The sequence below is a fragment of the Protopterus annectens genome, chromosome 5.part0 (genome assembly GCF_019279795.1).
Source record: "Protopterus annectens isolate FY-2018-M chromosome 5.part0, PAN1.0, whole genome shotgun sequence".
Taxonomy (NCBI): domain Eukaryota; kingdom Metazoa; phylum Chordata; order Ceratodontiformes; family Protopteridae; genus Protopterus; species Protopterus annectens.
The window spans coordinates 1,414,118,668-1,414,190,756 of NC_056735.1; positions in this window are offsets into that span (position 1 = coordinate 1,414,118,668).

Below are 72,089 nucleotides of genomic sequence, written 5' to 3' on the forward strand. Positions count from 1 at the left end.
GTCATTTTACCGTAAAACTAATAATTACATTAATGAATATGCTCATTTTAACTAAACGTGATGAGTATATACCTTGCTGGTCGGCCCATACTTAATGTTGTATCATAATATATCTCTGTCCAATAGTCTAGCTTGCTTAAAATCAAACTCCTGCTTAGTAAGAACACTTGCTGTCATTGAATATATAGACTGCATCCAGATCAGCCATATTAGCAGGTGCTGATCAAGACAAAAAACTGGAAGCTTCTTTAGCTGCCCAGCTACAGTATACAGCTATATATCTTCTACATAGATAGCCACCCTTGCTTTTTACCAAACATACATGCATCTGTGGTTTAACTAAAATCATTACATTTCCACCTCTGTCCTTTTCATCTTGCTTGTTTTAGCATATTTTAGTCCTTGTTCATTTACTTGAATTTATATGGTTTAAGCCATATTTCTGACAATAGAACATATGAAGAGTACAATTTATTGTTTAACACTTTGCCAACACTTAAGTTGTCTTGCATATCTAGTTGAAGTCTTGAACTGTCAACACAGCAGTACATTGCTTGTTTCATTGTCAAATATACTATTTTGCAATGTGTGTTAGATTAGGCAGCTTTGGAGTAAAGGAAAAAGTTATTATTTTTTTTACTTCTTTCCATTTTCTCCTAGCTTCTGAGATCTTGAAGGTGGTGTACATTATTTTACTTCCTCCGAGACCTTACTAGCCCTGCCCTTCCAATTCTCTATACCATCACTGGCTCCCTGTGTTGAAAGCCCTACAACTCATTCATTCATCCTTCACAACTCATTCATTCATTCATTCATCCATCACAACTCATTCATTCATCCATCCATCTTCCACAACTCATTCATTCATTCATCTATCCTCCACAACTCATTCATTCATTCATTCATTCATTCATTCTTGTAGGTGAGAGTCAAATATGTAGGGAGTGAGAACCATCAATCTTGTGCTAGAGGCTGGGGGGATTGTAATTGAACCCATGTGTCCTGTATACGTGGCCAAGGCATCCAAGGGGTTTGTTTCCAGTGAGCTGTCATGAGGTGTGTACATGATTTACACATACATAATCAAATGGCCCTGATCCCCTTATAGGTACCACCTCCGATTGACTTCTAGTTTTCACTGGGGATTCTACTGTGGAGTCTATGCCAGGGCATATGCCCATGTTACCTCCTCCTGAAGGGAGAGGAGATGACTTAGTTGCATTATTCCTGTTCTCCACCATGCTAGCTTTGACACTAGTCAATTTCAGATTGCCTGTGTCATAGTCAGGGCTTTATCTCATCGATTGCCAGTATATGGGCAGCGCACCCCACTTTGAGGAATGTGGGGAACACAGTCCCTTGTGAAATGTTATTTTGTAGGTTTTTGCAAAATTTTCTGTTGTGACATTTTTGTCCTTGCATTATATTACAAGTAGATGTTTCAGTTGCAGTGTTTTGAAACTTGCTTAAGTGGGCCTTAGTGTTAGTGTTTAACTATAAAGAAACTATGTTTCCTTGTCCACATTCTCAATCACCAGACTTCTGACATGAATATACACTAACTGGATCCTATTAGTAATGTCCATATAATGATTGGTATGTCATGTTTTACTTGCCTCAGTCTGAGACACGAGAGACATAATACATAGTTGATGCCCGGACAGAATTTAGTGTTGTAGCCCCTAAAAATGGAATAGATTTTCATCTTCAACAGAGCACTGCCAGTGACAAAAGCAGACTGAGATCAGTATTCAGCATCATGTGAAAAAGGGCATCCATAGGACATCTCTCCAAACAGACAAAAATGTGGAGAAATGCCATTCAGAGGATATCTCTGATATACATACAAAGTACTAACCCCTTAAGGACCTATGTAACCTAATAAATGGTTGTACAGTCTGTTTATGTAGTACTAGAAATAGTAGTTTCTACTTCATGAGATTTCTCTGGTAATTAATATCCGGTGATTCCATCAAATCATTCCTTCCTGTTCTGACTTTCTGCAGGATATCATGTCAAATATGCATTCACTCCTTTATGTTCTTACAACAGCTGTTATACAAAGCAGTGGATCAGCTAGAGATGTTTTGATGAGGATGCTATCTCACTTAGGTAAAGGATTATCCTACTATCATCAAAGAAGTTGGGCAGATATTACAGAACTCTCCAATGGTTTTCTAGGAAGTAATAGCATTGTCTGACATTGAGTTCCTATTCATTTTTAATTCTGGTTTAGTGTCTTAATTTTCTGTGCATTAGGTCAGGTCCCCCTGCAGTATAGTGTCAACACCAAAGCCTCCACATATTTTCTTTCTTAAGACATTTTACATTCCATAGTTTGCTTAAGGGAGCTGAAACCATGAACTTTGAAATCCCCACTTCAAGGTGAATATATAAATCACTGCTTCATAACTGTGGAGCAGAAGTTCCCAAAATATGTTACTTTTTTATATATAGTTTAAGATACTCTGTGCATACGTACATTTGCCGCAAACTATATTTCCATATATGCATGTACACTTGCTTAATTATGATAATAGTTGTATACAATGCCTATTGGGATATATGAACATATACCTGCTTAACTTAATAGTGTTTATGTAGTCAGCATGTATTTCTCACCAAAAGGTCAAGATTTACGATCTAGAAAAGGAGCTGTAACATTGATACATTGAGTACATAACTGATTTTAATCCATTATAGGATACTACCTTCCAAAGACCATTGACATCATAATTTAAAAGCCATAATATGCAGAGAACAAAACTGCATTTAAAAATAAGCACTACTATTTGCAAAGAAAATAAAAGTATTTTTTTAACTTGGATGTAACATGGTATGATCAGCTTTTTTAATATTTACTTCAGATAAAACATATTTAATAACTTATTTGTTGTCATATTTATACATTTCTGTAACTGTGTATTACAGAAACACTGTGTTAGAGTATAAACTGTATAACAAGTTATTTAAAGAAAAAAAAATCCATTGAAAAACTGAATGGTATTCTAACCAAAGATGTATTGGTTTTCTGTGCATAAGATACATTTATTTATATTTCCTAATATGCTAATACAAAAATGTTAGATATGCCTTATCAGTATGTAATGCAGAGTAATAACACTACATACTTATGCATGTATGTATAATAAATGTGTATGTAGCACAGCAACATGTTCTTATGCTGTAATAAATCAGATAGTGGAGTGAAGGGTGTTCATCCTGAGAGTGACATTATCACAGCAGTGTGTGCACCCTGCGTGTTTTAAAATACGAGGCATGCACAGAAAGCTTTATGCAACCTTCTTTAGTGCATTGATTTTCATCATTATTTAATGTATTAATAGACAAAAGAAACTTAATTTAGGAGCACCAGCACATCATATATAGTTTTGATGAGATCTGATTTTGTTTTGCAGTAATGTCCCTGGAATTATACACAACACAAAGACAAACACACATGCATGCATGCAAATATGTATGTATGTGCGTATATGTTTGTGTGTGTGTACAGACATATGCATAATTAAAGTTATGTTATAAATGTGTGTGTGATTTTCATTCTGTGCATTATTGTTGCATACCTCAGGTATGTACAGTTTCACAGCACAGACTGAAATATTCATTACTTTATGTATATAAAGTGTTTGGTGTAAATTGTTTGTTCTCGTGCCTTTTGTAAAAGCTATTTAAGTTAGTAGAAACATGAAAAAAGAAATGCACTCTCTTTTTTGGTTGATACTGTGGACCATAAACTGCACATATTAAAGGATGGCAATCTCTTAACCATGTAATATGCTCTTTATTTCACTTGAAGTGTTGCATCATGTACTGTCATTTTTTTGTATGTTTGTTATATTACTTTTCCAGAAATATAATATTTGAATCTGATTGTCATTGTTACCCTACGTCATTTATGACTTGAATAAAAAATGAAGCTTAGTGAAAGTTGCTTACCACTTCTGGAAAATGCACATCCAGTCAGCATAACTGTTGACCAACACATTGTTTTTTATATAGAGCTAATTTTATGCCCACTGTTCACCAGTATTATCCATGCTTGTCAGACATCCTTACCCAGTTATCCCTATCAACCATTTTCTTTAAAGAATTAATTCTCGCACCACTGTGGATAACCAACTGCTTCCTTTCAGAATAGGATGACTCATTCAGTTGTAATGGTAAGCGCACATATCAGTGGCAACTGTATTTTGTTGCACGTATTCTAACTTGGGAACTGACTTCAGACTGCTACCATAGAGTATACATCAAATTTCTTCCAAGGCCCAGTTAAGTGTATGTATAATATGCTTGCTTAGTTAAGTAGTGGCTATATATGGACTGTTTGAAATCAGAATGGTGAGAAGTGGAGTCTACCACAGATTTCTGAGGAGTGACCAGCACCAGTCTTGGTGACACAAAATGCTGCTGATCCCAGGAGATCATGAGAACAACTCACCAACATGCCTCTTCTGTGAAACACATATCTTTACAGTCACCAAACTGACTTTGAGGATGATAGACTCTGTACAGGCCCTACTGCCTTTTGTTCAAAGCAATCTGCACATGCTCAAGTGCAGTCTGTACAGTATCGATCATCTCTGAACTCAGTTTCATGACTCTACAACTGTGTATTTCTCTAGTAAGGTATGCAGGCAAGTTTTCCTACTGCGCTCCTTGGATAATTTTTTCCCATGTCACCCACTAGATGTCCAGCTGACAGAACATTTCTACTGTGGGGGTTACTCTGCACCATCATGTGGTGGGCTGTTCCCCTACACACTATTACTTATGTGCAGCAGCCCTCCAGGCTGCAGCAAGTCAGATCAGGGTCTGCTATGAGAGACCGAAGCATAATCTGCTGACAGCAAACTGGACAGTTCATTCGTATTACTTTACTGACTATAGTTGACTGAGCTTTCTCTTAGTGTGTGTAGACTTGCTTTTTGTGATTATTCCTCATAATGGACAGACAAGTGTCAATGCTCTGTGAGTGGGTAAAAAAATCCCATCTCTGGACTTCCGTGACCTGTGTATGGTATTCTTGGATGCCCACCATTGCTCTGTAGATTGTAAGATTTGTAAGGGGTTCAGCCCAAGTGCCTTAGTGGACCAAAAACAATAAATACTGAAAGGTATACTTCCACAGGATCTGAATGTGGCTAAGACAAAGAAAGCCTCTGATAAACACTCAAATCTGATAGACTTGGATCCAAATAAGAGGCATTTAGTTTCGGTGACTTCTTCCTCTGCTCCAAAACTGCTGAGGCTCAAAGTCTCAGTGGCCTGTACTGATATGTACAGTCCCCCACTGGATCCAGAAACATTGAAGCTGATTATTCTTATGGACTCCCAAAAAATAACTTTCCCTCTTCCGCACTTTCAACCAAGTCTTTCAGGTCTTACACGAGAACTTCTGAAGCAGACTTGGACCTCTTGATGCAGAAGTTTCTCAAGACTCAGAAGTTGGTGTCATTCTCTCCCCTTTGATTTTGAAAGTGGCTGATCTATTTTGCCTCAGTTGTGATTCCTCTACCAGTCCACATTCTGGCTTTGGTGTTTTTTTGAATCCGTTCTTCCACCCAGACTCTGTGCCTTGATACACACTACTTAACCTTGGCACTGTGGTATTTAGATCTGACTCTTTTGACTCCAGCCCTGTCTGAGCTGAGGGGTTGAGCTGGTTGCCTCTACTCCAGCACTATTTGCAATGGTATTGGTTCTTTTGCTGCTGTCAGGGTCATTGTCCTTCAATTCTTCTGATCTGATCACCTCATTGAAGCCATCCAGTCTCCCACTTTTGGGGGGACCCCTCTTGTTGGAACCATGTCTCCGAAGGGGAGGTGTTCAATCCAATGCTTGAGGACTGTCTTCAGAGCCAGCGGAGATGGGTTCAGCCTTCAATGTGTTGGAGAGGGGATGATTGCATGTCCTAGGAGAGCAGTTTCACAGGTTCCAATGGGTATGGTTCCAACAACAACCCTTCACATCCCCCTTCCTTCTCTTGTAAGACCTGTAAGACTGCTTAATTTTAGAACTTAATTTAGAAAGAATTTCATATTTTTCAGGTAGCATAGAGATACCTAGATCTTCGAGCTTCATTCAAGATCTGGGGAACTGATGTATTCATGAAAAGAAAATTCTTAACGGCTTGAGACTGGAACACTAATGCTGCTGGGTCAGATCTGACAAGCAGCTCAAGGACCCATATGTCATATCGGATGGACATGAATAAAAGTATCTAACATTATGGTAAGTTCATAACTGTCATTTTGTGCTATAACAGAGAAACTGGAAGGAATAATTGTATTAATTTTATTAAAGTACAAGTAAGAAACCAAACAGTTTCACAGCAGAATTAGTTAAATGAGAGGACACAGCATGTGTGTGCTCCAACTCTGGCAATGAGAAAGTAGCCAAGACCTGTACTGGTAAAGATGCAATCATACCAGATGCATTAGGAGAAACAGTGGCTCATGACAAATTTCTTTCAGAGAGAAAAAGTATTAAAGGAAAACTCCACCCTAGAACTAAAAAAATATGTTTTTTTTTCAGTCATTCTTTGTTTCCAGACCTATTTTAACACCTCAGAATCACTCTGTGCTTTATTTGTATTTTTAGCATGTTTCCCACAACATGGGTACGGATGGGGCTTGATATAGCAATGTGATATTCTTCAGCTTCAACCATTTCTCTTTCCCATAAAGCATTTCAAGTCTTCTTTCTATGACTCATGCCAGACATAAGGAAGTCACTGTGAATTCCCATGCCATTGACATATAATGGGAAATGTGTGACTCACTGTCAGTTTGTATTCCTTCTGCAAGAGGGCTGCTTCTTTTCTTTGGCTAATCACCCTCATTTATGTTTTGCTCAGAGCTTCTTTTACACTATTCCCCATTTTCCATTTTTTTCTACTTTACTTCTTTTACACTATACTTTGAAGTTATCTAGCTGCAGTCACAGAAGTAGCTAAATTAGAGGCCTTTGTTCTAGGTTTTCTTTTGTAGTCCAACATGAATTGACAGTCCCCTCCCCCAACACTACTGCAAAGATGTTAAAACTGTCACTGCAACAGTCAGTTCAGAATTGAAAGGAAGGGACGTCCAGTCTAAATTTCTTCCCCTCTCCCTGCAGTAAGAGTTATGTATTTATTTAATCACTTTGCCAGCAATAGAAAGAAATAAGAAGTTATGTACCTACCATAACGTTCCATGTTAGTTGTCTTCTTCTCGCCTTCTTTCTTGCTGGATGGGTTCGGAGCCGATCCTCGGCTCCGACTCGGCCAATACTAAAGCTCGAGAGCTAATTCCACCGGCTCGAGGCTCCCCTATATCCCACAATGCTAGGCGGTAACTACTCAGATCTCGTTTGATAGCTATACCAAGCAACCATAGTCTCCATAGAATGGAGAAGGGAAACCCACCTCAATAACAACCTGCGTGAAAGGTATCGCAGACCTAAGAAAGGAGAAAAGGAGGTGGAAGAACGTGTGGGAATGACGACTTCCAGAGGAGGAACACAAACTGAATTCCTATCGGTCTGTCCAGGCTTGGGGAAGGAGGGTGGGACGCAAGAAAGAAGGCGAGAAGAAGACAACTAACATGGAACGTTATGGTAGGTACATAACTTCTTAATGTTAAGTTGTCTATCTCGCCTTCATTCTTGCTGGATGGGACCACATCCCTAGCACCTTATCCCGGGTGGCCTATCTGAACAGACTCTTGAGAACAGTGGAACCAAAGTTGGCATGGCTTCTGGAGACCATGTCCAATTTGTAATGTGAAATGAAGGTTTGAGGAGAAGCCCAGGTGGCTGCTGCACAAATGGAATCTATTGGCAGCCTATCCTGAAAAGCTACGGATGTAGCTAATGCCCTAGTTGAATGAGCTCTAGGTCTTGAGGGTAGTTTTTGATGTCTGATCTCATAGATGAAGGTAATTGTAGAGGTGAGCCATCTAGAGAGGGATACTTTAGTAACAGGAAGGCCCAATTTCCCTTCTGCATATGACAGAAACAATTGATCAGATTTCCTGAATTGTTTAGTCCTGTCTAAGTAATATCTAAGTTGGTGATGAACATCCAGAAAATGTAGCTTTTGTTCCGACCTGTTTGAATAGTTAGGGAAAAAGACGGGGAGATCAATAATTTGGTTTAGGTTTGCTTGAGAGGAAACTTTAGGTAAAAAGGATGGATTAGTACGGAGGGATACCCTATCTTTGTGAAACACTAAGTAAGGAGGACGACTGCACAGAGCATGGAGTTCAGATACCCTTCTCGCTGAAGTTATAGCTACCAGAAAAAGTGTCTTTCAAGAAAGCAACTTCAGAGAACATGAAGCCGCCGGTTCGAAGGGGGGAAGGATTAAGGATGCCAGAACCAAGTTTAAATCCCATTGAGGCGGGGGATCTTTGATTGGAGGTTTGAGAAGAAATACGCCCCTTAAAAAAGCTTTACAGAGTTTGTGAGCCATGATGCTAGACTCCGAGACACCAACATGAAAATTAGATATGGCAGCCAGTTGAACTCTAATGGTAGATGCAGATGATCCTAAATGAAAGAGTTCTGCTAGAAAGTCTAGAATAGATTGGATAGGTGCAGTAAAGGGATCTATGTTTTTTGATGTTGCCCAAAAAGAGAAGCGTTTCCATTTGCTACTGTAAATCTTCCGGGTAGAAGTTTTATGAGAGGCAATCAAGATATCTCGGACCGAACGAGATATTGAGGGAAGCCTGGCTAAGGTCAGAATCGGAGAAACCACGCTGTGAGGTTTAGAGAAAGCAGAGATTGGTGCAGCTGACCCGATTGGTGGGTTAACAGATCTGGTACTGGGTCCAGATGCCAAGGCTGATCCAAAAGGTAACGATGAAGAAACGGAAACCATATCTGTCGAGGCCAGTAAGGGGCAATGAGGATCATTGTCACTCTCAAAGCGATGGCTTTCTGAATTAGTTGAGATATCAGTGGAAAAGGGGGAAAGGCATATAGAAGTCTCTGGTGGGATGGCCTGGTAACGGGAAGAGAGTGAAGAAGTCGTGACACTTGCTGTTTTGGGGAGTAGCAAAAAGATCGCAGTAAGGCTGGCCCCATCTTAGGAATACTTCTTCTAGAACTGATTTCTTTAAAGACCACTCGTGGGGCATGAGAATTGCCCTGCTCAGTTTGTCTGCAATAACGTTGGATTTCCCGGGAATGTGCATTGCTATCAGAAAATGCTGAGAAGAGATCGCCCATTTCCAAAGTCTGAGTGCCTCTCGACATAAAGGGTATGATCTGGTTCCACCTTGTTTGTTGATGTACCACACTACGGACATGTCTGTCTGAATTGCAATAGTCCCAGTGGAAAGAGAGTTGTGAAGGGCTTGCAACGCTAAAAGCACTGCTCTCATCTCTAAGACATTTATGTGCAAGTGGCACTCGGAAGGTTGCCACGTGTCTTGGACTGTCCTGCCCTGATAATGCCCCCCCCCACCCGATCAGGGAGGCGTCTGTTGTCAACGTGGCGACTGGGGGGGGTGAAGGGTCTTCCTCGGAGAACCTGAGGTGATGTGATCCACCAAGACAGTTGATTCCTGCATGATTGAGTTATCAATATGGTATGAGACATCGGGAGCTGTTGAAAGGACCATTGAGTAAACAGCATCCATTGGAGGATCCTCATGTGGAAGCGAGCTAAGGGGAGAAGGGGAGTAGCTGCTGCCATTAGTCCTAATACCTTCAAAACTAGTCTGGCTTTGACTTTGTTGCATTGTAAGAGAAGGGAAACTTGTTTTCGAATGTCTGACACTCTCTGTGAGTCTGGCTGAAAGATTGAGTGTGTCTAAGGTGGCGCCTATAAAGGTAATAGATTGACAAAGCAACAAGGCAGATTTTTCAAAATTTATTGAAATGCCTAGAGCTTGGCAAGTTTGGATGGTGAAGTCCCTGGATAGAAGAAACTGATGTCTGGTGGTGGCGGTAAGGAGCCAGTCGTCTAAATATGGAAACACCTGGAATCCTTGACGTCTCAAGTGAGCCGTGACCACTGCCATGCATTTGGTAAATGCACGGGGGGCTGTAGTGAGACCTAAGGGCAGGGCCCTGAGCTGGTAGTGACTGGCTCCTAGCCTGAAGCAGAGAAATCTCCTGGAGCGTCTGTTCATCTTGATGTGGTAGTACGCGTCCTGAAGATCTATCGAGCACATCCAATTGTCCTGACCCAAAAAGGGTAGAATGGACTGTAGCGTGACCATCCAGAATTTTGTTTTCCTGACATACTTGTTTAAGTTGCTGAGATTCATTATGGGTCTCCAGTCCCCTGTTTTCTTTGGTACCAAAAAGAATTTGGAGTAGATTCCGGATCCTTGCTGGTCTGCTGGGACTGATTGGATAGCTCTTTTTGATAGCAGCTTTGAAATTTCTAATGCTGCTTGTTCCCTTAGACTGGGTGGAACGTCTGGAAGGGATCCTTTGGGTTGGGATGGGATGTGAATAAAGGGAATTTCGTAACCCTTGGATATGATCGACTGTACCCATTTGTCTTGAGTAAGGGAAAGTCAGGCTTTTGGGTACAGGGATAATCTTCCCCCGACTGCCTCCGAAGGTGGACAGCCCCTCAGGGATGCTGAAAGGGTTTATCAGAGAACATTTCTCTGCTACCCTGGTTTTGCGGACCTCCTCTGCCTCTAGGGTGGCGTCTATTATTATTCCCCTCTCTGTCTCTAGAGGGGAGTCGACCTTGTGCGTCAGATGAGACTCCCTGGGATTGTTTACGGAACCACATCTTTCCTCCCCTCTGACCTTTGGGATAGGGTCTAGAAGGGGTAGAAAAATGGACTCCTATGGCAGAGAGAGTCTTACCTTCTACCTCACACCTGGTCAATGTATCCTTCACCTGTGGACCAAACAAGGATGATCCATCAAAGGGAGAATTGGTGAAGGATGCCTTGAAAGGGTCCACAAAGTTGCACAGCCGCATCCAGGCGTGACGACGTAAGGCAACACCTGTGCCTGCGGCTCTACTCGCCCCATCCGCAGCATATGAGACAAACCGCATGGAGGAGTTAACGATGGAATTCAGGGTTGCCAACTGGGAGTTCATTCTGTCTTGGAACCCCTCAGCTGTAGGATCCTTTATCACTTCACTCATATCCTTGAGTAAATCTCTCTGGAGACGAGTGAAGTGGCATAAGTAGTTCAGCGACCGCATTGAAAAGGTCGCTGATGAGAACATCCACTTACCGTACCTGTCCATGGTCCTAGATTCCTTATTAGGAGGATGGACAGGAACCGAAGGATCGGCTAACTCCTTCTTAGTGGCCACAGCCACCACCATGGCATCAACGGGGACACCTTTGGATAAAAAATCTTTATCTCTAGGGGCAGTAATAAATTTAGATGGCCTCCTCTGGGTGGGTTCCACTGAATCAGGAGCCGTCCAGGCCTTCCTTGCCACCACTTCCTTAAGGGGGTCAAAGGGAGGGGACACCCAGGAGGTAGAAGGGCAAGAGCCAAATGCCTCAAGATACACTGACTCATCCTCTGAAGGGTTAAGGGCTGGCCAGTTCCCCCTCTGTTTCAGGATCTCAAGGATGTCAGCAAAGGAGACATCCTCAGAGGGGGATCGAGGGGAACCTTCAGATTCCTCTAAGTCAGTGTCAGAGGTGATAGACTCAGGGGAGTCAATGTGCTTCCTCTTGCACTGCCTCTTCCTAGGGGGATCTCCTACCGGGTCAGGAGAGGCCTCGGAAGAGGAGGAAATTCCCAATGGGGAAACTTGAGGAGTTGGCTCTCTGCGGTGTAATGCAAGGTGGTGGGTGGAAATCACCGCAGGCACTGTAGATGGAGGAGCTGACGGAGCCGACTGTGGGGCAGACCCTGGTTCTAGCACGCTCCGCATGACCTCAAAGGCACCCCTATCAGGCAGGCCAGAGGTCCCCGCTCTGAAGAGACAAGGACCCCCCCGGCACCGGCAGGGATGGCTCCGAGGCCGATGTTGGAGCCGAACTCACCAGTGCCGAAGCCACGAGAGGGTGGGCGGGGTCAGACAAGGGTCCGATGCCACTCGCCCCCTCGGAGCCGACGAGGGAAGCTTGGCACCAAGATCCCTCCAAGGAGGAGATCGGAGCAGATGACGGAGCTGAAAGGGAAGGTATCGGATCCGACGCACCGACAGTCATGGCTCCGACAAGCCCTGGCTCCGAATTCAAAGGAGTCGGAGGAGGAATATATTGGGGAACGGAAATAGCCACTGACTGCTGAGTTGGGCTATTCAGCATTTGGGCCAGTGCCTCGGACTTGAGAAATCTACTCACTACCCTTTGCAAATCATGGTCAGATAGCCTGGAAGACCGTGAGGAATGTGTTCTATGGCTCCATTCAGAAAGAAGAGGGGATCCTGGCGCCGAGTGCACGGAGCCGATAGAGGGGGATCTAGATCTCTTCCTAGAAGATTGCTCCGATAAGAGTATCGGAGCCAACGGAGTTTTATCAACCTCGGCTCCAGCCGGAGCTGAGGTAACAGTATGAGGCTTGGAAACATCGGCTCCGGCCGGAGCCGATGTCGAAGCAGACTTCACATTTCCAGAAGTCGACTCAGAAACCGGAGCCGACTGTTTGGAAGTTTTAGAAGGCTTCCCCGACACAGACTGAGTCGGGGGGGCCTTCAGGCTTTAATAAGCCACGCAAGATTAACTTATTCTTGCGTTCCTGCGGGACTCTAGGGCTAAAACCATGGCAAACAGCACAAGAGTCCTGCAGGTGCAAAGGTCCCAGGCAATACACACAAGAAGTATGACCGTCTGTCAGAGACATTTTCTGACAGCACGAGTCACACTTCTTGAAGCCTGAGACCTTAGATTCCTTAGACATAATAAAAGGTCCAAGAAAACACACACACACACACACACACACACACACACACACACACACACACACACACACACACACACACACACACACACAGGCCTTAATTAAAAATAAAATACCAGTCACACAAGGGGACTAGAAGGGGCCTGAGGCCTAAAACTAAAGGGGAATAAGAGAAGGATTTAAGGGCAACAAAGCTGTCGAACCAGGAAAAGGGGAATTTAAAATTAAAGGTTTTAGTAAAAAAAGGGGTACTAGGGGTCTAAGATTGAAAATTTTAGAATTAAATCTTCACTAACCTGCCAGAGCCGGTAGAAAAGCACCTCGTCAGCTAAGCGGCAAACGAGATCTGAGTAGTTACCGCCTAGCATTGTGGGATATAGGGGAGCCTCGAGCCGGTGGAATTAGCTCTCGAGCTTTAGTATTGGCCGAGTCGGAGCCAAGGATCGGCTCTGGACCCATCCAGCAAGAATGAAGGCGAGATAGACAACTTAACATTATTTATATAAACACTTTCAATTTAATTTTTGCAAGCAATTGTTGATTATTTCAGTGTTTTATTATTAGTAACTTTTGATTAAACCCCATTTCTGTATACAAGCCATTATTATGTTAACTTATTTTTGCATCAGCATTTCTTGTTGAGGTACAGTTGTCTTGTGACATGCTGTTTTGGTAAATTCCTGGCATTCTACACTTCTCCACATTTTTTAAATTACCGCAAAACAGTAATGTGCAAACCTGACTTCATGATACTGGCTCAGTAAAAGAATGTACTGAACTCTCACTGTAGTCTACAGTCCATGTATTGAAACATTTTGGGGGGGGGCTGGGTTGTCCCTTACTGAATATTTTAGGGAATAAAGTATCACTTGCATTATGCATACATACTCCACACTGCTTTGTATGGAATAGTCAGAGACTCAGATGTGCAGCTATTCAGGATGTGCAGCTTTGGCAGAGAAAATGTTTTGTAAAGGAGAAAGGGGTTGAATTGTTTTTTCTGTTTTAAAAATTTTAGCAAAATGTAGAATCAGTTTATGACTGTTTTTGTTTACTGAGTTGTTTGTAAGGTATGCAAAGTAATAGTGGGAGGACCCCACAGCAAATGAGAATAGTAAATGTATATGCACATACAGTAAAGGAAAAATTAGCACAAGGAAGCGCCTTGTGTCGAGGGCAGTACCCTCATGATTGAAAGGTAAGAGGTATGAGAGATGTTTTATTCTGTCAATGTATGAATGTATAAGAGAAAGCAAAAGAGAAAAAAATAAGTTAAAAGTTATAGATAAAGTTAAAACAAGTTCATGAGCCCACCACATGATTGGCAAGTAGACTGTAAACTGTCAAAACAAATTCATGAGTCCACACCATGATTGAGACATACCCTACCCTATACAACAAGTTCATGTGCCCACAGCATTACTGGGATGTGCCAAATCAAATAAAGCACGTGCTCTTACACTGGCAAGCTTTAAGACTTTCAGTCTTTATTAAGTGCTCCAAATCACTGTACAGAGTTTCAGGAAAAATGTAGAAAGGTTACTGAGGATAAGCGGTTAACTTTACAAATCAGGCAGCTGGAAAAACCAAGCGGTTGAGGCAGAAGCAAAGGGAGGGGTAGAGAAATTGCTAGAGCATTTAGCAAAAGTGCTAGCCAAGGGGATCAAGGTGCACTTTGGTTGCCAACAACAAGCTGGCAATGCCCCTCTGGCTTCATCTAACACATCTTGCTTCAGTTGTGGAGAAGCAGCACATTGGAGACGGCATCCCCACACAGGCAAATGCAGAGAGTCCAAGATACTTGGACTGAATGGCAACCAAATTAAAATAATGCAGTTTTTCCAAGACCACCGCCTCATATTGGAGGGAGTCAAGAAGCTCCATACTGACTAAGTCAAGCAAATAATACGGAAGCAAATTTTAACCCTCTACTGCCAATAGATCAAAATGGACCCTATGTTAAGATCAAAATAAATTAGAAGAAAAGCACCTTTTCTGGTGGACACTGGAGGCACTAGGCCAGTGTTAAAAATTACTTCATATAGTCGGACACAAGTATCAGAGCATAAAGTAAAGGCAGTCGGAGTCACAAGTACTACTGTTACATATCCTGTTTTGGAACTCATCCCCATTTCTTTTGGTCTGATAGAAGAAAAGCATTCTTTTCTTTTGAGTTCAACTACACCAGTAAATCTGCTAGGAAGAGATTTGTTATGCAAGCTGGGTTCTACTATTTACTGTTCCCCAGAAGTGCTGTTTGAAACTGTTCTGGAAGAATCAGATGGGAATGTTTTGGCAGTTTTAGCAGAAGGTGAGGAAAGTACAGCTGTGTACCTACCATAAATGAAGATGTTCGAGTGTATTCACTGTTGCAGTCATTACACTAGGGTTATCCTGCTGGCAGGCTACCCGCAGTCAGCCTGAATTCCAAAGTCCTGGTCTGGCATTGGATGCTGTCGCCTCTTCCCTGACGTCAATGCGCCAGGGGTATAAAAGATGCAGCCAACGCCATTTTCTTCAGTTTATCTTGCCCCAGATGTCAGGTGCCCCCAAACGGGTAAGTTAAAAATTCTGTCAATAAAAATACATACACTAACATAAACATTACCTTCATCTACAAGCAAATACACCACATAGGTTGTATAGAATAGAGAAGTACAGATAAGCCCCAGGAATGAAAGGGGGGTGGTGGGAGGGTAACCTGGACTGCAACAGTGAATACACTCGAACATCTACATTTATGGTAGGTACACAACTGTACTATGTTCATCGTGTTTCACTGTTGCAGTCATTACACTTGGGTTGAATCCCAAAGCTGAGGTGGGGCGGCTAGGTCTAAATAGAATTGAGACTGGCTATGAGGCCCTGCAGAACTGCAGTGGCAAAGTCTGCTCTGGATTTTGAGTGAAGAGGTAAGTGGTAGTGCTTGGTAAAAGTGTGCACTGAACTCCAAGTTGCAGCCTCCAAAATTTTCTTGGTTGGTACTCCTCTGAGAAAGACTGCTGATGTGGCTGCTGCCCTGGTCGAATGTGGCCTAATGTCCTTAGGCACTGATTTGCCATGCTGTGCATAGCAGAAACGAATGCAGTGTCCTATCCATTTTGAAATAGTCTGCTTTGAGATAGCCTTTCCTTGTGATCCTGCAGCATATGCCACAGAAAGTTGCTCAGTCTTTCTGAAAGCTTTAGTTTTGTCCAAGTAGAAGTGTAGCTGCCTGTGTATGTCCAAAGAATGCAGCAGTCTCTCCCCTTTATTCTGGGGATTTGGATAAAAAGTAGGTAAATGAATGGTTTGGTTAAGAGCCACACTGGATACTACCTTTGACATAAATGTTGGGCTTGTCCTTAGAGAAACCCTGTCTGGATGGAAAATGATAAAAGGTTCCACTGCCATTAATGCCTGTAACTCTGAGACTCTTCTTGCTGAAGTTATTGCTAGGAGCAGAGCTGTTTTCCATGATAAGAATTTTATCTCAGCTGTATTGGCTGGTTCAAAAGGAGACAGTGTGAGTTTTTCCAAGACAAAATTGAGATCCCATGTAGGTATCGGTGCTCTCCTTGGGGGTCTTATATTTTTGGCCTCTCTAAGGTACTGCCTTAGCAGTGGATGTGAAAAAATAGGAGGTTCCGTATTGTAATGAGCTCAAATGGCAGAGGCATGGATCTTAATTGATGAGAAGGATAGGCCTTTGTCCAGCATCTCAGTTAGGTATTGTAAAATCTGAGGAATAGTTGGAACAAGCGGTTCAATTCCTTGTGCCTGATTCCAAGCACAGAATCTCTTCCATTTGTCTGCATAAGATTTTCTGGTGCTGGGCCTCCTGGCTTCCAAAATGACGTTCATAACTGCTTTAGAGAGAGCTGTGCTCTGAGTGGTTATATTATTCGCCACGCAGCCAGGTTTAAGGTTTTGAGTTGGCTGTGTAGGATCTGATTGTTTTGTTGGGTCAGAAGATAAGGAATTTGAGGTAAAGCCCAGGCTGGGGCTTGAGACAAGCTCTTTAGGATTGGGTACCAGTGCTGGTGTGGCCAATCTGGGGCAATCAGAATCATTTTTGGCTTCTCTTGTCTGACCTTTAGGAGTAACTTGGGAAGGAGAGGCAGTGGAGGAAAGGCGTAAACTGTTAGGGTTTTCCAGCTGAATGATAGAGCGTCCACCTTCCATGCTTGTGTGTCATAAGTCCTTGTGCAGAATCTCTGTAGTTGGCAGTTGTGAGGGGAGGCAAATAGATCTATGTCTGGGCCACCCCATTTCCTTGTTATCATGTTGAAGACTTGTGGATCTAGTTTCCACTTGTGAGGGTCTATGAGGTTTCTGCTTAGTTCATCTGCGAGAGTATTTGTCTTTCCTGGCAGGAATTGTGCCTGCAGGTGTACTTGATAGGTCAATGCTGTGTTCCACAAAGTCATGGCTTGCCTGCAGAGGGGGTAGGAATATGTGCCCCCCAGAACTGCAGTGGCAAAGCCTGCTCTGGATTTTGAGTGAAGAGGTAAGTGGTAGTGCTTGGTAAAAGTGTGCACTGAACTCCAAGTTGCAGCCTCCAAAATTTTCTTGGTTGGTACTCCTCTGAGAAAGACTGCTGATGTGGCTGCTGCCCTGGTCGAATGCGGCCTAATGTCCTTAGGCACTGATTTGCCATGCTGTGCATAGCAGAAACGAATGCAGTGTCCTATCCATTTTGAAATAGTCTGCTTTGATATAGCCTTTCCTTGTGATCCTGCAGCATATGCCACAGAAAGTTGCTCAGTCTTTCTGAAAGCTTTAGTTTTGTCCAAGTGGAAGTGTAGCTGCCTGTGTATGTCCAAAGAATGCACCAGTCTCTCCCCTTTATTCTGGGGATTTGGATAAAAAGTAGGTAAATGAATGGTTTGGTTAAGAGCCACACTGGATACTACCTTTGGCATAAATGTTGGGCTTGTCCTTAGAGAAACCCTGTCCGGATGGAAAATGATAAAAGGTTCCACTGCCATTAATGCCTGTAACTCTGAGACTCTTCTTGCTGAAGTTATTGCTAGGAGCAGAGCTGTTTTCCATGATAAGAATTTTATCTCAGCTGTATTGGCTGGTTCAAAAGGAGACAGTGTGAGTTTTTCCAAGACAAAATTGAGATCCCATGTAGGTATCGGTGCTCTCCTTGGGGGTCTTATATTTTTGGCCTCTCTGAGGTACTGCCTTAGCAGTGGATGTGAAAAAATAGGAGGTTCCGTATTGTAATGAGCTCAAATGGCAGAGGCATGGATCTTAATTGATGAGAAGGATAGGCCTTTGTCCAGCATCTCAGTTAGGTATTGTAAAATCTGAGGAATAGTTGGAACAAGCGGTTCAATTCCTTGTGCCTGATTCCAAGCACAGAATCTCTTCCATTTGTCTGCATAAGATTTTCTGGTGCTGGGCCTCCTGGCTTCCAAAATGACGTCCATAACTGCTTTAGAGAGAGCTGTGTTCTGAGTGGTTATATTATTTGCCACGCAGCCAGGTTTAAGGTTCTGAGTTGGCTGTGTAGGATCTGATTGTTTTGTTGGGTCAGAAGATGAGGAATTTGAGGTAAAGCCCAGGCTGGGGCTTGAGACAAGCTCTTTAGGATTGGGTACCAGTGCTGGTGTGGCCAATCTGGGGCAATCAGAATCATTTTTGGCTTCTCTTGTCTGACCTTTAGGAGTACCTTGGGAAGGAGAGGCAGTGGAGGAAAGGCGTAAACTGTTAGGGTTTTCCAGCTGAATGATAGAGCATCCACCTTCCATGCTTGTGTGTGATAAGTCCTTGTGCAGAATCTCTGTAGTTGGCAGTTGTGAGGGGAGGCAAATAGATCTATGTCTGGGCAACCCCATTTCCTTGTTATCATGTTGAAGACTTGTGGATCTAGTTTCCACTTGTGAGGGTCTATGAGGTTTCTGCTTAGTTCGTCTGCGAGAGTATTTGTCTTTCCTGGCAGGAATTGTGCCTGCAGGTGTACTTGATAGGTCAATGCTATGTTCCACAAAGTCATGGCTTGCCTGCAGAGGGGGTAGGAATGTGTGCCCCCTTGCTTGTTTATGTACCACATGACTGTAGTATTGTCCATCTTTAAAACCAAACAACCAAGCAGTATTCACGACGAATGACTCCAAGCCACAAAATTAAGCAGATTTATTGCAAAAAACACAGAAACACTTGTAATTCCGTTATCATAAATGCCTTCACTATACATTCACATGCGTTTTCGTCATTGAAATGACTTCATCAGATGACCAGCATATCCTAAAACATTTAATTTATACTACAACACACCCTTATCTACCAATAAAAAATCACCATTAATTAAAATTCAATTATCTTATTGTATAACCCTTTTGTTAAAAATGTATATAACATGCATTTCTTATTAAATGTATTAAATATATTAAATATAATGTTATAAATATAGTAAACATCACTTATTAAAAATCCATTAAAATTAATTCATTTAAAACTGCTATTTAAAATAATATAATACATAGGAAGAAATAAATCCATATATCTCATTCACATTTGTTTAACATTGTTAAATAATAGTGCCCTCTCCTGGCCATTCATATTATTACATTCATAGTTTTGCAGATCTCAATTTTAGTAAAGGTATTATGGAAATACAATCATTCAAGCCAGGGGCTTTGTCAGCTTCTAAAGTGATCTACCACCAAAGTTCTCTAAATTCAATTTTTTCTTCCCATAACCCCCCTCTAATATCACTTTTTACCTGTTCTAAAACTAAAAATTTATATTTGTAGTTAGAACAAACTTTAGTGTGCTTGAGTAAGGGATTACTTTCTTTTCCTACTGAAATTTCGTAGACATGTTCATAGATCCTTCTTTTTAATTTCCTTTCGGTCTTTCCTATGTAGAAGGATCCACATTTTTCACAGATAGCTAAGTATATTATGCCTTTAGATTCACAATTATAGTATTCCCCACTATTTACATATCTTCCTCTACTTTCTAAAAATATTCTATCACTATTTATAATGTACGTACATTGGGTACAGTGCCCACATTTATATGTACCTATTTTGTTTTTCCTTTTATCTATCTTATTTTTATTGTTATTCTCTATTATAGATCTTATATTTTGTGAATTCTTAAAGGTTACTTTCTGAGGTATATTGGCTAAATTTTCTATATCAGTTAAAGCTACAAATTTTCCCCATTCTTTTAAAAATATATTTCTAACTACATTATTCAATCCATTATATTCAAGCACCAACGTTTTCTGGAATTCTTCCCCTTCATACTTTTTATTATTCTCTATTTCATTATTAATGTCTTTCTTTTTGTATATGGGGCAAAATTTGTCCTGTCTCCCTTTTTCCACTTCCTGTCTTATTTGTGCAATGAATGCTAATGGATAACTTCTTTCTAGGAACATTTTTTCTAAAAGTTCACATTCTTTTTTAAAATCTACATCTGAGCTTGTCATTCGACTTCCTCGAACAAACTGTCCCTTCAATATGTTTCTTTTGCAGTGAAAGGGATGGGCACTCTCAAAGTGTAAATAGGAATTGCAAAAAGTAGCCTTTCTAAATATTCTAGTTCTTAATTCATGTCCATCTTTATAAACTTCTAAATCCAAATATTTCACATTATGTTCAGAGATATTATACGTGAATTTTAGGAAATTGGTAGTGTTCCCTATATATTCCATAAATTCTGTGAATTTTTCTCTTCCAGCTATCCAAAAAATTAATATATCATCCAGGAACCTTCTATATATCTTCCAACAGTTCTTAAATTCAGAGTTGAATATATATTTTTCTTCCCAATATGCAAGTATTAAATTAGCATATGTAGGGGCGCAAGCTGCACCCATTGCTACCCCCTGTATTTGTTGATAAAATTCCCCATTAAAATAAATGAAATTATTCTTCAAAACCAGCTCCATTAGCCAAGTACTTATTAATTTGTCATTTTGTGTTAAAACCACATCTCCGTAAACTATTTCTTCAAACATTTTTGTTCCTTCTTCGTATGGGATGCAGGAAAATAAATCAATAATATCTATTGTAACAAATAATAGTTGTTCATTGGTAGAACTGTCAGGTAATTCCCTCAATAAATCCCAAGAGTCTTTCAAAATACATTTCCTTTTCATCCATACATTTTTTAATTTCTTGTCTACAAATTTGGCTAAAGGATATGTTTTTGACCCTTCTGCCGAGACTATCGGTCTTAAAGGTGGGTCCTCTTCATTTTTATGAACTTTAGGTATACCAGATATCGTGGGGGTTCTAGGTTTGTCTACTTTCAAATATTTGAAGGTGTTATAATCTATAATCTCTTCGTTTAGCATATCTTGCAAAATAATATCTATTTTATTATAAGCTATATTCATTTCGTTCAAAGATACTATTGAGTATCTAGTTTCATTCCATAGGATAGTATTCATTTTACCTTCATATAGAATACTATCCGTAATGACTAACCCACCCCCTTTATCAGGTTTCATCACTCTAATTTTGCTATTATTTTTTACCTCATACAACAAGTCACTTTTTTTCTTACTTAAATTTGATTTATACCATATTTTATTTGCTTGTTTCCTCACTTCCAATTCTATAATTCTCTCCACATTTTTTAATTGTGGGTGTAACGGGGGGTTATATATACTTTTCCGTTTCAATTCTGTCTTATGTTGAGCTTTATTGTTGGGAAACATAATACATAAGTTTACCTTCCTTAAAAAACTTTTTATATCCAATATACTACCTGTTAAATCTCCTTTACTGTTTGGTATGAATTTAAGGCCCCTAGAAAATAAATCAAAATGTTCCTTTTCTAAGATTAATTCACTAAAATTATAAATAGTAAAATTGTTGTACACATATTTGTGCTTATCTTTTGAACTTTGGTGGCAGATCACTTTAGAAGCTGACAAAGCCCCTGGCTTGAATGATTGTATTTCCATAATACCTTTACTAAAATTGAGATCTGCAAAACTATGAATGTAATAATATGAATGGCCAGGAGAGGGCACTGTTATTTAACAATATTAAACAAATGTGAATGAGATATATGGATTTATTTCTTCCTATGTATTATATTATTTTAAATAGCAGTTTTAAATGAATTAATTTTAATGGATTTTTAATAAGTGATGTTTACTATATTTATAACATTGTATTTAATATATTTAATACATTTAATAAGAAATGCATTTTATATAAATTTTTAACAAAGGGGTTATAAAATAAGATAATTGAATTTTAATTAATGGTGAATTTTTATTGGTAGATAAGGGTGTGTTGTAGTATAAATTAAATGTTTTAGGATATGCTGGTCATCTGATGAAGTCATTTCAATGACGAAAACGCATGTGAATGTATAGTGAAGGCGTTTATGATAAAGGAATTACAAGTGTTTCTGTGTTTTTTGCAATAAATCTGCTTAATTTTGTGGCTTGGAGTCGTTCGTCATGAATACTGCTTGGTTGTTTGGTTTTAGTGACTTTTTGGCAGTATTATCCATTTCTTCATTTTTTTCATTGTCCAGCTTTAGCAACAGTTGTCCTGGATGGAGTAGATCCTTGAAGGCTGTCAGGGCATTCTGTACAGCTAGCATCTCTTTTTGATTAATATGAAGATGCATTTGGCATGTGGGCCACGTGCCCTGATTACATTTTCCCGCCATGTGTGCCCCCCAGGCATAATCCAATGCATCTGTTGTTATTGTCTGCCTGGCTGTGGGTAAAGTGAATGGCTGTCCCTTGTTGTGGTGACAGGCCAGTGCCCACCATCGAAACTCCTGTTGCAGGCAGGGAATGAGAGTAATTATTGTTTCCAGGCTGTGGCAATGTTGAGTCCAAACACTTTTTAGATACCATTGTAGCTTCCTCATATGCAGTCTTGCATATGGAATTAGCAGGATGCAGGATGCCATGAAGCCCAAAGCCTGCAGAATTTTTCTTGCAGGTAACTGGGTTTTTGTTGCCATCATTTGGAAGTAATGAGTCAGTTGCCTTTGTTTGTCTGGCGTGAGATAAACCATCTGGGCAGTTGTATTTAAGCTTGCACCCAGGAATATTATCTCTTGAGAGGGCACTAGTTTTGATTTCTTTTTGTTTACTGTGTACCCTAGGCAAATTAGTAATCTTTTTACAAACGCCAGATGCTTTAGTAGAATGTCCTTGCTCTCTGCTTGAATAAGGCAGTCGTCCAATTAGGGATATATTTGAATTCCTTTTTGTCTGCAAAATGCAATTACTGGTGCCAGGCATTTTGTGAAGACCCTGGGCACAGTAGATAACCCAAAGGGCAATGCAGAGAATTGGTAATGCATTGAGCCAGCTATGAATCTGAGGTATCTTCTGCAAGATTGTCTGATTGGGACATGCAGCTATGCCTCTTTGAGGTCCAAAGTTACGAGCCAAGCCTTCTTGCCCAGCATGGGTAGAAGTTGCTGCAGTGTCAACGTTTTGAATTTTGGAACGTCCAGAAAAATATTTAGAGTCGACAGGTCCATTATTGGTCTCCAGGCTTTGTCCTTTCTGGGTACCAAGAAAAGTCTTGAGTAAAATCCTTGCCCCTGCTCTTGCTGTGGTACTCTTTGAATAGCCCTCATGTCCATGAGGGATGAAATTTGCTTTTGTGCCTCTGCCCATTGATTGTGTGGCAGGTCTGGCATACCTTTTGCCCTTGGGAGGGTGTGAAAGTGGAACCTGTAGCCCTGAGAAACAATATTCAGTACCCATTTGTCCTGGGTGATCATGTGCCAATTTTGTTTGAAAAGTGCTAGTTTTCCCCCTAAGGGTGATGTCAAAAGGTAAGTGCTTGGCATTGGTAGTGGGAAGTCATTGGGACTGTTTCCTATATGGTTGTGACTTGTCTTCTCCGCCTTTGGAGGTTGAAGCACCCCATTGTTTAGGCCTGTATGAGCCTTGGGGCTGGGATCTGCCTCTAGGGCGTCTCTATCTGCCTCTTTGTGGCCTGTCTGACACTGGAAAGGACCAATTCTTTGAAGGCCAGTTCCTGCTAAATCTGGGTGGCTGAACCTGTAAGAAATCCTTTACTGTCTGCATAGATTTCGCTTTATCGTCCATTTTCTTTAACACCTCTTCTGCCTTAACACCAAACAAAGTATCATGCTGTAATGGAGCATCCAATAATTTTGCTTTAACATGATCAGGCAGGCTCTGTTCCTTTAACCAAGCATGTCTTCGAATGACAGAACCTGTAACTGTGGCCCTGCAAGAAGCCTCTAGTGAATCAAAACCACATTGCAAAGTATGCTTTCCCACTTGTTCAGCTGCATGCAATACATCCTGCATTTCCTTGTTTTCAGGGCATTCAGAGTTTGTCAGCATTTTCTGTTTTAGGAGAGACATTAGGTATTGCTAATATTTAAGCATGTGAAAATGGCAGTTTAAAGCCCTTACAGCTAAGGTAGCAGAGGTGTAAACTTTTTCCCCCCATCTGTCCAGTGCTCTAGAATCCCTATCAGAAGGAAGCCTTGACCCTTTTGGGACCCTGAGATATAGTTTCTGGGTCAGCAGCAGGGTTTTTATAAAGGAATTTATGTGAATCTGGTACCCTGTAGTACCTATCCGGCTTAATTTGGGGCATGGGGTAAAGAATTAGTGGAGAGAGACTGGACTCAGAAAAAACATCATCTACAATATCTAGCACAGGAGGAATAGCAAAAGGTCTGTGTTGAGGCAATAAAAGAAAGTCTCTGAGCTTTTTCTTGGATTCTGAATAATCTTGGCTCTCCCAGTGGAAATGCTCCTTCATGGTGTGTAGGGTTTCCCCAAAAGAGTAGTCCTCAGGAGGAGAGGCTGAAGGGATAGATTCTTCAGCATCAAAGTCCTCATAGGGAGGAAGAGAATATCTCAGTTCTGAAGAGGAATTAGAGGAAATAGAAACCTGGTCAGAGGAATCATAGTCAGTGTCTTGCTTAGGCCTTTTATCAGGAGGGGGATGGGAACCCCTGATCAAAGTAATTAGGTCCTCGGCCATTTTAAGCATCTGTTTCTTAGGCATGGATGACGGTCCAGGAGAATGCTGTACTTGTTTCTTTGTCTTTAAAGGTGTTTTAGACTTTGCCTTGGCTGCTGAAGTGGTCTTGATAGTAAGCTCTGTAGGTCTGAAAACACCCTCAGAAGCCGATGCCTGCACAGCGGCTTCGGACCCATCTGAGGGAAAAGTTTCCATAGGCCCAATACCTTGAGTTTCCAGAGGCCTAGTTGTCTCCACGTGGGAGTCGGAGGCAGCCTGTGGCTCTGAGGTAGTGGGTGTCAGGGTTTGCGAAAGTGCCTCACTGAGAACCGGCGACTGGCCTAGAAGAGGCTTCATTGGTTTTGGACCTCGGATGCCTGTCCTTTTCTTTATCCTTGCATTTTTTATGAACTCCGGTCATCGGTTGTTCTGACGGCATTGTATAGTTAAACCTTCGGCCAAAGTAATGTAAAGCAAAATCAAACCGACGCTTAATAGTGCGTTGGTTAAATCTAGCACAAAACCGACAACTAGCTACGTCGTGGTCAGGGCCTAGGCAAGGAATACAGTAAGAATGAAAATCCTTATGAGGTATTTGCTTCCCACAAGAAATACAATTGTTAACTTTTACTGACATCGGTCTGGAGCAAGAAAAAGTTTTCCCAACGGGGTACTTAGCTTTATTGAAGACTTCGGATCTGAAATTCAATTTCGAAAATCTCAGGAGTTGGCCGACCGGCACTTGCGAACTGCTTTTGCTTCAGGCACCTCGCGGCAAGAAAGACTGAAGAAAATGGTGTTGGCTGCATCTTTTATACCCCTGGCGCACTGACGTCAGGGAAGAGGCGACAGCAACCAACGCTAGACCAGGACTTTGGAATTCAGGCCGACTGCGGGTAGCCTGATAGCAGGATAACCATAGTGTAATGACTGCAACAGTGAAACACGATGAACATCACCCTGTTGGAAGCATACACAGATGGAGAGTTACTACAGCAGGTACCTGTCAACCTGTAGGAAAGCATGCAATTGAACTAGGTATACTGAAATCAACAGAATCAGTAAAAATGAAATTAGACCCATCAAAACCTCTTCCTAGAGTGCCACAATATCCGCTAAAGCCCGAAGCAGAGCATGGAATCAAACCTGTAATTCAGTCTCTGATACAGCAAGGAATAATAATATCAGCTAAAAGCCCTTTTAACATTCCTATTTTTTCCAGTTAAAAAGGCTGGAAAGGATACTTATAAATATGTACAGGACTTAACTGGAGCATTTCTCCCCAGGCCTCCACTGAAAACAGGATCTGTGGAACCTAGTCGGACTTTCCCGATCAACAGATGTTAAATAAATAAATAAAAAAATAAAAAACACCTGTAAATAAATGAGTATTGCCTACTTTTCCTGTTGATCCAAATCCACCACCAGTACTGCGTTGCATACCACCTACAGCTAGTTAGTATTCTGGCATACATTTATATTCTGCATTCTTTTCTATACCTGTTCAACCTTAAAAATCACTCTGTTTGCTTTTACTTATCAGGGACAGCAATATACCCCTACATGGTTGCCACAAGGATATACTGAAAATCCTTCATTATTTTCTCAAAGTCAGAAAAAAGATTTGGAGAATGTGACATTTCCTGGTGGGATTGTGTTGGTACAATACGTAGATGGTTTACTAATAGAATCAAATTTCTTTCAGCAATGTCAGCAGGATACCTTGCATTATCAGAGTATCCTTGCAGAAAAGGGATGCAAAGTGTCTAGAGAAAAACTACAGTTGTCACCTCAGGTACATTATCCTGGTCATTTAATATCACAGGATAGCAGGCTAGTGTTACCATCTCGTATTCATACAATATCTAAGGCCTCACATCCGACTACCCAGCGACAGCTGAGGTCTTTCCTATGCATGACAGGATACTGCAGACAGTGAATTCCTAACTATGCAGAAATTTCAAAACCTTTGACAAATCTTTTAAAGCAGCATACACCACAGACTCTCCTTTGCCATAGTGAAGAGGGAAATTCATTTCATAATTTTAAACAAGCTTTAGCTACTGCCCATCTTTAGGGTTACCAAACTATGATAAAACTTTTATTTTATTCTGTCGTGAAAGAAATGGATTTGCTCAATGAGTACTTGCACAAAAACATGGGGACAGTTATCGCCCATTAGCTTATTACTGCATGGAACTTGATTCTGTTGCAAAAGGTTTTCCACCCAGTTTAAGGGCAGTTGCTGCTGCTGCCATTATAGTTACTCTTGCACCATCACTGTTGCTTGGGCATGATCTCACAGTTGCTGTCCATCATTCTGTATAATCACTTTTGCTTAAAATGAAAACTCAACCACTATCGACTGCACATCTAAATTGATTAGAACTTAACACTTCTTTCTTTTTTTTTTTTCAATAATTTTTATTTTTATTTTTACATTAATAAATGTCACAAATAAAAACCATCTTACAACATGACCGTGTGCATATATATATATATATATATATATATATATATATATATATATATATAATACACATACACACATATACATATGTTATACATTGATGTCAAATACCACAGGATATAGGTCATACAACATATCTATTTACACTATGTACATAGATGCTTTCATTGTTAATTCCACAGTTATATAGACAGTATATACATTCGTAATATCCAAATTATTATTTAATATCTGAACTTGTATGTGTTCTTTGGTTCCATTATAGTGTATTTCTAAGTTGCTGTGTGATGAATTATGCTAATATGATGTTAAAGGTTTGTTCCCAAATTTCTCTGGATTTCATGTTTTTGTTTCTTTTATCTATTACTATTTTATGAGCTAAAAGGTGTTGTATAGCTACTTGTTTAAAACCCTCCCAAGAGATATTTATCGTATCTAGCCATTTAAAAGCTATATACAGTTTCATTAGTAGGAAAATTGTTAAAAGTGTATTTGCTTGTTTTCTTGGGATGTTGGGTGGGAGAATGTGTAACAGAGTGAATTCCCAAGTTAATGTTGATGTTTGATAACCCATTTTTTGTAATTGTACCTTGAGAGAGTTCCAGAGTTTATAGACACATTTACAGCTCCAAAACACATGGATTAAGTCAGCTATCTGGTCCTTACAGTGTGGGCAGAAAGGTGATTTTGATGTGTTAAATTTGTGTAGGATTGCAGGTGTAAAATAAGCATTATTATTGATCATGAGCTGAGTGTATGCTAACTTTCTGAGGGGTAGAATCTTCAGTGTTAAATTGATTGCCTGGCTTATTTGCTGATCATCTATGGATGGTTTAATTTTTCTCCTGTAGTTAGAGAAGAGGAGGTCCTTCTGGTATTTGATTTCATTTATCATTTTATATGAATTGGTAATAGTTTTCTTTGTTGTGATAATAGTTTTCCAAAGCCTGCTACAAGTTTCTATGTCACTATTGGTCATAGTCATATTTTGGAGATAACTGGAACACAGTTCTTTGATTTGTCTTAGGATTATTATGTGTGATTTAGGGAGGTTTAAGTTGGTCCTCATTTCTTGTATTGAACAGTTAAAGTAGGGATAGATATCTTGGATTGTTTTATCTTTTAGTCTGGGAAAAGGGACTAAGTCCAGCATCTTATTGTTTATTTTTAAATTTGGGTTTTTATGAAGGGGTTGCAGTATTGTCATGGCATGTCTAAGGTTCAAGAATTTAAAGAGTTTTTGCGCTAGGTTGATAGAATGTTTTAAGGGCTCTATAATGTTATAAGTTTGTATTTCTCTCTGCTTCAGGAATGGAAGTGCTTTGGGATTGAAACCTAGAGCTTTAATATTTCTATAATATATTGTCACCCAGACAGGAGACCAATTTTCCATCGACGGGTTATGTTCAGCTATTCTCAATATTCTGTTAGTGTTAATGATCGAGTAGTACATTTTAAAATCTGGTAGATTTAGTCCTCCTTTGCTTTTGGGGAGTGTTAATTTTGGGTAGGAGATTCTGGGTTTTTTTGGGTTCCCATATAAATTTTGCTAGGAAGGTATGAATTTGTTTGAAGAATTTATTATGTATTTTTGTCTGTGATGTCATGAATATATACATTAATCTAGGTAAAATGTTCATTTTGATTATTGATACTTTGGCCAAGAATGGTAGTTTTAGGTTGTTCCATCTTTTGCAGTCTTGCATTATATTTTGCCATTTAAGGTTTACATTGTGTTGGTAGAAGTCTTTGTTACTCTGGAAAAAGGTGATTCCCAGGTATTTCGTTTCTTCTTTAATTTTTATTGTGTTTAACAATGGTATTAGTGAGATGAGTTTGGGTATTTTTAGGGGGAAAATATTAGTTTTATTAAGGTTTAGTTTGTAGTTAGACATAGTCGAGAAATGTTCAATTGCAGCTATTATTTTGTTTATATCGGAATTTGGTGCAGTATATGTTCAGATCATCTGCAAATGCAGTGAGGTATATTTTGAAGTTGTGTATTGATGGAGGATTGTGATATTTATTTTGTTTAATGTATAGAAAGAGTGGTTCTAGGTGTAGGTTAAACAGGAAGGGTGATAGTGGGCATCCTTGTCTTGTTCCATTTTTTATTAGGATCCTATTTGACCAAGTTTTATTTATATACAGAGATGTGTATGGGTTGCTATAGAGAGTTTGGATGATCTGAATGAAGTTATTGGGTATATTAAAGTAGGGTAGTGTTTGTATCATGCAACCAGACAAGGGAGGAGGAACAGTTTTAATGGATGCCATTATATATGAGTCCAAAATGAAGGAAGGCTTACAAAACACTAACAACTACACTAGAGCCTCTATCAATGAAATCAACATTTCCACAGCTAAAATCAATGTGTTAATAAATGATTTGTTACTTGAGGGTTCTATTGACTTGGACACTTTCAATTTTCTCACCACCCAGGGTCCTAGGGTTCCTTCAGTATTTGGCATTCCCAAAGTTCATAAAGATCCAAATGACCCTCCTTTGAGACTTATAGTCGCTTCAGAAGGTTCTATTACCACCCCCTTGGCAAAATATGTAGACATTAAATTAAAAGAACTATCCAACCAGAGTAGTACAGTTTTAAAAGATTCCTGGGATTTTTTGAGACAAGTAAAAGCCCATCTCTTCTCTAACAACATAATATTTATTACATTGGACATCGTGGACCTATTTGGATCTATTCCCCACGATATTGGGTTATTGTGGTTAGAAGAAAGTATGGCACAAAACAAGAGTTTTACAACTAATGAATTCAGAACTTGCCTCCTCTTGATGGAAGTTATCCTAAAAAACAATTTCATGTTCTTCCAGGGAGAATTTTTTCGGCAAGAAAAGGGAGTGGCAATGGGAGCCAAATGTTCCCCCACCTACGCCAACATTATTCTTTCATGGTGGGAGAATTTATTTATAAATCAAAGTGAATTTGTCAACAGCTGGGTACTTTACAAACGTTTTTTAGATGATATAGTCATCTTCTGGACCGACACATTGGAAAGATTTTATGAATTTTTGGAATATATCAAAGGCACAACAAGTTTTTTGGATTTTACAGCTAAGGTCGATTTTGATGAATGTATTTACTTGGATGTTTTACTTAGTAAAAGTGATCACAACTTTATTTCCAAGATACACAGGAAATCTACATTCTCAAATTCTTATCTTCACTTTTCAAGTGGGCACCCCTTCAGTCAAAAAAGGAACATCCTTAAGGGACAACTAATTAGGTCCAGTAGGATGACCTCCGAGGATTCTGATTTTTATAAGGATTGTCAATTTATAATTGACATGTTTCAAAAAAGAGGGTATCCTTCCTATTTAACGGGTGAAATTCATAAAGTAGTCACAGAAGGTAGAAAAGGGAGATTTGCCCCTATACTAGGACAGGACAGTTCAGACATTACAATAGACCCAAATGACCCTGACAATGCCAACAATTTTTCAAATGCATTCATTATGGACTAAACTGGAGATGCAGCGGTACTTAAAACTACCATTAGCAAAGAATGGGATAAGTTTAGGGATTTTACAGAACTTGAACATATAAAGAATCAGCCAATAAAATTTATATATCGAAGGGACATGAATCTCAAAAACATTTTTGAGTTCGGGGGAGCTACTATTACAAACAATGAATCACACAAAATAGGTACTTATAAATGTGGTTCTTGCTCCCAATGCCCATATATTCAAAATAATGTTAGTATCTTTATTTCCAGCAGAAAAAGGACCATTTCTTCTTCTAAATTTGCAAACTGCCACACAGCAGGGGTAGTATACATTGCCACATGCCACTCTTGTTCTTCCTTCTATGTGGGAAAAACAGAAAGGAAGTTAAAATCTAGAATATATGAACATACTTATGAAATTAAAAGAAATAATGTAAACAATGCACTGTTTCGCCATACTCAAGTTTGTAAAGATTCTGTTTTTTACTTCTTTGTATTGGAGGTTGTACCAAGGGAAGTTAGGGGTGGCATGTGGGAGACTAAACTTGAATATAGGGAACTTTTCTGGCAGATCACACTGGATGCTACTAAAGAACCAGGTTTAAATGAAATGCTTTCAATTAAACCAGTGTTAAAATTAAGAGCTGCCAAGTTGTAAATTTCCCTACGGCCACTAGATGGTAGTAGAACTATATTTAACCTTAACAGACATATTCAGTTTTATTGTGTTGAATATTTATTGGAAGTTTAGTCATTTAATTAGAATTATGCTCTATTTCATTTCTAATTTATTAAAAATATGATGTTAAGTTGTCTATCTCGCCTTCATTCTTGCTGGATGGGTTCGGAGCTGACCTCGGCTCCGACTCGGCCACTCTAAAAGCTCGAGAGTTGGTTCCACCGGCTCGAGGCTCCCCTTATATCCCACAATGCTAGGCGAGAGTTACCTCAGATCTCGTTTGCCGCTACAGCTATCGAGGTGTTGGTTTTCTACCGGTTCTTGGTAAGTGACTTTCTTGTAAAGTTAGTGTAATTAAACCCCTTTAATTTTAAATTTTATACTTATTTCCCTTAGTTTAGAGGAATTCTTGCCCCTTTTTCTTAAAATTCCTGTTTTTTCCCCACAAGAACTTTAAGTTCTTCCCTCGGGCCTTCAGGCCTTCTTCCTTCCCCAGTGGGTGTGTGTGTTTTCTTAATTTAAAACTTAGTCAGTTGTTTTATTTTAAGCTAAAACTAGACAGGGTGTAATCAGTGTGTTTTTGACTGTGTGTGTGATTGCACTTTTGGGATGTCTAAAGAATCAAAGGTCTCAGGCTTCAAGAAGTGTGATGCGTGCTGTCAGAAAATGTCTCTGACAGACGGTCACACTTCTTGTGTCTACTGCCTGGGGCCTTTGCACCTGCAGGACTCCTGTGCTGTTTGCCATGGCTTCAGTCCCAGGGTCCTGCAGGAAAGAAAAATAAATTAATTTTGAGAGGTTTACTCAAGCCCGAGGATTCCCTTACTGTCTCTTCAGGGAAGCCCTCCAAGGCTTCTAGGTCTTCGGCTCCAGCAACTGAGCCGAGACCTAAGGCTTCTAAACCTCCGCCTGCATCGGCTCCGGCTGGAGCCGATGAGTCTCAGTCCACAGTTTCTGTGGTTCCCTCGGCTCCGGCTGGAGCCGAGGTAATAGAGATTCCCATGTCGGCTCCGACCAGATCTTCGGAGCCGACATCGAGGAAGAGGTCCAGGTCACCATCCCTTGGCTCCGTTCATTCGGCTCCAGGATCTCCTCTGCTGTCTGAACGGAGCCATAAATCTCATTCCTCTAGGTCATCGAGGCTGTCGGATCATGACCTTCAGAGGGTAGTGAGTCGACTTCTTAAGTCCGAGGCACTAGCCCAGATGCTGCAGAGCCCGACTCATCAGTCGATGCCTGCCCCTGTCCATCAATATATTCCTCCTCCGACTCCGTTGAGCTCGGAGCCGGTCGTCGGAACCGAGACTGTGGTAGCGTCGGAGCCGATACAATTGTCTTCGGCTCCATCATCGGCTCCGATTTCTTCCTTAGAAGAATCTCGGCGCCGGACTTCCATCGTTGGCTCTGAGGGGGTGAGTGGCATCGGACCCTTGTCCGACCCCGCTCTTCCTCTCGGAGCTTCGGCGCTGGTGAGTTCGGCTCCGACATCGGCCTCGGAGCCATCACTGTCGGTGCCGAGGGTGGTTTTCAGCTTCGGGCGGGACCTCTGGCTTTGCCTGACAGGGGTGCGTTCGAGGTCATGCGGAGTGTGTTAGAGCCTGGCTCTACTCCACAGTCAGCGCCCGTCCGCCTCCCTCTACGGTGCCTCAGGTCAAGTCGACTCACTCCCTCATCCCGGACCGCAGAGAGCCAGCTCCTCAGGAACCCCTGTGGGATTTCATCCTCTTCGAGGCCTCTCCTGATTTCGCAGAAGAGCCCCCTCGGAAGAGGAAGTGTAAGAGGAAACACATTGACTCACCTGAGTCCATCACATCTGACACAGATTTAGATGATTCCGAGGGTTCCCCCCGTTCCCCTTCTGAAGATGTCTCTTTGCAGACATTCTAGAGATCCTGAAACAGAGGGGAAATTGGCCAGCCCTTAACCCTTCGGAGGATGAATCTGTATATCTTGAGGCGTTTGGCTCTCGCCCTTCCACCTCCTGGGTGTCCCCCTTGACCCCCTCATGCAGGTAGTTGCTAAAAAGGCATGGACGGCTCCTGATTCAGTGGACCCCACTCCCAGGAGACCCTCCAAATTCATAACGGCACCAGCAGACAAGCAGTTCTTGATGAAAGGAGTTTCTGTGGATGCTATGGTGGTAGCTGCTGCCACTAAGAAGGAACTAGCTGATCCTTCAGTACCTGTCCATCCACCTAACAAGGAATCTAGGTCCATGGACAGGTACGGGAAGCAGATGTTTTCGTCAGCGACATTTACTATGCATTCGCTGAACTACCTGTGCCATTTCACTCGTCTTCAAAGGGACTTGATTAAAGAAGCGAGTGACATGTTGAAGGATCCTACAGCTGCGGGTTTTCAAGATAAAATGAACACTCAGCTGGCTACCCTTAACTCCATAGCCAACTCCTCCATGCGCCTCCTTTCTTATGCGGCTGATGGAGCGAGTAGGGCCGCAGGGACAGGTGTGGCCTTACGTAGGCATGCCTGGATGCGGCTATGCAATTTTGCGGACCCCTTCAAGACTTCTTTCACTAACTCCCGTTTGATGGATCATCTCTCTTTGGTCCTCAAGTGAAAGAAACCTTGACTAGGTGCGAGACTGATGGCAAGACTCTTTCTGCCGTCGGAGTCCGTTTTTCTACTCCTTCTAGGCCTTACCCCAAAGGCCAGAAAAGTGGGAAAATGTGGTTCCGTAAACAAAATCAAGGGACTTCGCCTGACGACAAAGTCGTTACCCGCCAGAGGCAGAGGCGGAATAACAATGGTAGACGCCCTCGAGGCAGGGGCTCCGAGAACCAGGGCAATCGAGAAGCCTTCTCTGTTAAGCCCCTTCAGCAACCCTGAGGTGTTGTCCGGCTGCCCAACCTCCGAGGCAGTCGGGGAAGGTTGTCACTGTACCCAAAAGCCTGGCTATCCCTGACTCAAGACAAATGGGTACAGTCCGTCATTTCAAGGCTATTCTATCCCCTTTCTTCGCTTTCCAAACAATCAAAAAATCCCTTCCAGATGTTCCACCGCCAAAGGGATCTAGCGGTTTTGGAAATTTCAAAACTGCTTGCAAAAGAGCAATTCAGCCAGTTCCAGCAGACCAGCAAGGATCCGGAATCTACTCAAGGTTCTTTTTAGTTCCAAAGAAAACGGGACTGGAGACCAATTTTGTATCTCAGTATCTTGAACAGGTCAGTCAAGAAAACAAGATTTCGGATGGTCACGCTGCAGTCCATCCTTCCCCTATTGGGAAAAGGAAACTGGATGTGCTCTATAGACCTTCAGGATGCGTACTATCACATAAAAATGAACAGACGCTCCAGAAGATTCCTCCGCTTCAGGCTGGGAACCAGTCATTTTCAATTCAGGGCCCTGCCCTTTGGTCTCACCACTGCCCCCCGGGTGTTTACCAAATGCATGGCAGTGGTAGCTTCTCACCTGAGACGACGAGGATTCCAGGTGTTTCCATATTTGGACGACTGGCTCCTCACAGCTCCCACCAAGCATCTCCTTCTGATGGCCAGGGATTACACTTTTCGCATTTGTCAAACGTTAGGCATTTCAATAAATTGCGAAAAGTCTGTTTTGTCGCCTTGTCGTACTATTACCTTCATAGGCGCAAATCTAGACACAGTAGACATGTCTGCGAGGCTAACAGATCAGAGAATAACAGACATACACAGACTGGTCTCACTCCTTTTCAACAACAACAGAATCAAAGCCAGGTTAGTTCTGAAAGTGTTGGGAATTATGGCGGCTGCCATACCTCTGCTTCCATTTGCCAGATTCCACATGCGAATCCTTCAATGGATGCTCTTTACACAATGGTCATACCAGCAACTTCCAATGTCCCACACCATTATGATCACGCAGTGCAGAAATCATCTCATGTGGTGGATGTCTTCCCCTCAGCTCTGGTTGGGAAGACCCTTTGTCCCTCCCCCTCCGGTTGCTACTCTGACAACGGACGCCTCCCTGATCGGGTGGGGGGGGCATTATCAGGGCAGGACGGTCCAGGGCATATGGCAACCAGACGAATGCCACTTGCACATAAATGTTCTGGAGATGAGAGCAGTGCTTTTAGCGTTGCAAGCCCTTCAAGACTCTCTCCCTTGGGAACGATTGCAATCCAGACAGACAATATGTCTGTAGTGTGGTACATCAACAAACAAGGCGGAACCAGGTCCTACCCCTGTGTCGAGAAGCACTCAGATTGTGGCAATGGGCGATTTCTTCTCAGCGTTTTCTGATAGCAACGCACATCCCGGAAGTCCAATCAAATAGCGGACAAATTGAGCAGAGCTATCCTCATGCCTCACGAGTGGTCTCTGAAAGACTCTGTTGTGAGAGAGATTTTTTTCAAGTGGGGTCAGCCTTGCTGCGATCTTTTTGCTACTCCCCAAAACAGCAAGTGCAGACATTATTTCACCCTATTCCCTTTACCAGGCCAACCCAGCAGAGATGCTCTAGTCCAAGTTTGGCCCCGGGGACTTCTGTATGCATTTCCTCCCTTCCCACTAATCTCTCAAGTGATACAGAAAGCTATCACTCAGAAGGCCTCGTTAATCCTCATTGCTCCTTACTGGCCTCGACAGGTGTGGTTCCCCTTTCTACATCAATTTCTACTGGAGCGACCTTGGCATCTGGACCTAGTTCCAGACCTTTTGATCCATCAATCGGGTCAGTTACATCGCTCCCTCCCCTCTCTGAACCTCACTGCTTGGTTCCTCCAGTTCCAACCTTAGCCAGGCTTCCTCAATTATCTCACTCTGTTCGAGATATTTTGATAGCTTCCCATAAATCTTCCACTAGGAAGATTTATTTGAGTAAGTGGAAACGTTTCACATATTGGGCTCAAGGAAGGACATTGATCCTTTCACTGCTTCCATCCAAATAGTCCTTGATTTTCTAGCTGAACTCTTCCATGCAGGTTCATCTCCTTCTACTCTTAAAGTTCAATTGGCAGCTATCTCTAACTTTCATGTGGGTATTTCTGAGTCTGCCTTAATGTCCCACAAGCTTTGCAAAGCCTTTTTGAAAGGAGTTTTTCTTCTCAGACCTCCTATAAGAAATCCTCCTTCTCCTTGGGACCTAAATTTAGTTCTTACTTCTTTGATTCTACCCCCTTTCGAACCTGCAGCCTCCTGTTCTTTAAAATTGCTATCATGGAAGACTCTTTTCTGGTAGCTATTACTTCAGCTAGAAGAGTCTCAGAACTTCATGCACTCAGCTGTCGACCTCCTTATCTATTGTTCCATAAGGACAGGGTATCCTTACGAACCAACCCGTCCTTTTTGCCTAAGGTAGTCTCAACGTCAAATCTAAATCAGAGCATTGACCTCCCTGTCTTTTTCCAGAATATTCCAATAGGTCTGAACAAAAATTACACTGGCTAGATGTTCATCGTCAGTTGAGGTACTATTTGGATAGAACAAAACAATTCAGAAAATCTGACCAACTGTTTATCTCCTATGCAGAAGGCAGAAAGGGACTTTCAGTTTCAAAGGTATCATTATCTAGATGGCTTACATCTCTGATTACCCTTGTTTATGAGATTAGACACCAAAAGCTGCCTAATAAACCTAAGGCCCATTCTACCAGAGCTTTGGCTACTTCCGTAGCCTTCCAAGACAGACTGCCTATTGACACCATTTGTGCAGCGGCTACTTGGGCTACTCCTCACACTTTCATTTCTCATTATAAGTTGGATTTAGCTTCTAGGCATAGAGCTAACTTTGGTTCCACTGTTCTCAGGAGTCTGTTCCGTTAGGCCACCCGGGACAAGGTGCTAGGGACGCGGTCCCATCCAGCAAGAATGAAGGCAAGATAGACAACTTAACATATAGAAGTTATGTTCTTACCATAACGTTCCATGTTAGTTGTCTTCTTCTCGCCTTCTTCTTGTGTCCCACCCTCCTTCCCCCTGGCCTGGACAGACCTAGAGGAGTTGTGATTGTGACCTCTCTTTCTACCACCTCTTTTCTTAGGCATATGCTGCTTGCATATCTCCTGAATCAGGATGTAGGTCACCCTTCTTCTCCCTGTTGTTAGAGGTGGACTCTGTTTAGAGTTATTCTGTTACTAATATAAGCTGGGGTTAGCTTACAAACGAGATCTGAGGTAACTCTCGCCTAGCATTGTGGGATATAAGGGGAGCCTCGAGCCAGTGGAACCAACTCTCGAGCTTTTAGAGTGGCCGAGTCGGAGCCGAGGTCGGCTCCGAACCCATCCAGCAAGAAGAAGGCGAGAAGAAGACAACTAACATGGAACGTTATGGTAAGAACATAACTTCTATTTTTTATTCAATGAATTGAATTTTAAAACAATGCATTAAAGTAATCATTCATAATTTCAATATATTTAACATTTTAAACAACCATTTTGGAATCAAGTTTGAGTTCAGCCATTTAGTAATAATTAATTAAATTCCTTAATTGATAGATGTATATAAGGTGTGTGTATTTTTCAATGTGTTGTATCAGAAATTGTGTTTTTTCTGAGGAAGACATTCGAAAACGCAGTTTTGTTGTTACAAGCGTTATTAAATCAGTTTTTATTTTATCCCATGTTCATTTTGAGTTTATTTTACTGAACTAAATCCAGGACTGTTCAGTTTGGGTCTCATACCCTTATTTGGTCTCCGGAGTGAACCTTTTGTGTGGTCTTTAATATTTCTATAATATATTGTCACCCAGACAGGAGACCAATTTTCCATCGACGGGTTATGTTCAGCTATTCTCAATATTCTGTTAGTGTTAATGATCGAGTAGTACATTTTAAAATCTGGTAGATTTAGTCCTCCTTTGCTTTTGGGGAGTGTTAATTTTGGGTAGGAGATTCTGTTTTTTTTTTGGGTTCCCATATAAATTTTGCTAGGAAGGTATGAATTTGTTTGAAGAATTTATAATGTATTGTTGTCTGTGATGTCATGAATATATACATTAATCTAGGTAAAATGTTCATTTTGATTATTGATACTTTGGCCAAGAATGGTAGTTTTAGGTTGTTCCATCTTTTGCAGTCTTGCATTATATTTTGCCATTTAAGGTTTACATTGTGTTGGTAGAAGTCTTTGTTACTCTGGAAAAAGGTGATTCCCAGGTATTTCGTTTCTTCTTTAATTTTTATTGTGTTTAACAATGGTATTAGTGAGATGAGTTTGGGTATTTTTAGGGGGAAAATATTAGTTTTATTAAGGTTTAGTTTGTAGTTAGACATAGTCGAGAAATGTTCAATTGCAGCTATTATTTTGTTTATATCGGAATTTGGTGTAGTGCAGTATATGTTCAGATCATCTGCAAATGCAGTGAGGTATATTTTGAAGTTGTGTATTGATGGAGGATTGTGATATTTATTTTGTTTAATGTATAGAAAGAGTGGTTCTAGGTGTAGGTTAAACAGGAAGGGTGATAGTGGGCATCCTTGTCTTGTTCCATTTTTTTATTAGGATCCTATTTGACCAAGTTTTATTTATATACAGAGATGTGTATGGGTTGCTATAGAGAGTTTGGATGATCTGAATGAAGTTATTGGGTATATTAAAGTAGGGTAGTGTTTGGAGTAAGAATTCTAGATTAACCCTATCAAATGCCTTGTGGGCATCCACTACCATTGTGTAGATGTTGATATTATATTGGTTAGCGTAGGATATTAATGCATCTAATGTTAATGTATTGTCACTAGTCTGTCTATGTGGTGTAAAACCGGATTGTTCTGGGGAGAGGATTTTTTCTATCAGATTTTTCATTCTGTTTGCAAGTATAGAGGTAAATATTTTAGTATCTATATTTAAGAGGGAGATGGGTCTGTAGCTGTCGGGGTTTTTGGGGTCTGTGTGCTCTTTTAATATAAATATAGTTTTAGAGGCATTAAAGTGGATATCATTTATTTTATAGTTTATTATGTAATTCAGTGTATAGTATAGTAGTTTGGCTATCAAGGGGGAAAATGCTTTTTAAAATTCTGATGCGAGTCCATCCGGACCCGGAGCCTTATGCACTTTTAAGTGTCTGATTGTTGTAATAATTTCACTGATGGATATCGGCTCAGTTAGTTTTTTTTGTTGGACTAAATTGAGTTTAGGGAATTTTTGAAGAAAAAGAGATCTATCTTCCTTTGAGGTTTGTAGTATTTGTGCTCCATATATTTAAGAGTATATTTGTTCAAATGTTTTAATAATATCTTCATTTTTTGCATAGTTTTTATCTCTGTAGTTTATTTCTGATATATTGGAGGCATTTTTGTGTTGGCAGATAATTCTGGCCAGAGCTCTAGATGGTATTTGAGCTTCTTCTGCATAAGTGGCTAACATTCTGGCTTTATAGAAAGATAGGTTCCTGGTTTCTAACATATATAGATTCCTTTGCAGTTTTAAAAGTTCTGCTTCTGTTTGGTTCTTAGGGTTATTTATTAGTTCTTTTTCAAGATGCTCTATTTTCCCTTTCAGTATATGCTCCTCTTTCAGTTGTATTTTTTATAGTATGCTGCTTTTTTGATAAACAGTCCTCTGATTTGTGCTTTGGTTGCAGCCCATTCTATGTCAGTTGGTACTTGGGAGTTAGTGATATTTGTAAGAGCTATTTTTAGTATTGCTTCTGTTTCTTTTATTACATCCATTTTGGAAAGTAAATTAGGGTTTAATGACCAATTATGACCCCTATTCTCTAAATATATCTTTTTGTCCCAGTTAATGTTCAGTGTGATTTTGGAGTGATCTGAAAAGAACCTGGTATGTATAGTTATTGTTGGGTCCATGTTAATGAATATGTCAGAGATTAAGAAGAAGTCTATCCTTGACCACATTTTGCCACAATAGAATGTGAATTTCCCTGTTTTATCTGCACTGTTCCCATGTTTAAAAGGGTCATATAGTTTGAAATCTTGTTTGAGTTCATTAAGGGCTAATGTGGCTTGTTTATTATGTGATTTGGTCAGATTAGATTTATCCTTTTCTGGGTTTTGATATGTATTCCAGTCACCTCCAATCACTAGGTAGTGATCTTTAAATTGGTTTAAGGTTGGGTATAATGACATATAAAAGTGTTGTTGGTTATTACAGGGTGCGTAAACATTAAGTACCATTATAGGTTTTGGTATTGTAGGACTATTAAATGTTATATATCACCATCTTCCCTCCTTGTCAACTTTGGTTTTAAGTATTTTTCCTTAAATTGGTTTTTAATTATTATGGCAGCCCCAGCACTGTTTGTTTTCCCCTCTGAAGCTATGATTTGACTTATCCATTTCTTTCTGCTAATTTCTGCCCGTTGATCTGCAGTCAAGTGCGTTTCTTGTATTAGTATGAGGTTGGCTGTGATTTTTAATGTAAGGTATAAGAATAGTTTTCTTTTCTTCTTGTTTTGGAGCCCTTTAACATTCCATGATTCTATTTCCCACATTTATTTATTAGGTGTATTCCTTAGATATGCCATGTATATTAGTTTTGTTTTGTTAGTTTTGTATGTGTTACTGTGTGATGGTTAAGGAAAGCATCTATTTATCCCGTCCTACACTGTGCCTAACCACTATATCCCTGGACCAGGAATAATCAGGGGGGAGGATGAAGGTTCATTATATGGTTTACCTTTACGTCTAATCTTGGAATGTGTTTTCTTTTTAGATATAGATTTACTCCATAGTATCCCCCCTGTGTTACTATAAACAGTGTGGACAAAGCTGAACAAACTAGTTCCCTCAACAAACACTGCTACTTAATATCCCTAGCCTTTTCCAACATATTATTTATACAGTGATGGTATTGCATTTAAGGTACAGCATGTATTGTTTTTGTCTTGTGACTAATTCTTTCTAATAGTATTTTTAAAACAGCATATTAATATACATTCCTCAGTAAATTATAGCAATATGTGTACCATAGTAATATTGTTTAAACAATCAGTCTTGTCATTTTTATATTTTTCTCTCATTTGACTTCTTTTTCCTCCCCTTTACTTATTCAGGTTTCGGCCTTCATTGGTGCCTATAGTGATGTTTTTCCACATCAATCTGTGTGGGTTATAAAATATATACTTGGCACCTATTTAACAGAAGTAGGAAGTATAGAGAGACAAAAAAAAAAAAAAAAGAAAGAAAAACAGCTTAGCCAAACAGTCCTTCTGCTATAGTTGACATATTAAGGCTATATTTACATTATCCCAGGATTGTTAGGTTATTTTACTAATTTCCTGAGATTACTTCTCTCCAGGATCTTTTAACACATTTCTAGTATTTACATAAAACATTTAACAATTTTTTTCCCAATATTAATCTATGAGCTAGCATAATTCTGACAGTTTATTTCTTGCCTATTATTTAAGGCTGGAGTTTCATTCACCTACACAGTACTGGGTGTACTGTTTTAGTGAATGTCTCAGTTCAACAGTACCTTATTTCTTCAAGGTTTTGCTTGCGGGTTGGTTGACATCTATGGTGCAGCTTTCTTCTTTTAGCTGGTGCAGATCAATTTTCATTTTTCAGGCAGTAAAATCCTTTGGAGCTTGTTGAAATCCGTTTTGTCTGACTGTTCTTAATGAAGCCATCAAAAGCCTAGGGGGACTGAATTTGTAAGCCAATATCCGAGATGGGAACTTCCTTCCTATATTCGTGCATCGGAAACAGCAGTTAATTTTTGGTTCCCACCCAGGCTGTACTTCCCTTTCCTGTGTTCCTCATGGCTCACATCAATGACCCAAGGGCCTAGACAGCAAGGGGAAGATTTCAGAGTTGGATCCCAGCTAGAGTGCTCTTGAATGGGGTCGTTTTTTTCATCCAAGGGACCTTTATCTTTTTTTGTTGTGGATTTATTTCACTTCTGAAGGTGGACTTTGCTTGAAAACAGCCAGAAATGTCTCTTTTGCCTCTTTGGGGTTAGCAACCATGTATTTAACCTCTTTGATGTAAAAGATTAACTGATTTGGATATTTCATCTGGAATTTGATTTTTTTTTCTATTAGGAACCTGCAGTATGGAGATAGTAGTTGTCTTGCTTGTCTTATTTGTATTGGGAGGTCTTGAGCAAAGGAGATTTTATTATTATTCCAGGTGAGTATGCCTTTTTTCTTTGCTGCCAGTATGATTTTATTTACATCTTGGTAGTTTAATATTTTAATATAGACAGGTCTTGGTTTCAGTGATGTTTGCATTTCCCTCAGAGCTCTGTGGGCTCTCTCTATTGTTATTTGCTGCATTTCTTCAGATTCCTCTAGGAGGGAATTTATTATTTGCTTGATTGTTGGTATTAGATTGTTATGAAGTACAGTTTCAGGTATTCCTCTCATGATGATATTGTTCCTTCGAGATCTTGCTTCCAGGTCTGTTAATTTTGCTTGTAAGTTTTGTATTTCTTTGTCATGGGCATCAGTTTTTTGAGAAATAGAGTCTATTTTTATTTCATTTTCTATTATTTTGGATATTATTTGGCTGAATGAGTCACCAAAGGTTTGAAATTGTTATGATAAGTCCTTTAATGCTTGCTGGATAGGTAATAAGGCAGATTTTATGTCTTCCAGATTAGCTGGCTGGTCTGTCTTGGATTTATTTGTATTTTTAGAGTTGTCAGTTTGTTTAATTGTCTTTTGTCTTTTTGAAGTTGTGTCTTTCTCAGGTGAGGCTAGTAGTGAGAATTTGGTCTTAGTTGTTGTTGTTTTTACCAATCTTGCAGTCAGATGCAGGGCCTTAGTAGCACATTGCTTAAGCTGTTATTCAGAAATCTTAGTTAATCCTGCTGTTTCTGAGCTGAATCTGTCACTTTTTCTTCCTCTTTTGTTTGCTGGATGATATTAGCAGTAAATATCTACAGTTATTTCTGTATTATTAATTCTGCGTTGCCTTCTGGGTTTGTTTTAATCCAGGGTATATCGAGACCTAGGTGATAGCAGTGCTCACAGAACAGCGGCCATTTTGAACTCTCTAAAGTATATTTTAGAACTTAACACTTCTTTCTGATCCATCTATTTCTGTGATCCGCTGTCCTGTTCTAAATCCTGCATCTCTGTTCCCTGCTGCCGATGATTAAACATCTTCGACCCTCTTATTGGTGACTCCCAGTGAATTTTTGGTGTTTAAGTTACGTTTTCACTGGTTTGGTTTTTGCAATTTTGATATACCTTTTTGTTGTAGTCATGTAAACATGTTATAGTTTTGAAATGCACATACTGTCTAAAAATACCATGCATATACATTTTGTCTTAGTTTTTTGCAAAAGATCCCAGCCTTCAGTGCAGACAAGACAGCACATACTCCTTCTCCACTACCACATACTGCAAATCCATGCAGGTCACCAAAGAGTCACCAGGAAAGAAGGCCTAAGCATGTTATTCCCACTGACTCTGCTTCAATACAAGGATGTGACTTAGTCATATGTCCTAGGCTCATAGGAGTTGCAAATCAGTTCAGCTGCTAGGACATTTCCCCTTTGCCATTACCCAGGCTTAAGCTTTTTCCACCCTTTTCAAGAAGGGCCAGGCCCTGCCAGAGAGTGAATTTATGAACACCCAACCAGTTATCCTTTTTAAAGGCAGAATGTTTGTCACACTGTTTAACTTGCACAGTTAGTTTGTTCTACAGAGGTAGATAAGCACCATGTTGTAAATCTGTACATCAACCATGTGCACTTATTTTTGGTAGTGGATTTACATCCATGGTTCTGCTATTAGCTGCTGCGCAACAATCTCGATTGTGTTTGGTGCAGCATTTCTTTGAGAAAGTGCATTTTACAGATAAATGCACTTTAGTGAAAATGGAGTTGCAAAATTCATTTTGTGGAAATGTAATTTCAGTGGGTCGAAGAAGACCCATGTATGTGTATATATATATATATATATATATGGATCTAGGACTGTTGAACAAAACTTCAGCATCCCGAATTCACAATAACCGAACACAGTATATATATATATATATATATATATATATATATATATATATATATATATATATATACACACACACACACACACACACACACACACATATATATATATATATATATATATATATATATATACATACGTATGTATATATATATATATATATATATATATATATATATATATATATATATATATATATATATATATATATATATATATATATATATATATATATATATATATGTATATATATATATATATATATATATATATATGTATGCATATTTATATATATATATATATATATATAGAGAGAGAGAGAGAGAGAGCTGGTCAAGTCTTTTATTCAATAAAATCAGAAGTAAATCCTTGTATAAGCGCTTCCAGGCTACATGCCCTTTTTCAGATAACAAAGAACATCACAAAAAACATTTTTAAAATGCAAAGCAACCATTCAGCTTTCAATATTTTACCCTCCTTTTCTTAAGGATAGGTTTTAAAGGTACAACAGCATTAATACGTGGTGGCTTGTCCGCCTCAAGTCTTATAATCCATCTAGTTTCTGCACATTCCATATCATTGAATAAATCACCTTTTCTAACATTGGGAGTAATCATTTGTATTGCCATAAACAGAAATATATGATTCAAATTCACTCTTACATGTTGAGCTACTGCATTGTGTTCATTGGAATGCTTAATATCTTACATATGTTGGAATATCCTTGTCTTAAACATTGAATTGGTCTTACCCACATAATATGATTCACAATGTATATATATATATATATATATATATATATATATATATATATATACACACACACACACACACACACCTCTCAACTTCTTAGTGCCAAAAATCTGGAGAAAGCTTGACAGAATGGGGGGCCAAAGGCCCAAAAAATAGGTACAGATTTTAATTATTGCTACTCCAGATCCAAATAATTACATGTAAAATAGCCCACCACATCATCGCTAGCTACAGTCTCTCACTATGAACCAGGAGAAGCATGCAGTCTGCCTGGAATTGCTTGAGTTACTCAGCATACAGCCATACACCTTGGTCATGGGAGATTTCAACTAACCTTCCATCAACTGGGTGACTTACATGAGCACAAACATGATTGCTGTGGAAGTTCCTGTACTTTGTTAATTCAAATACCCTGGAACACTTGATCTGCACCCCCACAAGGAGCACAAATATCCTAGACCTACTGCTCACCAACTTGGGGGTTCATTGCACTAACCCTGTGTGTTGAACTCCCTGGTAAAGTTATACCATTTAAAGTAAAGATCAGACCTGACACCTCCACAGGAGCAAAAAAAAAAATTGAAAAAATGTCAGCAAAACAAACTATAGCCTGCTAAGTGAAGGTATAAAAAGTTTTAAAGCCCCTACAACAGAGCCAATAATGACGCCTATGCAGATGAGTGCAGAAATTTCCTATAAGCCACTTAAACAAATGTACTGACTCGGTCGTGCATGACAGGACCAAAACCAGGTCCTCCAAAAAAAAAAAAAAGCCACCCTGGTGGACTGTAAGCATAAATAAGTTATAGAACAAAAAAAAAAGGAAACTGATATCTAAAAGCACATATAAACTTAATCAGAGGAAGAATACCCTCCACAGTTTGAACAAACAAGTCGGATATCTTGTAAAGTCTTCTAAGGCTAGTTATGAGACTAAATTAGCAACTTAGCTAAAGACAATCATAAGGCCTTCTATAACTTTGTCTGAAACCTAAAAGGGAATGCCCAGCTGTGTGCCAAACTTGTAGTGGACGGTACCAATTACATTGAACCTGAGGAAACTGCCAACCTGCTAGCTGACAGATTTGGCAATAAATGCACCCCCTGCCCCTGTCCCCACCAGCTATATCCCAAAGTATTGCTGACAGCAGTCCCCTACCGAGTATCTCCAAAGACCAGGTCATACAAGTGCTGTCCAAGGCCAAAAACAAAGCCTCTATGGGACCAAATAGCATCCCAGGCTGCTTACTATATCTAAAACAAGATCTAGCATTACCACTTGGCACTCTCTTTCACCATAAACTGAGCATTGGCTTTGTTCCAGCAGAGTGGAGAACAGCAACAGTAATCCCATTGCACAGACGGGGTCCATCAACTGACCCTGAGAATTATTAAACCAAAAGCCTAACCAGCCTTATCTGCAAAGTCATGGATATAGTCATCATGGATTGTATCAAAAAGGACAGAAGCAACCTTCAAACTCTTGACCTGACACAGCTTAGTTTTGTCAAGGGTAGATCTTGCTTATTAAACCTGGTGGACTTCTGTGAGAATGTCACTAAAGCCCTGGATGATGGCAAAGCGGTACATGCTGCCTATCTAGATTTAGACAAAGCTTTTGACACAATCCCCAACTCAGGGATCATTGAGAATCTCTCCCAGTTGGGGATTAACCCATATGTCATTAGATGAGTAGCTAACTGCCTCATTGACAGAACCCACACTGTCAAAGTTGGGAAGTCCACCTCCACCAGTAGACCAGTAACCAGTGGGGTACCACAGAGATCTGTGCTGGGCCCTCTACTGTTTAGAATCTATTTCTCTGAGGTCCAGGTGAAAGATGGCCTGTGACTTACCAAATTTGCAGATGACTGTAAACGGAGCGCATTCATAGAGTCCCCCAGTGATGTTAACATACTACAGAAAAGGTTGATGCAAACAAATGACTGGTGCCAAAGTCACAGACTAAAACTAAACACAAAACATGCCTCATTTTCCCCTTTGCCAAAGTAGTAGTCCCTGCTAATTATTATATATATAACACTCCTCTAAGCTCAAAACAGTGGTGTGAGACTTGGGAACACATCTTCATATTTTGATGAATGAAACGCTCAATGTTTTTTCAGAATCATTCACACTACCAAATCAATAAAGTGAGTGATAAATATATCTATAAAGATCTGTATTTTTTCATCCATATATAAATATATGTATATGGGTAGCCTGTGTTTGGTCTACATTGTAATTAGTTGACATCTGTTTAATCAAACGTATGTGGTTGACTAAGCAGATGATCGACAGATGTGCGAGGCTGTATATTTTTGGGGGTAGGACAATATGTACTTTCCCCGATATTGCATGATCTTGGAGTTAGTATAAATTGCAGGGGGTGTGGGGGATGCAGGGGCCTTGCTTCTGGCAAAAATAAATTTTTTTTTTTTAAGATTGCATATGTCAAGGTTATTCCTTGGTGCATGCATATCGCTGTGTTTATGTTCACATTCTCAACCTTTTGCTGTCAGTGTTTAGAAGGCTGATGTATGCATTACTCAAACATGACAATACCCATGTAGATATGGGTGCACTGTTTTCATCAAAATCTATTTAGTCGACCACTTTTGGTAGTCTAAGTACATGGCAGAGAGGTGTGCGAGACTGCATTTCTCTAGGCTTGAGAATATTCCTTTTCTTCTATATTGCACAATCTGAGAGTCAGTGGATACAGTTAGCAAGGGGGTGTGCAGCTCCCAGATGGAGGTTGCCATCCAAAAAATGGAGTTTTTAATGCTCTCTTTTTTGGTTCTTTGTTTTTAACTTTGTTGTGCCAACGTCAGTTCTCAACATGTGTATTGCTACATCAATGTTTTTGCATTTTGACAAATGTGATCATAATCATATATATGTGTATATATATATATATATATATATATATATATATATATATATATATATATATATATATATATATACCCACACACACACACACTTTTTTCTTTTTTTCAAGCTATATTCATTTATTTTACATCCCACAAGTCACAATCCAGTGAACTAGTGCAGCAGAAGTCAGAAAAATTAAAGGAATGGACTTTATTAGTTGATGAATCACTATATGAAAAACTGTACTCATTGATTCCATCTATAAACATGCACATGCACACACAGACGCACACACACAGCAGCACAGTAGGACCATGAGTAGAGCATGGTCGCCACATAAGAGGTTCTACATTTTAGCTATCAGTTGAGGTGCCTCTTTGTGGAGTATTATGTCCTCACTGTATTTGCATGGGTTGTGTCCTAGTGGTCTATAAAGAAACATTTCATACACAAGCATTGATGCCCTTCTAGCTTGCTAATATACCACAATAGTTATCCCCATATTAAGTATCCAAACAAATCTTAAAATATCTAAACTAATGCTTGCTTTCAATAATATAATCTAGTAGTTTATTCTAGACATCAGCTACTCAAAAGAACCATTTTGTGCATGTCTTATTCCTATATAATCTCCTTCCCAGGTTGTCTACTGCTTTTATAATCCCAAGCATTCCCAGGGGAATTTGTTTCTAAATGTCCTACATACCATTAACAAAGTCTTCTCTTAAACACCAATGTGAAGCACTGAACAAAATTAAATATTTTAATATTTCATAACATAGACTTGTATCTATGGATTCCCTTGGTTTATCAACACGATACCCTTTCCAATTTACACATGCATATTTTCTTATAAGGTCACCATATTCTTTTTTCATTCCCTAAATTGAGACTTCTGATTTCCTATTCTAGATATTTTTTTTTACAACCTATACTTTAATAACCATTATTAACTATTTGGTTGACATAATCAGAAAAACTCCAACCTGGATGAATCTGTTTACAAAGTTACTTATATGAAACAACCATTTTAATCACTGTGCATTGTACTTAATATTCACTCTTCATGCTACTTATTCCAAATTTCATAGACTTAGGTTTTGATATATCTATATATTATATCTCTATACATTCTCTCTCTCTCTCTCTATATATATATATATATATATATATATATATATATATATATATATATATACACACACACACACACACACACACACATATATATATATATATATATATATATATATATATATATATATATATATATATATATATATTCCCATCAAGTAAGAAATAGCAGCATTGATGAGGTCTTAAGTAAACCAAGCACTTTTAATCTTGGCTTAAATAGGACCCTTAATGCTTTTGCCAAGACATATGAAGCTGAATTTGATAGGTTAAGTAGAAATAAAGCAACAGTCCAGTTATATAATTTAAATAAATATCAAGTTGAAGCAATCAATAAGTTAAGGACTTACAAACATCTCAGATATATGAAGGTGGATAAAGGATGTGGATTAGTGGTGATGGAAAAAGTGAAATATAAATCTGATATTTGTAAGTTATTATCTTTTGTTGTCTTCTACGAAAAAGTTAATAAAGCAATGGTTATTAATAGTTTTAAGGAAATTGATTTTGAATTATTTTATTTGTTCAATCAAAGATATATTGATTACAGTTTGAATTAATTCTTAATGGTGGACGAGCATGAGTTGGGGAAAATATTTGGTATCCCAAAGATTCACAAAAAACAGGCGTGCCCACCGTTCAGACAAATTATATCTAGTCCTACACATAAAAACACAACTATTTCATTTGGTGATGCATACGTGTGTGTGTGTGTGTGTGTGTGTGTGTGTGTGTGTGTGTAGACACACACACACACACACACACACACACACACACACACTAACCTATGCTATATGATGTGTTCTCTTCCTCAAAACACACCCACTCTCCCGATAACTACGCAACCCTATGCAACAAGGTTCTCAAATCATCCCTTTTCTTCTACAATTCTGTATTAACTCATAAATTCAAACTTATCCCCTGCAATACCAAACAAAAACTAACTCCCAGTTCTATACCAAAGTCCATTAGTAAATCCAGCTACTTCGTACCCACTCTAATAACCTCCGACTTTTATCTCAAAGTGGCGATATTCACCAAAATCCAGGCCCTTCCATCTCCCTAAACACAAACCTCCCCTCCTCCCCATGTACTAACAAGTCTCCCACTCCTTTCTCAAACACACACACAAATACCAGAAACCTTACTATGATAGATTCATAGGTTCATACTAGGCTATCTGCCCTAGGGCATTTATAAGCCTAGCCAGAGTGTGATTGGCTTTCGCCACCAATTTTAAATTAATTTTGCTATGCCCTTTTTCGAGGTTAGTATACTGTGCCTCTGTCTAACAGTGACACAGACGTGATACCCGGGGTAAACCTACAATCCCCCATCCACTCATCAAGATTCCTCTTGAAGAGAGTCAATGAGGGACTCTGCCTAACCTGGACTGGGATTTTATTCCAGAGTGAAGGGAGCCTCTGGGTTATGAATCTGTCCCTCCAGCATGTCCTATTTATTTCAGTGCTGAGGTTCAAGTCTCTCGAGCGCGTAGCTCGTTGGGATTTGGATTTTCTGAGGTGCAGCATGTCCATTAATTCTGGGTTGGACATGGCTTTATACGTCAGGCACAGATCACCTTTGAGCAGGCGGTATGCCACTGAGTAGAGCTGGCGTTTCTTTAACCGGGCAGCATATGGCATCTGTTTGAGCCCTTTGATCCTCTTGGTGAGGTACCTTTGGGGTCTTTCCAGTTGCTGCAGGTGTCTGGTAAGGTACATCCCAAAAGGGGCATTGTACTCAATTATGGGCCTGATGAGGGATGAGTAAAGAGGCACGATGACCTCCCCTGATCTAGATGTGAATCCCTTCATGATTAGGTGGGCTATATAAAATGTTTTTCTAACCACTTTGGCCACGTGGTTGTCAAATGAGAGATTGATATCAACTTGGGTCCCCAGGTCCCTAATTACTTCTTCCATACTTAATGGATTACCACCTATGTGGTAATTTGTGGCACTTTGTTTTGCCAAAGGATGACTATACACTTTTTGGCATTTAGCTTAAGGCCATGGCTCTGGCACCAGTTGTCTGTTTCTATGAGGCCCTTTTGGAGGATGCTTGTGTCGGCTGGAGAGTCAATTATGGCGCCTAGTTTACAGTCATCTGCGAACTTGGTCAGCCACAGTTCTTCCGTGTTGGCCTGTACCTCCGAGAAATATATACCGAACAAGAGAGGTCCCAGGACTGAGCCTTGTGGGACGCCACTTGTAACTGGTTTGGAGTCTGACATGGCTCCAGCAATTCTAACCATGTGGGTTCTGCCCTTGAGACAGTTTGCAACCCATCTAGTGACATGGGGGTTTATATTTAAGCTGGTGAGCTTATCTATAATGCCTGAGTGGGGTATTGTATCAAAGGCTTTTGCGAGGTCTAGGTAGGCTGTGTGGACCACCTTCCCCTCGTCAATGGCCTTGTTGACTGTTTCAAAGAAATCGACCAGGTTTAAGAGGCAGGATCTGCCCTTAACAAAGCCGAACTGGGTAGGATCTAGTGTCTGTAGGTCCCCAATATCTTTATTTATGAGGTCCATGATGATCGTTTCCATAGCTTTGCAGACCAAGCTAGTCAGGCTTATGGGGCGATAGTTTCCAGGATCCGTTGAGGCACCACCTTTGTGGAGAGGGACCACTGTTGCTGTACGCCACTCTTTGGGTACATAACCTGTAGTAAGGCTGAGATTGAACAGTAGTTTTATGTCTGGGTTTAGCTCTTCTTGGAGTTCATGTAGGATGCAGCCCGGGACACCATCTGGTCCCATTGATGCTTTGTTTTTAGCTTTGTAGAGGGCGGCTCTTACCTGAGCATCTGAGATGTCAGGGGGGCAGCACTCTGCTGGGATAGATATTTGCCCTTTGGTGGGAGGGGAGAAGTTTGCGCTGAACCTGTCAGCTAGGATGTTGGCAATGTCTGTGGGTTCGTGTATTTTTGTCATTTTGGACTAATTCTGAGCATATCTGGGAATTCCCACCCAGGTTCCTAACATAACTAAAGAAAGTCTTCTGATTATCCTTACTGTCCTGTGCAATTTTTCTCTTGAAGCTGGCCTTAGACGATTTTATGAGTGCCCATAGTTTTTTCTAATACTGATCAGAGATGCCTTCTCTTTTTGGGATTTTGCTCTATCATGTAGTAGCTTCCTCCTTCTATTGTACAGTTTGTTTATGGCTGGGGTCCACCAGGCAGGACGTCTGCCTTTGGAGGATTGGGTCTTGGTTTTATTTGGGATTGCATGATCCATGCATTCCTGAAGGTGTTCATAGAATGCGTTTATAAAGGATTCTGCAGTCTGGTACGTATTTTCCACAGGCCCGGGGGCTTTGAAGGATTCCACCTCGGTTTTGGGGAGTGTGAAATTTGCTTTAGAGAAGTTTTTCACTGTGGTTTTCTGGGCAGGGGGTGGGGTCAGGATGTGAATATCCAGTGAGATTAGTTTATGGTCTGATCTTACCAGTGAGGGATACACTTCTGGTATGGAGCATAGAGTCCCCATGTTGGTGATGATCAGGTCCAGTATGTTTTCCCCTCTTGTGGGAGTGGTAACAAGCTGTTCCATAGCATTTGAGTTTATAAATTCTAGGAACCTTTGGGCTAGGGTGTTGGAGCTAGAGTAATGCTCCCAGTCTATGTTTGGGTAGTTGAAGTCACCAATATAATGGTGTTTGGAGAGAACTTCATATTTTCCAGTGTTCTCAGGAAGGCCGAGTGGGGTTCCTGGGTTTGGGAGGGTGGTCTGTAGCAGGCTATAAACTGGAAGGCAGTTTTACCCACTGTTAGTTGCACATGGATAGTCTCTGATGCTTCGTGCTGTGCCACCAACCTGGAGGTGTGGGTATCTTTGACGAATATTGATACTCCTCCTCCTTTTGTGGTTCGGTCCAAGTTTTGGGGCCGAAAAGCATGGTATGAGGTATAGCCTGGTAGTGCTGGGGTGCTCTTGGGAGCCTTTAACCAGGTTTCTGTTACTGCACAGATATCGATGTTCTCCATGCTAAGGAGAGTTTCGAGTGCATGCATCTTGAGGTTTAGACTTCTGGCGTTGAGTAGCATTACTCTTAGTTTCTTATCCCTTGTGATACCTATGGAGGTGGGTTTGTCTTTTGAGCCTTCCCTAAAAAAGGCACTATAGGGGTAGCAAGAGCCTTTGCCAATATCCAAAAGCCCAGGGGTGATAGGTGCAAGCCGTCCCTAGCGAAGCATCGTGGCTTGTCGAGCATGTCATCCCAGGCTGACAGGCATTGGATCCCCTTTGAATGACACCAATACTTAAGCCAATTGCTGAAATTGATCATCTTGTCTTCATATTGTGGCATCATTCTTGGTGAGGGTAAGATGCTACTCAAGGTCAGGGTCATACCAGCCTGGGCTACATGCTCAATCAATATAAGAAGTATCTATAATAAAATTACTGAATTTCATGCTTGGCTCTCGCAACATACCCAAAATATAGTAGCTGTCACAGAAACATTACTAAAACCATATATAGTTGACAATGATATAATTCCAAATGGCTACAACATTCCCTGAAAATATAGAGCCATTAGAAAAGGTGGTGGTGTAGCTCCTATTTATTGCAACTCTTTAACCATTACAACATTTCCCAAACTTATCCAACTTTTGATAAAATGGAAGTTCTATTAGGGTTATTAAAAATAAACATTAATAAAAATGTATGCATAGGAGTAATCCACATTCCAACAGGACATAACATACCTACACTAGAAAACTTTCTAGCATGGACTACCCAAAATGTAGAAAGCAAAACTATCATTCTAGGAGATACCAACATAAATTGGCAGAACCTAACATCCAAAACACCTGAAAATTGCATTAACCTCCATAGGTTCACACAACTGGTCACATCCCCCACACGAATACAAAACAATCAGCCAGAATCAGCCTTAGATTTGATCCTAGTTTTAGACCCACAAAAGTATTCTAATACTGGTACCCTCTCCAATATTATCAGTGACCATCTACCTATCTTCCCACATAGAACGCATATACAGGTTCCAAAACCCCACTCATATAAAGCAGCCAGACACCTAACAAATTTGAACCTTATAACATTCAACAATGCACCAAACACCCATAATTGGACTCCACTGAAATCTTTACCATTAGGAAAAGCAGTATACTACTTTAATAATACCTTCCTTAAGATCATAAATATGTGAGCCCTAGTCCAATACAGAAGAATAAAAAACAGTCACGCTACCTGGTTTACTAAACCAACTAAAAAATGCTTCGATCAAGGGGCCAAGCCTAGAAAGAATGGCAGAAAAAAACAAAACTAGCAAATGAAATTAAGTTCAGTTTCACAATGCAGCAAAGAACTAGTCAAAATAATAAGAAAAACTACTTCTCACAACAATTATTGAGTGCAAGACCCCCCCCCCCAAATTTTGTAAATCAGTCTCTTCACTCCTTAACCCTGGTACAATACAAAACCCATCACCTTTTCCAGATAAGGACACACGTCAAATAGCCCACATTTTCAACTCCCACTTTATGGATAGCATTGCTACACTTGTCAAATGCCCTCACCCAAAACCAAAGAATTCCCAAATAATAAGATAAACACCTCTAACTCAACTCCTAATGGCTTCAGGACACACCCCACTTTTCACAATAATCTAAATGGCAGCGCCCCAACAATCCAAACTTTCAACCTAAAACCTGTGCCTACCTCTCTAATTCTCAAACTATTAAACTAATTAAGACCAAGCTCCTTATCTGCAGACAATCTCCCCTCCAAATATTTGAAACTCGGTGTCAAAGCAATAACTTATCAGAATCCTACTCAATAGGTCTATCTCAGAGTCTAAAATCCCTCAGATCTGGAAAAAATCCATTATAACCCTATTGCATAATTCTCTCCCCCATTATCTGAAATACTACAGAAATGTATACACCAATTACTAAAATACCTCTGTAATAGCAATCTACTTGCCCACACCCAACATGGATTCCATCCAGCACACAGTGCTATAACAGTCCTATTCTCTTTTACTGATGCTGTGAACAAGGCTTTGGACACTGGTCTATTAACATCAGTGCTCTTACTGGACCTGTCAAAAGCATTCACCACAGTATCACACATTAAACTTCTTCAGCAGCTTGTAGCTCTAGGATGCTCCCAACATACCCTTAATTGGTCCTCTAGCTACCTGAATAACAGACAACAATCACTAAGATGGCAAAGCAAACAATCTAGTTACACAATCAATAAAACAGGTGTTCCACAAAGGTCTATACTAGGACCCTTGCTTTTTAGCGTGTTCATAAATGATCTTCACTCTGTCTCTCTACAGAGCTTACTAATCCAATATGCTGATGATTCCACAATCATATCCTCATCCAATAACTCCTCTAACCTTCAAAAAAATAACACAAAAAGCCTTTACTAACATAGAATCGTGGTTAGATGAATACAATCTCTCATAAATCCCAAGAAATCCAAACTATTACATTTTTCTTATAAACCACCTCTACATGATTTTAAAATGTATTCCCTCAATAGGACTGAAATCGAAGTAGTAAAGTCAGCAAAACTATTAGATATTACTGTCAATGACAAGCTATCCTATGAGCAACATATTCTGACTGCTATAAAAAAAAACATTTAAACTTGGTAAACTACACACAGAAATTATACACGGATACCCCCACAAAAATAAAACTGGCCAATACCCTCCTGCTCCCATCCCTCCTCTAAGGTTCCCCCATTTTTACTAATCCACACACATCACCAACCAACTACAATCATGTCATTATAAAATACCAAAATTCACTAGCAACTAATTAGCAATTAAAGAACTAAAATGGCTTGAATTCCTTCACTTCCTTCAAGACACCCAGCTAACACTAGCCCATAAAGTAATATACAGTAAAGCAAAGTTCCCATCTCTCCACTCAATCTTACAATTCTACACCCCCACCAGAAAACTTCGATCCACTATCAACCTACTCCTAAGCATTTACAAAGCCCATAAAAGGGCTAGACAAAGCTTATACTCACATGCCACCTCTAAACTCTGGAACACTCTACCCACCCACTATCACTCAATTAAATTCCTTAACTTCAAACTCACCCTAAAAAATCACTTCCTTAATAAACTCTTAGTAAACTGACATGCCCCTGCTCACAAAATCATAGACCTCCTTAAGTTATATTTAAAACCTGAAAGTATTTGACACCCCTCATTTCCAAGTTAATCCTGTGTGAATTAGATCTCTTTTATACTTGTCAAAACTCCATTTCTGCACATCCTTGGCCTTTGTGTCGATGTCTCTGATAAAACCTATTTTTGTTTTTTCCTTTCCTTATTTATAAATATTGTACCCATTTGTATTTTCCTCATACCTGTAGTCACACAAAAATATTGTATGTACACTACTAAAAACTAACTTAACTATGTACTTCTTGCAACTTATGCTAATTCCTAAAAAAATGTACTATCATTACTTAGAAAAGTTGTTGTAATAAGTTTAGTTTATGCATTTTTGATTGCTTATACATGTTTATATATTTCTGATTGCTGTAACTAGAGCTTTTCTCCCCGGACCTCCAATGAAAATGGGTTTTCAACCCAGTGGACTTTCCCGGTTAACAAACGACAATAAATAATATATTATAATATTATATAATATAACTACACACACATACACACACTTCGGAAATGCACCACCACATAGTGTATGCCTAACAAACACTGGTTTCAAGTATTTTGACAAGCACTAAATTAACTTGTGTTTGCTATTGTATAATACTTTGTGTATTTCAATTAAGAGGTGGACATCCATTTTTAGGGGAATGCTTGTTCTGTATTTCTGCATCCTCTGACAGATTACCTGATCATGATGAGTTGACATGAGCTTTATTAAAAAAAAAGTTAGAAAAGAAGAAGACAAAAAAGAGGCTTCTATGTTAAGAAACTGAACACAACAGCTTTTGAGCCCTTCATCTGCCCTGATGTTTTCTTTCTTAATTTGGGTTCTCACTTATGTCTTTTCTCTAAACCTGATAATATGTGCCAGAACCACTGCCTTTGCATGAAGCCCTCTAATCATTAACTTCATGAATGCCACACTCCTTATCATGTTCAGCCTGCTCAAACTGCAAATGCAAGCATATTTCTACAGATTCTTACTGATGTTGAATTTGCTGTAGTCAGTAATTCATTTTCATTTGCTTTAGCAAGATGAATTTAAAAAAAGAGATCTGGAGTGATTACTTCTACTTAAACAGTATTATCCCCATTCTAGGTCATTTTTTTCGTATTAACAAAGATCCTTTCATAACCCTGCATAGTTTCCCACCAACAATGATAGCACTTCAGGCGAAAGCATATGTTAGCCCTTCTATGAGAACGATATTAACCAGAATGCATGCAGAAGAACATTCTGAAGAAATAGTTGAAGCTTTTGCTACAGGACTGTATTTATATGTAATATGCTGAAACACGTCTGAAACATTTACAAATAAGTTATAATCTGTTACTTTATAAACTTCACCTCATTGTTTTAGATTTTAAAATTGCAAATGAAAAAGGTGTACTGAGAAAAAAATTACTTGGAAAAAAATGCCTCAAGTTTAAAACATAGACAGGACAAACCCACTGGAAATATGAGTTACCTTTCAGAGATGAACTGAGTACTGTTTGATGAAAAAAGATGCAATCGCAACTGCAAATACAGAAACAGAATCGGCATTCAGCCTGTACGGCACTATCACAACATTTTGATCTTTGTATTTTTTCCTGTTCTACATCCTGGCCAGTCTTCTATTAATATATCTTATACATTATGTGTGCACAAAAGCAGAAGCGACTGACCGACTGTGTGTGTGTGTGTGTGTGTGTGTGTATGTGTGTGTGTGTGTGTGTCTGTGTGTGTGTGTGTGTGTGAGACACAGAGCGACAGATTGAATCGAGTAATACAGCCCTGGTACCAGCTGCATCATGTACTTAGTAGTTGCAAGGCATTCATTTATATACATTTATTTGTGACAGTCGCAGTGGGAAAATCATGGAGGTCAAAGTAAATGTGATACAGCTGGTACCTGGGATCTATTACTCGATTAAATGTATGTGTGTGTCTCTCTCTCTCTCTCTCTCTCTCTTGTGAACACATTCCATTACACACACGGACAGAAATGAGCAAAGACTTTTTTTATTGCAACAAATAATAAAATTAGATACTGCCTGATTTCCATGCTTTGCAAAGCCTTCAGCCACTCTTTCAGTGTCAACAGAAACGCTTCTTTAAGGTTGTGCTCAATCCCTGCAGAAACAGTCACTAAGTTAAAAGTTCCACAACAATAAGAAATGTTCCACAAGTTTGTGACCACTAGTTTTATAACGGCTGCTACCTCAGCAAGCAGGTACAGCATACATCACAGTGTGGGAAGTGCCAAGGCAGGTGGAACTACTCATTGGCCTGTGTCAGAGGTACGTAATGAAGGAGGAGACAAATTCCTCTAGAAACCATGTGATATACTGCAGGATGAATGGATAGCGGATGGGTTTACCAGCCCTGCGCTACTGAAGTTGAGAAGTAAAGAATACTTGAACTTTTTAATGCAGTTAGGGAACTGCTTGTACCAGGGACAAATCTGTAAGGATAAAAGAAAAGTTGCAGTTGAGTTTTCATGTAGGGGAGGCTGGAGTGTTCCTTTAAAAATTGGGTACACAAGAGTGTGTTTGCCTAAAATGATTATTCACTGTACACTGGACAGAAGAGAAACACGTTTATCCCAGCAATCAAGGAATGTTAAAAGACAGGAGGGAGTCTAAAGATGCTATGTACATCTGTCTTCAGAATATTTTCCTGGTGGATCAAAGAGATTATGGGATCCAGAACAGGCTAAGAAGGAAAAAGGTTTATCCAACAAAGAGTGAGCCAGCAAGTTCAATGGGACTCTGCTTCTCATTCTTCTCACAATACCAAAGCCCAAAAAGAGACTTACCATTGAAACCCTTTCCATTGTTCCAAAGGAAAATTCTCGAATGGCAGAAAAAAAAATCAGAAGTTAACTTGAACCAAAGACTGATACTGGGAGGTCAGGATGATCAGGAAGAAGACTAACAAAAAGGTGAAATTAATATATAGGAGAAATGTCAAACATTGATCCTGATCCCATTACATGTAGCATAAACATACTAATTGTGATTCTACAAGAAGTAGATGAAAAAGACTGGAAGTTTCTTCCCTATATTAAATTGGTAGGTGGATTCTAAAGCATAAACCCCACTTTATGTCTTTCGTGTTTAGAGAGAGGGACTGAAAGCACTGAATAAGTATGTAAAATGTTTTATTCTCATTAATATTTGTATAAAAGATGATATAAATTGTATGACACATTTTAAGGCAGTTCTGTATACTATGCAATTTGAGATATTTTAAATGTGAAGTAGAAGTTTTATCAGTGACTGCTGTATATGCTAAAGTTATTAAAGAAAAACGTACTTTTTCTTAATTAGAATGTATTCAGGCATTACTTTAATAAGTTAGGAAAGACTAAAACATCAGGTAAAAGTTAATATAATGCTGTAATCTTGGGCTGCCAGGGAAATGTAAGTGTATTTGATCACATCATATGTAGAATTAAAAGATGATCATGTCTCCTGTCTTTATAGAGATGGATGTCTAGACTAATATCTTTAGTTTAAGCTACAGACAAGAGATTTTTAAGCAAATACTCCTGAAAAACTAGAGAAATCAATGGAAGCATTACAACAGTAATTTTTTTTCTTGCATGTGCAATTATTAGCTGTTTATTTTTCCATTACCACCTGCTTTTATCTGCAGACAAGGAGCAAAAGGAAGCAACCGATTAATTTTGAGAGGTCTGGCCAATATGATATTCAACAAACATGTCCTTACTGGTATAATGGTAGTAGTGACATACTGCTCTCCCTCTGACAGTCTGTCAAAGCTCAGAATTCTGGGCTGTGAAGAAACAGTTAGCTGCCAGAGGTAGGAAAGTCATTCGCAGCCACAGGCAATAACCTTTCAGTTTTTCTCAGTGCCACTGGAATAAAATGATCTCTGAAAACTGTTCTCTGTGGCCTTTACATCTTCAGAGCACAGATAAAACTTTTTGGTGTTTTCATACCTCCCTCTGCCTTTTCTGTCAGTGCTTTTACTGAGTAGAATGCTGATTTGTTTGCTTCTGAAAAGGGTATATGTTTTCAGTTCTTTTGCAGGAGGCATTCATAGAGTATATAGGAAGCTGATTTAAGGCTTTATTTGACAGGAAAACATTGTTTTTTTTTCTTTATACCTGCATGTATATACATGAATTGGGTGAGCTGAAGACATTTTAATTTTTTTTTCCGTTTAAGTAATGATTTTGGTGCCATTTTGTTTATGAAGCATTTCTGACAAGAATTTTTACTAAGTTTATATTTATTTTCTTGCTAAGACTCTTTTGTGTTGTGTATGACCATTTATGTCATTATTTATTAAATTTGGAATCCTTTGGAACATATTCTGCGGTGGTACAGCAGTAGCGTTGTTACCTCACAGCAAGAGGTTCTCCTGTTCAATTCTCGGCTTGGCTTGGGAGTGCTTTCTGTGGGAGTCTACATGTCCTCCTCACGGTTTGGTAGTGTTCAAAAGACATGCGTGCGTAAATGGGTGCGCCTTCGTTGAAGGTTTGGTATCGAGCTGGCACCTCGGCGTTCGTAAAAATCTACTGCCAATCATTAGTGGACCGGAGTTCTGCTGTGGCGACCCCTTACCGGGAAAAAGACAAACAACAACAAGCGTACCTTGGAACACATATTGGCACCATGTTGTTTCTGGAACATTTCTGACCAAATGTTTTTATTAATTGTATTCTTAATTCCTTATCTAACACCATCATATGCTGTTATTCTTATTTTGGGGTTGTTTCTTAATGTTTTGGCCCTTGGAGCATGTATTTGTACCTTGTACTGACTTACTGAAATTGATGTCATTCTTCTTAGTGTAGTATTATGAAAAATATTTCTGTAGGAATAGACTTCAAGTTTGCTATTTTGAGAAAGAAAATTAAATTGTGTTCTTTTGTTTATAGGGCCGACTGTGCAGCCAATATTTGGTATTGATCTGGCTAGAAATTTGTCCCCTGACTTGATGGACTCTGATACAGTGTCCCCACCAACACCAACACCTACCCATTATGCATCTAAAACTCATACTAATGAAATACAAAATATGCCTCAGCCTATGGCGGGTGATTCCAAGTAGCCTTAGCCGTTGGCAGGTTATCAAACCACTCACCTTCTTTTGCCTTCAGGTACATGACACCATTGCCTGCTTTAGGTATGGGAAAACCAAATTCTTTTGGTGTAGGAGAAGTCAGGGGTGCAGATTCAGTTGCTAAAGTTAATATGTCTCCCCAACAAAATGCTCCCAGTAGGGTAGAGAATGTAAAAAAAAGAAAAAAAAGAGGTAAGGAAGACTTGCAACCCACCTTGTTCTTGATCAGAAATTTCTGACTGTTTTTTTCCCCATTGTTTGGACAGTTGTTTACAGGGTGCATACTTGAGTAATGACTAATACTGGCACTTCCATCACCTTTGTGTCTTCTTGGATACTGTTTTTGCAGAGGATCCAGAGTCAGAGACTGTTCGGCTGCTCCTGAGTTCAGCAAGATTTTTTGATTATTTGGACAACAGTCATGGAGACCTTTCCTCTATTGATCCCGGCAATGGAGGAGCTTAGTTAAGAAAGCTTAGAATTCTCCTCTGCTCCTGGAGGCTCTGCCTAGTAGCATTTTTATAAGAAAATAATGAGGGGTATGTCCAACCATACTTGGTCTCAACCTCATTATTTGGGGACCCTGCTTCTGTATTTTCAGTGACCTCTTGTAATAAAAAGACTTTGGCTTCTTCAAATCAAGTCCCTTCAGATATACTAAACAATTCCCTAGCATCTTAGGGAAGCAAACTGACTCCGTCTAGTATGATACTTGTTAAGGTATTTTTCTTATAAGTTTTTAGGAGTAAGTTTATGTTGAAGCTTATGAGCAGTTTTGACATGTTGCTGTTTCATTACCCGCTGAGCAAAAAGTAAATTTTTTTGTTTTTATTTGTCTCAAAACATGCTGTAACTCATTCCCTCCAACCAAGCTCTGGCTTCTTTTTATAGAATCAAATTATATCCTCACATTTAAAATGAATGTTCACATCTCTGGATCCCTAGGGGTTACTAGAGAAGTGTAAATGGCAAACTCTTCAGCACAAACTATTTTTATAGTGGTAGTATTCTTTAGGTTCTAGGTTTTAACTGGAGTTTGTAAGTCACAGTAAATATAGTTACTATTAAGTTTGCAATATTTTGTAAACAACTTACACTATCTCAGCAACCACTCAAGTTATTCAAATACTGTTGGCATTTTGTTGATCCAGTTGAGAGCGTTCACATGATGCTAAGCAGTTCAGTCTCTGCTGCTTGGTTGTTGAGATATTTAGAAAAGTATGACATTTATGACAATATAAATAAATATTGTATGAACAGCAATTAATGTCTCTTTACCTGCACAAGACAGAGGTCAAATATCAACATGGTTATGTTTGCCATTGTGTAAGCTTTAAGATGAAACATTTTAATACTTTGTATGTAGCATGGTTTTAAAATTCTTAATGCAAATATGAACAATATTAGATGTAAAGTGCCTACAGGCATCACCCAGCTGTAATGAGTTAGAGTGACATGAAGAGGGCTGTTACTATTCCTAGAAATGCAACTTTGTCAACGGTAATATAAGAGGTATGCTTGCTGACACAGTCAAAATCTTTCTGATCAGTTTATACCTGAGATTATGAATATGCCACTTGAGTCTGAGTGTGTTTTAGTTTTGTACAGCAACTAGTCAGATATTTAGTCATTGGGAGGGCAGAAGTGAGTGGAGGCAGGACTGTTGAAAATGTTTCATTTTTTCCTAGTTTTCCTGCTATTAGTTGGATTATTTTTGGCAGTTTACTAAATAGAAGCCCCAGCTGAACTAAATCCAGTTACCTGAGGTTAATGGCAGATCAAGTCTCCCGCCAAGTCTAACAGGAGAGATTCCTTTCCCATAATAGGATAATCCTCCTTCTCACCTATGATTATGCTGAGGAGTGGCACCCGTCTTTCTCAAATCCCCCTCTGGGTGCCTTGTCTCCATAGTTAGCTCACAGCAAGGCAGCCTGGCCATCACTGGTTTCTGGCCAATTGGTCCTCAACCCCATCAGTAGGGGTTACGGGTAGCAGTGGTGAAAGCCACCTCCATTTTAAGGGGCACCCTCTCACCTGCTGGACCTGACTTTGTTATTACCACCTTTTCTCTGACAAATGCTGGCCATCAGAGTAATTTAACTAGTCCTTTCTTCAGAAAGAGTCAGACATTGCTTCCTCTACTTTTTTTCCTTCCTTATTCAGAGCTATCATGGAGACTGGTGTTGGACTGTTCTGTGGTGTCTGGTCCACACAATCAGTTCTATGTTTGCCCTTTGGGCTAGCCACTGCACCTCTAATGTTTGCCAAGTGCCTTCTCCTGGTAGTGACCTACTGTTGGACTTCAGCCATTCTTTTGTTTTTCCATACTTGGAAAACTTCTGGGTTCCTGCAGAGGTGCTTGGTATCCCAGGAGAAGCTCTCAGTCTTCCTGTCCTAGCTAGAGTTCTAGTTGAACCTCCAGAAGTCAAGTTTGGCACCTTCACAAAGATTGTTCTTTTAGGGGTTGCTTAATGAACTCTGGCTAAATCATTGCCTTTTTTTCTTTTTGTACTCAAAATCATGTCTTACTAGATGGTGTTTTTTTTTGATTCTCCAGGAGAAAAGTCACCTCGACAGAGAATTCATAATAATTATTGGACAGAATGTATCCTTCATTCTCTTGTTTCCACTGGTCCATCTTGTCATGAGGAAAATTCTTTGATATGTCTAAAATTGTGACATCCAGCATCTTCATTCCCTGGAATCCCAGTGGCCAGTACTGCCTTTCTTCAGATAAGTGTTTCAGTGGAAGAGAAGACAGTTAAGTATCATTTTAAGACTTCCTTTCTCCCCTACATTGACAGTGCAACTTATGCTAATAGATTTTTCTCACTTCTTTTGGGGAGCTGTGCCATTATGAGGCAAGTGCTAGCACTTGGGTTTACATGGATGCACAGAAGCTTTGCGCGGTTGTGCGCATAGCGCAGCACCGGTTAAACTTCTTCTGGCTCCGCCAGGTCTGCTCTTCAAATTTTCCCTTAAGGAAGCTCTACTCTTAGTATAACCAGACTACTCACTGCATTATAAGCCTAGCACTTGTTCTCAATACTTCTCTAAGTAAGCACTCTCGTACTAAGTAAAGCACTACATCTACTTATCACCCCTGTGAATATCCACTTCCCTTAAAGGTACAGCACTCCCTTATACTGTTCTAGCATGTCGAGTGGTAGATTACTGGCATCCTCTCCAGTTCAGCTGGTCAATCTGGGTATCTTGAGACAATGCTACAATTGTCTCATGTACACAGACAACCCTCTCCTCCTCCCAACAAACACAAATACATGTGAGAGATGCAACTATATAGCCAAACTGGAGGCTGAACTCTCTCAACTCAGGGCTGGCATGACCAAACAGGAGGAGATGGTAACCACACACACAACAATCCCAGTCCCACATAGACCTACCACAACTGCAAACCAAGCACATAAAAACACAAAGACATACTCGGAGGCTCTAATAAAAAACTTACCAAAACAACAGAGGCTCCCAAAGCAGACATCCAAAAATCCACCACCTCAAAACAAAACATATGCAACACATACTTCAATAAATCAGTGTGTCAACCAATCACAGCCATTAAGGTCAAACACCTTGCCTGATACACTAGTAATAGGTGACTCTATAGTCAGACACACTGATGTCCCACTGACCAGGCTGAACAAGGAGAAGGTGACTGTGAGCTGTCTTTCGGGAGCTAGGATCCGCCACATAACACACGCACTCAAGTCACTCCAAAGCAAGTACAAATATGACTCTGTCATTGTCCATGCTGGTGTGAATGACCTGAGACGTACCTCCCAGGACTACATGAAAAGAGACATAGAGGAGCTCTCCGATTATGTAGCCCAGGCTGGTATGACCCTGACCCTGAGCAGCATCTTGCCCTCACCAAGAATGATACCACAATACAAAGGCAAGATGATCAGCTTTAATAATTGGCTCAAGTACTGGTGTCATTCTAAGGGGATCCAATGTCTGTCTGCCTGGGATGACATGTTGGACAAGCCACGCTGCTTCACAAGGGATGGCTTACACCTGTCACCACTGGGCTTCCGGATATTGGCTAAGGCTCTTGCCACCCCCATAGTGTCTTTTTTAGGCAAGGCTCAAAAGACAAACCCACCTCCGTAGAAAACAAAAATGGAAAAAAACTAAGGGTAATGCTGCTCAATGCCAGAAGTCTAAATCTCAAGATGCAGGCACTTGATGCACTCCTCAGCATGGAGAACATCGACGTCTGTGCAGTAACTGAAACCTGGTTCAAGGCTCCTGAGAGCACCCCAGTGCTACCAGGCTATACCTCGTATCATGCTTTTCGGCCCCAAAACCCGGGCCAAACCACAAAGGGAGGGGGAGTGTCCATATTCATCAAGGACACCCACACCTCCAGGTTAGTAGCAACACATGAAGCATCAGAGACCATACAGGTGTAACTAACCATAGGCAAAACTGCTATACAACTGGTAGCATGTTACAGACCACCCTCCCAATCTCAAGAACCCCCCTCAGCCTTCCTGAAGACATTGGAGGATATGAATGTATCACAAAATACCATCATAATGGGAGACTTCAACTACCCAAACATAGATTGGGTACATTATTCTAGCCCTAATACCCTAGCCCAAAGGTTCCTGGAATTCATAAATTCAAATGCACTGGAACAACTAGTCACCTCTCCCACTAGGGGAGATAATATACTAGACCTGATCATCACAAACATGGGGACAAAATGCTCCACACTGGAAGTATACCCCTCACTAGTGAGATCTGACCACAAACTAATCACCCTGGATATACATATCCCACCTCCACCCCAGCACAAAAGACCACAGTGAAAAACTTCTCAAAAGCAGACTTCACTCTTCTTAAGACTGAGATGGTATTCTTTAAGCCCACTGTGCCAGTGGACACCACATCCCACAATGCCGAATCCTTCACAAATGCTTTCTATGGACATCTCCAAGAATGCATGGATCATGCAATCCCAAATAAATCCAAGTCCCTCTCCACCAAATGTAAGCATCCTGTCTGGTGGACCTCAGCCATAAACAAATTGTATAACAAAAGAAGGAAGCTACTGCACGTCAGAGCAAAATCCCATGAAGGGAAGACATCTCTGATCAACATTAGCAGAAAACTATGTTCTCTCATAAAAACATCCAAGGCCAACTTTGAGAGAAAAATCGCTAAGGACACTAAAGATAACCACAAAGCCTTCTTCAGCTATGTTAGAAACCTGGGCGGAAACCCTCAGATATGCTCAGAGTTGGTTCACAACAACAAAAAATACACTGAACCCACAGATATTGCCAACATTCTGGCTGACAGGTTCAGTGCAAATTTCTCCCCTCCCTCACCCCCAAAAGAAGAAATACTTATCCCAGCTGAATGTAATCTCCCTGTCAGCTCAGATGTCCAAGTGAGAACTGCCCTAAACAAAGCAAAAAACACAGCATCAATGGGACCTGACGGTATCCTGGGTTGTGTGTTACGTGAACTCCAAGAGGAGCTAAACCCACACATAAAAATGCTATTTAACCTTAGCCTCACTTCGGGATATGTACCTGAACACTGGCGTACAGCAACAGTAGTCCCACTCCACAAGGGGGGTGCCTCTACAGACCCTGGAAACTACCGCCCCATAAGCTTAACCAGCCTGGTCTGCAAAGCTATGGAAAGAATCATTATGGAACTCATAAACAGAGACATAGGGGACCTACAGACACTTGACCCCACCCAGTTCAGCTTTGTAAAGGGCAGATCCTGCCTTTTAAATCTGGTTGAATTTTTTGAAACAGTCACTAGAGCCATTGATGAGGGCAAAGCAGTCCATACAGCATACCTGGACTTGGCTAAGGCCTTCGACACAATACCCTACTCAGGCATCATAGATAAGCTCAACAGCTTAAAAGTAAACCCTTATGTCACTAGATGGGTTGCAAACTGGCTAAAGGACACAACCCATAAAGTTAAAATTTCTGGAGCAATGTCAGACTCAAAGCCAGTCACAAGTGGTGTCCCACAGGGATCTGTCCTGGGACCCCTCTTGTTCGGCATTTATTTCTCAGATGTTAAAGCAAACATGGGAGGGCTGTGGCTGACAAAGTTCGCAGATGACTGCAAACTAGGTGCCATAGTCGATACACCAGCAGACACATACATCCTACAAAAAGGCCTCACAGAAATGGACAACTGGTGCCGGAGTCACGGCCTTAAACTAAATGCCAAAAAATGTACAGTCATCCTCTTTGGGAAAAACAAAGTACCAACAAATTATCACATAGACAGCAACCCACTGAGTACGGAAAAAGTAATCAGAGACCTAGGGACCCAAGTCGACAGCGACCTCTCATTTGACACCCACGTTGCCAAAGTGGTTAGAAAAACATTCTACCTTGCATACCTCATCATGAAGGGATTCACATCCAGATCCAAGGATGTCATTGTACCCCTATATTCCTCCCTCATCAGACCCATGATTGAGTACAATGCCCCATTTGGTATGTACCTCACCCGGCATTTGCAACAGCTGGAGAGACCACAAAAGTACCTCACCAGGAGGATCAAAGGTCTCCAACATATGTCTTATTCTGCCAGACTAAAGAAACTTCAGCTCTATTCAGTAGCATACCGCCTGCTCAGAGGTGATTTCTGCCTGACGTACAAGGCCATGTCCAGTCAGGATCTGATGGACATGCTCCACCTCAAAAAATCCAAATCCATCAGGACCACGAGAGCTAAAGACTTAAACCTCGGCACAAGTATGAATAGGACATGCTGGAGGGATAGATTCATAACCCAGAGGCATCCCATCCTTTGGAACAAGATCCCAGTTCATATTAGGCAGAGCCCCTCACTGACTCTCTTCAAGAGAAATCTTGATGAGTGGATGGGAGATCGTAAGTTTACCCCAGGGGTCACATCTATGTCACTGCTAGACAGGGGCACAGTAAACTAATTCTATTATATAAGGGGACCTTCATTGTGTCACTACTAGACAGAGGCACAGTATTCTAAATTTATTCTGTACATTTTATGTACCATTTCATGGGGTGGCAAAAGCCACATCACTATGGCTAGGCTTACAAATGCCCCAGGGCAGATAGCCTAGTACTATACTATGAAACTATGAAACTATATCTAAATCTGAAGTTATTGGCGATGGTTCACACAACTGAAAATCATTCACTACTTTTGGACTCCTGGTCTTCATCTGGTGATTACAGATTTCATCACAGCCATGTGATACCTTGACATTCTTCAGAGTACTAGGTCTTATTTTGTGCTGGTTAGCACATATAGCCTGAGGAGCTGGCATTTTTGTATGCTCAGACTCTTTAAGCATCTTCCACCCTATCAGAGCAGAACATTGTGGTAAGCAGACTCTGCTGATCCTGGGCAGATGAGTATGAGTGGGAACCCAAGGCAGTGGTGTTCCAGGATCTAGTCCAGATGTGAGGAACACCTCAAGTAGATCTGTTCACCTCCTTTCAAAACAGACAGCTGTTGAAATTCTGTTCAAGGTATCCTTGCAACCTTGATGGGAATGTTACTGTATGTGATCCTCCCTTTCCATTGATTCTAAAGGCAGTTCTGAAGTTTCAGTAAGAAATTCCAAAGTTTATTGTGGTGACTCCCTTTTGGTCTAGGGAATCTTGTTTCTCCCTTTTAATAACATTGGCCAAGGGCAGTTACCACAGACTTCCTCACAATCTGGATCTGCTCAGTCTCAAGGGTAACAATTACATTTACCAACACATGAGTCAGCACTCCTCACACTGTGGTGAATAGATAATTAATAAGTAGCACAATTCCTTACAAAGCAAACATAACTTTATTCTGCCATAAACTTATACCAGTTTTGGCTTAATTAGCCTTCATCAGTGCTTCAATCTGGCTAGTGTATTGCTGTATATCAATTGTTTTATTTTTTTGCCATGCACCTGGTCTTACTTGCATAAATTGTTGGTGGTTCATTGACAGTTACATTTAGACAGACTGTAAAACTTGGAATTTCTTGTATGCACAGACCTGAAGAATAACCAAAAGTGATTTTAGTTAAATGATTTGAATAAATTAATAAAGTGAAAACATAATCTTATTTTATTATTGTGATTTTTGTTTTGTTTCTTGTCAGCTATGATCACTGACAAGAACTTTCAGGCATCTGTAGTTTCATTAAGTTCTGTACATAGGTTCCTAAATGCTTTTTAATGCAATTGTAGCATTTATACAAAATGTAGTTTTGACATTTTTGAGAGACAAGTCTCATTTGTGGTTCATAATCTTCTGTTTCTTCTACTTCATCTGTTAAACTTTTCTTGTTTCAAAAGATTTAAGATAAAATTATTTTTCCTCCAATGTCTTATAAATCAGGTAAGCCCAGACTAAGATACAGTGCTTCTTCCAGACAGGAAATAGTTAAAAGCAAATTAAGAGGAAAACATCAAGAAAATTAATCTTTAAATTACAGTCTAGAAATTACTTTTAATGTAGTTAAACTTTTCTATTCCCCAAGATTATCTTGAAAGGGGCTCACAGAATGGGTTCTGAAGTATAGACAGATTCTGCGTAGATTGGGTCTGAGTCAGAAAACTGAATGACATCTTAAGTTCCAGGAACTGCCACTACTGCCACCAAATGTCATAAGATGGATAGCTGCATGACTTACAAATAGGACATGGCAAGTATCTTACAGCAATTTGACAAGTGAAATTCTTGGTTACAGTCAGGGTGTCCCACAGGGCTCTGTCCTAGGCCCTTACTTGTTTAGATTGCATCTTTCAGACCTATCTTTTTCATCTGAGATGTTCTAGAGTTTGTATGCAGATGAACTGAAGCGCATGTCTGCAAAAAAAGTAGACTAAATTGACTATTTGGGCACAGGAGAATAATATGCTGATAAATACATCAAAAACTAAGCATACAAGATTTGGGAGACATAAATTCAAAGGTGAATATTTAATGCAGCACACAGTGATTGAAAGGGTCTATATTAGATATTCGAATGCTTAAAATTTCAAATAACTAAAAAATGAACTTTAGTGATCGAATGCTTAAATGTTCGAATATACATAAAAAGAAAAAAACAAAAGAAAAAAAGAAAAACTAAAGGGTGTAAGCAGGGAGGCAAACCCCCCTGCACCCCCCACACCCCCCGCTACTGAAATATACCAACTCCAAGATCATGCTACAGTGCTGACGTGCAATCTCAGAGTTGGTATATTTAAGTAGTGGGGGTGTGTGGAGTGCTGGGGGGCTTGCCCCCCTGCTTAAACCCTTTACTTTCCCTTTTTTTTAAAATATTCTTTTTATAGATATTCAAACGTTTAAGTGTTCGATCACTAAAAGTTCATTTTTTAGTGAGTCGAACTTTTAAGCATTCGAATATCTAATATAGACCCGATTGAAACTGTAGATTCATTTAAGGACCTGGGTATATGTGTAGATCCAGCTTTGAGTTTTTCTAATCCTGTTAACCAATTGGTTAATGATAGTTATAGAACTGTAGGTTATACAAAAAAGCTTTATAAAGCCTAGGAAATCAGAAATGATAAAGTCATTGTTTGTTAATTACAATAGACCCAAATCTGAGTATGGAATATCAATATGGAAACCTTATAGGAAAACAAGCATGAGTTAACTGGAAATATACCAGCAGCATCCATGGAAGTGGCAATTTAAGTTATTATGAAAGACTAAAATATCTGAACTTGTACAGTGTCTCATAGATATTTAAGAGAAGATTTTATTCAGGTATACAGGACATTTAGAGACAACTATCTCTGAGAATGCTTGGGCTTATCAAACAGTAGTAGAGAATAATGAGACAACCTATGTAGAAGATTCTATAGGAATGAGAGGTGTACTAAGTGGTTCTCTTGAGAGAGAGAGCAGCTGATGCATGGAACAGAGTACCAAGCTACATTAAAGCAAGCAATGGTTTAGATATTTTTAAGCCTGAACACTTATTATGGGAGTAAATATTGTTTGGTATATTGGCAGGCTATAAGGGCATTAATGCCTGTGTTTGAAATATTTCTGTGTATGTATGTAAATGTGAAGGTGAGCCATTACCGCTGCCGCTAAATGTGACAAAGATGGCAGGACACCACCCACTGATTCAAGATGAATGGGACTGATGGAGTTTGAATCTGACTCTGCCAACCAAGGGTGAAGTAATAACAAGAAAGTACACACAAGTCTATTTCAATAACTAGTTTACAAAGTAAAACTTGGCTGCAAGAGAATAACAGGAATATGCACTGCTGTCCCAGGTGTAGGCTTTCACCCTCCACCCCCAGACTGGGCTGCATGCAGGCCACTTATATAGTCAAGCCTTCGGCCAAGTACTCCCATAGGACTCTGTCTCATCACATTCTTTTGGACCACTTCTTTCTAGTGTCCCTTTATCTATGGTAACTGCCTTTCACATAAAGTAGTATTATTACACACACACACACACACACACACACACACACACACACACACACACACACACACACACACACACACACACACACACACACACACAATTCCCAGGAAAGGCTGGCAGAATTATCCAATTCTCCACTGTTTTCTTCCTGGCATGATAGCACTGACACCAGTTTGGAGGAAGCCGTTGACCTTAAATTAAGCTAAATATGAAATGTACCACGTAATGTTTCTTTCACTGGTAGTGGGCCTAACAGTCTAATGGAAGGCATGTGCCATACAGTTTGCTAATACATTGTGTAAATAATGATTACCCTCTTGTCAGATAAACAACAGTGCATAAATATACTTAAATGAGAGCTTTAAGG